The 63639-nt window shown below is 42.8% G+C and overlaps 3 protein-coding genes across 4 annotated transcripts; all 3 read right to left on the bottom strand.

Annotated features, from left to right (window-relative positions):
- Positions 1-3748: 3748 nt before the first annotated feature.
- On the bottom strand, positions 3749-9268 carry nr1d2a (nuclear receptor subfamily 1, group D, member 2a). The gene is made up of 8 exons (XM_068570569.1): positions 9002-9268; positions 6800-7018; positions 6592-6680; positions 6342-6486; positions 5564-6234; positions 5259-5444; positions 4846-5056; positions 3749-4710 (listed from the first exon to the last, which is right to left on the bottom strand). The coding sequence occupies exons 1-8, from the start codon at positions 9030-9032 to the stop codon at positions 4511-4513; spliced, it is 1752 nt and encodes a 583-aa protein (XP_068426670.1). The 5' UTR covers positions 9033-9268; the 3' UTR covers positions 3749-4510.
- Positions 9269-15789: 6521 nt separating this feature from the next.
- On the bottom strand, positions 15790-26192 carry LOC137781521 (ubiquitin-conjugating enzyme E2 E1-like). Its single transcript, XM_068570325.1, has 6 exons — positions 26019-26192; positions 24311-24494; positions 22909-22959; positions 18953-19085; positions 16811-16958; positions 15790-15937 (listed from the first exon to the last, which is right to left on the bottom strand). The coding sequence occupies exons 2-6, from the start codon at positions 24463-24465 to the stop codon at positions 15840-15842; spliced, it is 585 nt and encodes a 194-aa protein (XP_068426426.1). The 5' UTR covers positions 24466-24494; positions 26019-26192; the 3' UTR covers positions 15790-15839.
- Positions 26193-29580: 3388 nt separating this feature from the next.
- ube2e2 (ubiquitin-conjugating enzyme E2E 2) lies at positions 29581-53417 on the bottom strand. 2 transcript variants are annotated; one of them, XM_068570193.1, is made up of 6 exons: positions 53248-53417; positions 51667-51850; positions 50649-50699; positions 34980-35112; positions 31965-32112; positions 29581-31000 (listed from the first exon to the last, which is right to left on the bottom strand). In XM_068570193.1, exons 2-6 carry the CDS (start codon positions 51840-51842, stop codon positions 30903-30905), a joined length of 606 nt encoding a protein of 201 aa, XP_068426294.1. In that variant the 5' UTR covers positions 51843-51850; positions 53248-53417; the 3' UTR covers positions 29581-30902. The 2 variants fall into 2 exon arrangements, with proteins under 2 accessions (XP_068426294.1, XP_068426295.1); XM_068570194.1 differs by lacking the exon at positions 53248-53417 and adding an exon at positions 53199-53246.
- Between the last annotated feature and the right edge of the window lie 10222 nt (positions 53418-63639).

The raw sequence follows: 63639 nt of genomic DNA, 5'->3' as shown, positions 1-63639 counted from the left end.
CGTTTTTATGACAAACACATGGTCTCGCATCTGAGCAGCGGGCATTTTTCCATTTCTCTTTATCGTCCGGGTCCTCGCAGAGGGAACTGACTTCTGGCAGATTAGGTTTTCCATCAGTCCAGGTCCACGCTGACTCATTGAAGCACAGTCCTTTCCAGACTTTCTCGGTTGTCGTGTTTGTCGTGCTTGTCGTGTTTGTCGTGCTTGTCGTGCTTGTCATGTTTGTCGTGCTTGTCATGTTTGTCGTGCTTGTCGTGTTTGTCGTGTTTGTTGTGTTTGTCGTGCTTGTCGTGTTTGTTGTGGTGGTCGCGTTTTCCCATTTCTGTATTTCGGTCTCTGCAAACTCCGAGATGCAGTAGTTTTGGGCATTACTCCAAATCGTCTTCCTTTTACTGAAGTCATAGACGTTTGGAAAGGAAGAGGAGAGGACGCAGAAACCTGAGCAGGGAGGGGGATTTGTTCAAAGTATATATATATAGATACATATATCTATCTATATATATCTATCTATATATATATATGTATATATATATATAGATATATATATATAGATATATAGATATAGATATAGATATATATATATATATATATATATAGATATCTATATATACACATATATATATAGATATAGATATATAGATATATATATATCTATATATACACATATATATAGATATAGATATGTATGTATATATATCTATATACATATATATATATACATATATATATACATATATATATATATATATATATATATATATATATATATATATATATATATATATAGATAGATAGATAGATAGATAGATAGATAGATAGATATATAGATATATTAAAATTACACAAATCACGTCTCACCTGTGAACAGAAGTATCGCCAACACGGCTCTGTCCATGCTGACTTTCATTAACTCTAGACAAAGAACATTTGAACATAAAGTCTTATTTTTACACCATATTATACTTAGTCTTGCTTTTTTTTATCTGAATCTGCAAAGTAACTGTCAAATGAATAGTACAATATTTTCTTCCAAAATGTGGTGAAAGTGTAAAGTAGTGTAAAATGGAAATACAAGTACTTTAGTGATCAAAGTACAGCGCTTAAGATACTTTCCACCACTGCTTGACACCATTATTATCGACACGTGACCTGGACTGACATTTGGTGAATACACTTTTAGCTCGTATTTGTGTAAGTAAAAATATTACAAAGATCGGCCTCCCAAACGATTCCACAATTCAACCCAAACATCAGGAATCTGATTTTAGCTCAGTTGATGCGCAGAACTGGAACGAAACATTTGACCATGACGTTAAAATGAGTATCTGTTTTCAGACCTGACTTCTCCTTCTATTTATCTTTCTATTTTCTTGTTAGGCAAAACGTGTTGTACCCCGTGTAACTCTGTAAACAATTGTGTACTTTATTTCTTCATCAAAGTCTTTTCTCACAGTAATTTTCCATTTTTTCCTTCACACGCGTACCACAATTTTTTATATTTATGTTGCTCTCAGAGAGAAGTACAGATTAAGAAGTCGGTTTTGTATCCTGCGGTGATGCATTTTTATAACAAGCTGCATACAAATATTTTCTCTTTTAAACATTTTGCAATAAAGGAACAAAAACAATATTTGAAGCTACATATTCCTTAAAATGCACCTACCACACTTCCAATGTCTTCAGTTGTTGGAGCGTCTGTCTGTCCTCTCCAGCGTTTGACCACTGCTGTTGTGTTTGAGGCTGTTTTTATACTTTAATGTAAATCAGCTCAGTAGATTTTAGACGAATGATCAACTTTGTGATTTTAGAATATACAAAATAATTCAATGAAAATGAAAAAGATAGCCATGTGTGCTCAGTTAGATTTGAATGAATCATTTTTAAAGTCATGAATGCAAATAATCCAAAGTTTGCAGCATGTCCGAGAAATTTACCTGAAACAACCACACAGATCGGACACAGCTGGAGCCGTGCGCCGCTGGAGCGTTGCACCGTCAGACCAAACCCACGGGTTCACTCCTTCTGGGCCACGGTAAGGTTTCTACATCAGGCCTCTTGACACAAAATAAGAGCTGGTTGAATGAAAGTGGGTTTAATTATACCTGCCTTCACTCTATTCAACAACACAATACTTTTCTCTTTAACCTCCACATGCCCGTCATCGTCAGCTGGGAGTGGATGTTGATAATGTGCGTCCTCTTGGATTTGAATGATACATGTAAAGAGATTTGAATACAGAGACGAACGCCGAGTTAAAACATCTATAGAGAAGAACTCTAGAAAACATTGAGGACTTTTATTTAAAAAGATGTCATGCGTACCTCATAGTTTGTCTGGGGCGACGTGGAGGACGGACCTCCTGACGTGTGATTCACCTGTGCAGGTGAAATGCAGCTCCATGAAATGCAGCAGAGTTCAAAAAGGCCGCTCTTGGATCACTGGACTCTGAACGCATTAGTGTTCCTAGACTATTTACATTCGGAGGGTTTTGAATACAGCGACAATCTCTTGTTAAAACATTGAGCTTTTTTTTTTTTTTGGAAAATAAATTCAGAAACAGATATAACATTGTGCTTTCTGTTTAAAATCTGAGCTGAAAGTCTCTGTCAGCTGTTTAAAGATTTGTGTTGTACGTCTCGGTTCACTGAATTTTATATTTGGCTCTTTTTCTTGACATTAAATATATACGATATGGTGCCAGTGTGCATGTGTTCTGCTTTAACTGTGTATTCTGCACCCATTTGTTTTGGCGCGTTTCTAAGTTCAGAGTCTTTCATTTTGGCTGGAAGCTGATTGTATTTCAGCCTCTTTTGATTTGGTGCTATACACATAAAATATGAATGTTTTATATATCCACATCTAATTCTGCTGCTTGTAAAAAACATTGGGCTCAACTCAACCTCTCCTAAAGAGTAGTTTCTGATCCCAAATGTCTGGTGTCTTGAAATGAGGTCCCTTCCTTGTATGTTTCTTTACATTGTAATGTTTTTATGACACGTTTATTTTTTTCATTTTGGGGGAAGGTGGGAAATCTGCATTGATAAATGTTTATCTATTGAAACTTTTTTTTAAAGTTTGTCTCTTGTGGGGGTTAACACCCTGAGGAAATTAATAAATTAATGTGGTAGAACAATGGTTATGAGACAATATGGGACTTTCTGATGATGGGAAATGTGAGTGAATCCAACTTTCAAGTCTTGTTACAAATTGATTTGCTTGGCGCTCAGCAGATTTGAAATGTATGAAAGTAAATTAGGATGTTGCTCCATTTGTGGATCGTTAGAGCGTCGGCTCAGTCATATTATGCAACAGTTTTGAAAAGACAAACTGGGAGAAAGTGAGTTGAACTCAAGATGCTGCTGGTGAACAGCTCCACCTAGTGGAGAACACCACCACCACTGAAAATACTTTTCAATGAACACACAAAGTACAAAGAGTATTCTTCATTTGTATTTATTCATACTATATCATTATATTCTATGTTCATCCAATATTTATATATATATTTATAGAGTTATTTACATAGGGCAGTGTTGCCAGTTGAACAGATATTTGAACAAAATGGATGACAAACATTAAAATTCAGTGCTATGCTGAAAGCACACAAAGCTCAATAAAATAAAAAAGTGTATATATATATATATATATATATATATATATATATATATATATATATATATATATATATATATATATATATATATATATATATATATATATATATATATATATATATATAAACAATTGTGAAATCAGCAGAAACACGAGTGTGACAATGTTTACATGTAGACATGTTACTTGTTTTTTTTCTGCTCCAGAACATTTACAAATGTAGTGTTGCTGAAAATAAAAAGAAAATAGACATCGTCCCCGACTCCCCCAGAAAGAAAAATCACCAGACAGTGTGCAGGCGGATGACATGAACATGTAAAAAATAAAATGCATTTAAATAAAAAATAAAACATTCAACACTATTTACAGTGAAACGGTGACCTGGTTCTTTCTGAGACGAGAGGGAGGAGTAAAAAACGTCTTGCATTAAGTACAGCCATGCATTAGCAGCGGTCGTCACACATTCGTCGACGTGTCTTTCTGATAGCTCGCCGACATCAGTCAAAAACAAAAACATTGGACCAAACCAACATGCGGCGTGTCCGGTGCAAACTGTCTCTCCCATTCGCTCGTCAGAGGACACGATTTGGAATCAAACGGCTTCTTTTCTCCCTCCGACCGGCTGATGGGTTTCCAGAAAGCCGGTTGCGGCGTCTTTCGTTTCCGAGAGCCTCCGACGCACGTGCACTTCTGTTAGCGTCCAATAAATACAGTACTTTTTGTATTCTATTCTCTCTTCGAGTCTACTCAACAAAAATAGAATAAAAAATAACTCTGGATACATTCTGGAGACGAACATGCGGCTGGGCTGGTCGGGTTCGGAGGAGGGCGAGGGCCGCGGTAAGAGGCAGGTCCTGGTGGTGGTGTGTGGTGTAGTGAAGGTGGAGTGGAAGCATTTTCAAGGGTGCACTTTGAAGGAGAGCAGCTCCTCCGAGTGCATGTTGTTGAGGGAGCGCAGCTCGGGGAGCTTGAGCAGCAGCTTGGTGAAGGTGGTGGCCGAGTCCTCGCCGTGGTTCTGCAGCAACAGGTTTCTCAGACCCCGGATCAGTTTGTCCTGCAGGGCCTCGACGGACTGTAGGTCCTGGATGCCCGAGCGATCTGTGCCACAGGAGGGAGAGAAAGGGTTAATGCTGGAGGCCGGAGAGGGCTTTGGGGACGTTTTGGATCACAACAGCAGGTGCGATACTTCAAGTTCTGGTTTCATAAAACTAACAGTGGAGCTGGTTTTCTTACCGGCTGAGACGAGCACCACGGCCGTGAAGAGGGTCATTTCGTCGGAGTCCAGGCGCAGCGCCGCCAGCTTCTCGCTGAACTCGCACATGGAGTTGAGCAGCTCGCCGGCGCCCAGCGACCGCAGTGTGTCTAAGCTGTAGCGCTTGCCGCTCAGGAAGGTCACCGTGCGCTCGACCACGTTGAACAGAGAGGCAAATCTGACCATGAGAACCTGGAGAGAGCGAGGAGGGAGGTGGGGTTAGATATTTAGCCAGTGGCTTGATTTGTGCAGGTAAAAGACATCTCGTGATAACCAAGTCTCGTCGCATGCAACTAGAAAAGTATTTAATACTGTCTGTGTTGTAAATCTGACTGGGTTTTGAAATCTTATCATCTGTATAAATATTATTTGTCTACATTTCGCTTGTTCTCACCTCAAAAGTCCCGGCCTTCAGCAGGCCGACCTGGTCGTGCTCGAGGAGGTCGCGGAAGCCCGGGATCCTCTTGGCGAAGTCGACCACCTCCCGCACGGCGGGGGTGAAGCTCATGGAGAACTCCTCCCACACCTCCTGGCTCGGCTTGCGGGGGTCCACGTAGGGCGACGAGTTCATGGGACAGACCTGGATTAAGAAAAATAAAAATCGAGAGACGGTCAAAATCGGGGAAGGAGGCACCTAACTTTACTTTTAGACTCAATATCATCAATTTTAAGAACCAAATGACTAAATAAATGACTCACCAAGTGTGATCTGTTGTTCACGCAGCTAGTTGGTCCACTTGAGGCAGGTGGTGTGTTGCAGCCATGTTGTCTCTGGCCGTCTTCTGATGGTTTACAGCTAGGGGTGCTGTTGAGCTGCTGCTGGTAAACTCCCCTCTCCTCCCTGTAAGCGGTGTTGGTGACGTGCTGGTGACCGTTGTTGCTCCAGCAGCTCCAGCTACTCCTCTGCTCCTCCACCCGGCCGTCACACGTCGTCTCAAGGACACCGGTCCCCGACAAGGGCGACCTCTGTTGGGTGTATGCGAAGGCATCGCGGCACTGCAGCTGCTGACGATGCTGATGCTGCTGCTGCTGCTGCTGCCTGCTCGCCGTCACGGCCTCGTCCTCGCCACTGTCCGATGCGCAGGAGGAGGCCGAGCTGCAGTTGGTGTCCATGGAAACCACGGACTCAGAGTCCTGGGGGCACTGCGGGGACGACGGGTTGGAGCATGACGGGGAGTCGGAAGCGATGGAAGAGGAGGAAGAGGAAGGCGAGGAACCGGCGTCGCTGGTCATGACCTCCATGGTGCTCTGGTGGCCGTGCAGCATGCTGTGCAGCTGGCTGTTGTTGCTCATCATGTTGTTCATGGCGTTCTGCATCTCCAGCAGCATCCTCTGCTTCTCCCGCTTTGGGATGCGGCCAAATCGGACAGCTGGGAGGAAAACAGTAACACCATTAGTGTCGAAATATTTTTATTTTTTTTAAAAAAAAGGACATTTAATGAGCTGTGGAGTAAATCAAACTGAAAGTACTGCTCACCATCTCTGGACATGCCGACTCCCAGACACTTCTTGAACCGACACTGCTGGCAGCGGTTCCTGTTGATCCTCATGATGGTGCAGTTCTCCATCTTGAGACACTTCTTGTACTGGATGTTCTGCTGGATGCTTCTCCTGAAGAAGCCCTGAGTAACAATTAAAAAAAAAGAGGACACAACTGGTGAGCACGAGTCATGTAAAAGCGACGGGGATGTGAATCAAGCTTCGTTTCTCGAGGGAACTCGTCTTACCTTGCAGCCCTCGCAGGCGTGGACGCCATAGTGGAAGCCCGAGGCCACGTCTCCACACACTTTGCACAACAGCACCATGCCGTTAATTTCTGCGAGAGAGGGGGAAATTGTTTTTATTTAATGTGTCACCGGATCAGATGCGCAACATCTTTCTCAGTAATAATAATAATAATAAAAATAACAATAATAATATTGATGTTGTTCTTACTGGTAATACTGCTCTTGGTCGACGTGGAGCGCCCGGCCTTCTCGGTGCCGTGGCCTCGCTTGGACGGCGGGGAGATGTCCACCACCATGCCCACGGCCCTGCTGGGCAGCGCCGGGCGGGAGGCCGACGTTGCGAGGAAGCCTCTGCTGGGGCTGGTGCTCAACATGAAGGACTCTGGGCTGGATGCAGAGCCGGAGGAAATGTAGGCAATGACTCCTCCTGTGGAGAGATGGCAACGCTGTTATAGCAGGTTAACTACTTAGGCGTTTAAAAAAAGACGCCTCAGAGAAACAAAAGCACGCCCATATCGTCATCCAGAGACAGTTATCCAAAGTAAATCCACCCTACTAAACAACCAAACATGTCAATTACTGTGTCCTAAGAGATTATAACAGGAAATTAAACCACGGCAATTAAAAAAAATTGTTGTATGTGCCAAACCACACTTGGCAGGACATCCTGTACACTAAGTAAAAGCACACTTGGCAGAACATCAAGTACACGAAGCAAATATGTCAACTGACACGCCTCGACAAGCAAAAGCGGCCCAAAATATGTCTGTGTGTGTTTTTCCTGGTTAGTTTGCTCAGATTGACCTGCTCTTATCACCCAGGGTGCTTTGCGGTTGGATAACAGCATTGTGTAAAAAACATGGGGTCTCCGCGGGGTGGGAGTGGGCTCCACACCGGGTCACAGAAAGCAACAAAAGCAGCCGTGGGAAGAGAACAAAAAAGGAACAACCACCACCAGTCGTTATGTAATGACAGGTTTGGCCAGATAGCGGTTTCGTAGGCGGTTTGGTTACAAGCATCTGGAATGTGGAGTTTGTCGCCTGCGACCAAGATACAAAACCGAGTGATTGTTAAACGTCTAACATATAATGAGACACACCAAACTTGTGGAGTGCCCTTGTACACAAATGTCACATCAATATGACGTACCTGTCCTGCCAATTTATGTCATTTTGACAAAATATTTTTTTCCCCCTCATGTATTCTTATTAAGTTATTAGTGAAGCAAATTCAGATGGCTTCTCCAAAACCTGTAGGGGTTACATTATATATATATTTTTTATGTCCATGACTTTTCCTCTTTTTTAAAGACAGTTAAAACTCTGAAGAATATAACAGTTAACTGCTCTAAGTTACCGGAGGGAACTTATGTAGGGTGTTAATAACAATTAAAAAAAACAGGTAAAATATACTCGTAAAGTTTCCATAAAAATGTTTTTATATTCATTGTTTTTATATTATTTGTATTTAAACCTGATTTTCTTCTTTAAATAAACGCCATTTAGAGGCACACAGCAGCTGATTACCTAACGGCAACCATGACTGTTTTTTTTTTTTTTTAACATCCCACCCACACGTGGACCTGTCATGAATTTCTGTGAAACTGAAGCGCGAGGGGCAGGAAAAAAAAATCTAGGTCAGTAGCTGCTGCTGTCTCCCCTCTCCCTCCCTCCCTCCCTCCCCCGCCGGCCTCACGTGTACCTCGCAGCGCAGACTCGCGTTGAGCTGTCCTGTGTACCGCGTGGTTTTATGCAACGTTGTGCGTCACGGGCTTCCCCTCCAGCCAATCAGAGCAGAGTTCCAACCCGAGAAGCGTGCGCGCGGAGGACACGCCCCTCGGCCAATCAGAGCAGTGTTCCATGAGAGCGTGTACACACGGAACACATGGCTTCTGCTACGCTGCGCATGTGAGCGGGGACAGCGGAGATAAACACTGTTGTTGTGTCAGATGTAAATGTAGCGCCGACGCGCTGGAGGACCCGAGGCACTCCTAACCTCGTTGTTTATTTATTCGCGTTGTTATTACAGTTCAAACACTGCGGGAATGTGATTAAATGACTTCTGAAACATGGTGTCATTTTCGGACAACGGGGAAAAAAATAGCAGTGTCAATGGTAGCAGGACTCCATTCATTTGTGTTCTGCCCTTCTAGAAACACTTTATTTCCCGGATCCATTTCAAATATGCATGTATACACACATGTCTATAGCACGCGACAAACTAAGTCCTTCCACGAGCACCATAAATAACAAATCCTCCAACTTGATGGTCCATATTGAGGATTTTCAGAATGGGTTTTGGACTTCTGTATATTTCCTTAAACGTCATCTTTGCGCGTGCAATGCATGACAACATTACATTATTTGAATGCCCCTGCACGAATCGTGAAATCACCAAAGTGTCCTCTTACCAGGCTTGGTTGTCCCCATGTCCTCAGGCATCTCAGATCGAGGAAATCGGAGATAAAATGTAAAAGAATATCCCAAACAGATGATTCAACTTGTCTTGTCACGACGTCTGCAAAATATCACAGAGGTGGGAAGAAAAAAAAATAAGTATCCGACTAAACTTGAGGCTTGTGCGGGAGACGACACTCTGTGTAGAATAATGATGTGAGTCCGAGAGAGAGCGAGTGAGACGCGTCCGCATCAATGAGCTCCTTCGTGTTGTGTGAGGAGGAGCAGCTCGTCGGGAGAACTAAATGTTCTCAATTGTGGGCTCGCCCATGTGACCTATTTGTCGGCCACGCCCTCTCCACCGCCGCCCTTGCGTCTCGAGCCACTTTAACCCAGTGACACACTTTCAGGACATCGTGAGGGGGGCGGAGCCGCGCGCCTCGTGGATTGTGCAGAGAGGAACAGTAACACGGGCAGGTCACGTTGCAGAGCACAACGTGAAGGCTGAACCGGAGTTGTGGAGCGGAGAGAGGAGCGGTCACGCTGTCCGTGGACAGGCCAGGGCACTTCTCTCAGTAACGAGCTGCAGCGGCACACGTGCGAGCAGCACGCAACATGGGAGGAGGGATACGTGTTGTAAACGTTGAATGTTGCAGGTGATAAGCGTACATTTCCTTACAGTATGGTACAGTACAGTACAGTGGTGGAAGAAGGGGGTAACAAAAATACATATATATATATATATATATATATATATATATATATATATATATATATATATATATATATATATATATATATATATATATACCAATTTTTCTGAAAGAAACAATATATATATATATATATATATATATATATATATATATATATATATATATATATATATGGGCCAATTTACTTCCATACATTGTTATTGCTTCCATTTATTTCTGTTTTTACCATGCAAAGTGCCTTGAGTACCCTTTTAAAGTGATATATAAATACAATGTATTATTATAATTATATTTACAGAACAGAAATCTTAATTTTGGATGAAGCCAGAGTTTGTTGACATTTCAAATTCAAGTGGTTTTAAGGAGGGAATTTGTTATCGCTCCTTAAATCTGAAAGATACTGTCAACAGGTATTAGAATGAAATCTCCCCACATGGAGCCCCATATTACAAGAATAAATTATTATAGACAGAAAATTGGAGATGCATCTTTTTTCATTTACAGCCAACCCCAAAACACTGGAGGCGACCTCTCAAGCATGATTTAAAAACATGTATTTCTTGCGAGTCCCACGTCTGTCTTTCAAATAATCTTTTATGTATTTAAACACTTTAAAAGTCTGGACATTTTTCTTCATTTGTCATTTTAAATTGAAATGTTTTAATTGTATTGCATATGTACAAAACACAGGTGCGACAGGAGAGACTTGATAGTTGGAAAAAGTATCGGGTCAGAGAAGTTATTTCTATTGGCGCTCCAAAAAGAGAAATGTGGACATCTTAAGCAGCGCCATTAACCAAAAATAGACACACTCATATATGTTTATTATTTCCACAACCAGCTCAAAACAGAATCCTGAGGTCATAGTGGTTTAAGAAGTGGTTTAATAACCAGATAATGTCCCTAACCCCACATCACTTGACGCCCAAATAAAGCAAATTTAAAGCTGCAGGACAATTCAGTTAAATTATTTTTTCTAAAATGAAGTACTTTTTTTTAAGATTCACATTTTTCAAAAGCTTTGTGTTTTAAATCCAGCCTTCATTTTACTTGAAGTAAGATAATAAACTGTATTTATTATTAGAGTATGTATTATTTAGAATTAATCCAGTTCAAATTGGAAGTCTGGAAAGGGGGACACCCCACAACCAGAACCAGGACCAGGACTACACAATGAAGACTATCCTGTGCAGTAAAATTAAGTTTTCTAAAGAGACTCCAGTGTTCGGAAACACTACCAACTTTGTCCACAGGGACGCCATAAGTTCCTCGTAGTAGCTTTAAGTTTAAGTTCAGCATGTTTTGTGTCATATTGGTGGATTTGGATGTGGCTTTTTATCTTGAGCTGCTGACATTGGCTTTCCACATGTGTGTCTTTCCTTTACAACAACTCAAGTTTAATTACTATCTTAGTTGTGTTGACTACTTGGAAATATACGTCGCAGACTGACATCTGTGTCTCTTCTCACTGTAGTGAGTCCATTATGGATCGACAAGGCACGACGAGACGAAGCCTCAACAGAATTACAAGACTGACGTTAAAGACAATGTTGTAAAAAAGGTGAACACAGGCTGCCTTCAGAGAAGTGAAAATGAAATTATAATACATCACATTGCTGCTTCACGTGGAAGTCCCCAAACTCCCCCAGAATTAGTGGGTGCAGGTCAAAGGACGTGAAGTTGAAAGATTGAGGTTTCGCTGTGACTTGGAAGTGTGGAAACATTTTGAGAGTCATTACACAGTAGTTCAGAGAAGGATAAGATTTTATCAAAGACAGACCACTGGCCTCCACCTACGCTGCATTGTGCTGTCGAAGTTAGACCTCAACCACGTTATTCTGAGACCGAGTTTTTGCCGACTGACTATCACATTTGCTGAGGTCTGCACTAACGGTTTGAAGTGAAATGGTTCAACAACTATCCGTTGTGTTGCCATAAAATTTGGCCCAGACGTTCATCTTCTCCCCCGAGATGAGTTGTGCTCACTGATCCCGTCACGTTTCATCTAGCGCCTTCACCTGGTCCAGTATTCTGATCAATGACCAATGACCTGCACAACTAATGACGTCACCACCAGCCTCAGATGTGCTTTGTGTTTAGTGCTAAATAAAATGGTTAACTTGTTGCACTTCACACAACCTGGTTAGATAGTTGACCCAAATCACACTTGATTGGATACAGTTATGTATACACCTTTGAAGTCCCCAAAAATATTTCATTGTTTTTCTGAAAGAAACAATTTTAAACTTTGACATGTTCAAAGAATGAATGGACCAATAATAATAAAACCCCAAAAAACTAAACATGGACGCAGGATTATAACCTTTGCTCTGATCTACAGGTGTTGAAACTTCAAACTGGATTTTTAAAGGTGACATTCCAATGTACTCGGTTACTGAGGAAACCACGGAGTACAGTGTGTACTATCGATGTACTATCAAAACAAAACTAATGACAGGAATTGTCCTCTGGCACATCTATTTTTAAATTCTTGCAGTACGAAATGTTCCCGACGTTTAGCCACCTTTGTTATAATGACTTGTAATAACGTCACGTTAAAAGCTTATTATCGCATGAGTCACAACATTAAACCTCACACTCTCAACCGTTTACATACAAGATGAAATGGAGCAGGTGAAGGCGCTATGTTCAGCATTTGTACAAAATGGAAAGCGGCTTAAGTTCTGACATCATTTACCAAATAAAGTAGAACAGACGGACAGAAAGTGAAGTAAATGGAAAACAGAAAATGGGGAATAAACCTGTCGCAGCACCCGTTCACCCAGCCGCCGGCACTCTGTGTGATTTTAGTCTGTGTTCAATGTGTGTCTTGTTCCTGGAGAAACAAAATTTAATTAAAGACACATTTGTATCTCGTTGTCATGTGTCAGTTTGTTCTGTGATCCACGGCTGAGGGGCCTTTCCCCAGAATTTCAGTAGTTTTATTGCCGTAATTAGCCAAGTGTTGGTGAGAAGCGGTGAATTTTCGGGATGCCTTGAAATTCCCCAGATTTATCGGTTTTGAATCATTGAATGACCGCTGCAAATGATTCACATTGACTCCTGCTGACCAGAGGCCTTTTCTCCTTTAGGATTTGTTGTGTAGAAAACCAGCTGTGTTTCCAAACATTAATGAACTGTTAACTTTGAGGAAATTGTTTTCCTAGAAAATATATTTTTATTAGAAGATTATTAAAAGAAGTTAGGGATCCTCAAATTAGTCAGTTTAGCGATCACATGCACCTCCAACACAGAGCCGGCTGTATTTATTTACCCGACTCAGCGTCTGGCCCGAGTTCAGACTTCTGGGAAATATGTTTTACTTGGCATCAACCCTGATGCCAAGTAATCCTGATGCCATCAATCCTGATGCCAAGTAATCCTGATGCCATCAATCCTGAGAAGTAGTTTAAGAACCAAACATTGAAAACGTTAAAGATGTAATATTCAAGATGTAATATTATATTCATATTCTACTGACTCAATACTCAATACTTTCTTCTGTGGCTCTCAGCCTTTCTTATTCCTTGTGAAGGTGTGAAACGGTTCTGCAGACCACAGTATTGTATTTTCTTTCCGTCAGCTGGTGTTGAATCATGTGAGAATTGACTCAAAACTAATTACACGTGTTCTTCATATTGAAGGAACACACCACTACAATGCAAAAGTGAGTCTCATTGATTGAACATAATTGGACAGAAATTAGGCTCAGTGGCGTAAACCGACTGATGTTCTTGACAAAAAGAACATTACAGAAAAGCATACACGCTGCATGACACAGTGTTCCTTCAGGGGAGATTGACAACAGTACGATGCTTCAGCTGTTTTTCTTTCTCGGTTGATACAAAACAAGCATGTTTATGTAGCTGCATTTTCTCTGCGGGGAATACTCGAACATTATCTGTCAAGTTAACATGAAAGTACTGAATTATCTTGACGTTTTCCATCTTAAAAGACACATTTGTATCACCCATTCTGTACTTAAACTGAGCTGATGCTATCGCGTTAACATCTGGGGATTAGTCAATGTCTTTCCCTCTGCATGGATTTGCATACCAGTATCTTGTAACTGCAATATTTATATAATTACCAATGTCCCAGAAAGTATTTCCTCCACTCCCATTGCGTAATGTCCCTGACTCGAGGCTGGTATGTTCTGAGAGTAAGGTGAACATTCCTCCTGCTCATCCTGTCACATGTGCGGTGCACCTGTAATGTTCTAGAGACGCTGGTTCACGTGTTCAGCCTTTCTACGAGGACAGGTGTTCAGGAGGGAGGGAGACTTTAAATTGCTGCCTGGCCCTTTAAGAAGAAGGCGCGCCCTTTAAAATGACTTTATGAGAAAAAAAATTCTCCAGTGATGTCAGTCGAATAGTTACTTCGACTTTACTAACAATATATGTTTCAATTGTGCCTCTTGAGATGGTACATTTAATTAATATCATTTGTCAAAGTACAAATGAGTACCATTGGTAACGTTTTTCAACTGTTTTATATTTTATCTGTACACTTTAAACAGATATGTGACGAGTTTTGAAAACACTGGCATGTACTTGAACTACTCACTCAAATGAGAAGATAGATACTCTCTCTGTCACACACGTACACACACCCACACACACACCCACACACACATGCACACGCACACCTCTTCTGTATATTCCAAAATGCTTTTGTCTTTGTTTAGATGCTTGATGAAGTACAACAATCATTGTCCAACAGTACACACAACATGGTAAAGGTACTCCACCATGTACTAGTATCACTGACAGGGATCACTGTGTATTTGTGAAAAGTTTCAAGTGGAGAATCAGAAAGAAGAGGGCAGATATTAGCCAACAGATGGAAAAATGATCCAGCTTTTCTTGGCCTGCTCTGACCCACATGTGGAAAATGTCCCTCTGACATTAAAAGTCACTGAGGCGTTACGTCTCTGCAGCAACACATGAACCAACACCAAGTGGAAGAGGGTCAGAGGAGTTGTTATGTCATGCCGAAAACAAGAGAACGCTCAAGTAAAGAGCTGGAGCTGGTTGTTAACTGGTTACCAGTAATGGAGCTGAATTAGTTGTCTCCTTTCACTGGACAGAAGGGCTGCGAAAGGTCACAGCTGGAAATGTCAGAAAGGAAAATGTGATCAACCGGGTTTTAGTTATTTGTTTTAGTGGATTTGCATGGTGAGAATCGTTTCGCGATGTTTAAATTCATAATCTTGAAGAGCTCCGTTTGGTTCTTTTTGGCGGCACCAAAGGCGACAGAGGCTCATCGTTCTTCTCAGCACCCAGAGGTCCACACCGTTCAGTTTACTTAAGATTATTACTTTGAATAAAATTCTGACAAATAAACTATATGTATATATATATTTTAAAGCCTGTGTGAAAGTAACTTAATGTGTGATAAGTGTAATAATACACCTTTTATGATATATACTGTAATCTTAATTATATTTAGGATTCAATCACAATGTTTTTTTTTTCTATAAACGATATAGGAGTGTTGGCAGCAACATTATTATTTTAACTGCATCTGCATCAGGAAGCTGCAGCCATGAAATAAACTGTTATCGATACTTCCTTTATCTTTTACACGCACTATAATATTTAATAAATTATTTGTAACATTTCGCAATGATTAGTAAATGTTCTCATCTCCTGACTTTTGTCAACACTTACAAAGTTTACACAGCAGCCATTACGCCCACAGGAGATAGATATAATATTTAAATGTTTTTTAATGTATACATCTTATAAATGCTAAATATGGAGGGTTCAAGTAAAGTGTTACCAAATGATTAAATAAAGTTACACATTATGACAGTCATCACGGTACAACTTGTAATATTCATTGAAGTGTTTAGTGATGATTGGTAATCTGTTCAGCAGGTTTACACATTAAATCTAACCTTTAAATAACAATAAGGGGAAAAAAGGAGGCAGACAAGATTTCCTTTTCCATTGTGTTCTTTATTACCATATTCGTTGCGATAACTTAATCAGGAAGCAAAAAATATACCAGACAATAAAGCACTAAAAATCTGAGATAGAAATACCCCCCCACCCCCAACACAAACGCCCTGGAGCCCCCACCCCTCCTACTCTTCCTCCTCTTCCTCCCGACCGCCGCGTCCTCTGTGGGTTTATGTGGCGTATCGCTTCGTCCACTGTTTGGCTGTTCGGTCATGCTCCGCTCTGTTAGTCGTGTACTGGGTGGCGATGCTTCCCACCAGGGGGTCGGCTGAACGGGGGGAAAAATAATATAGGTTTTTAAGTTCGGTTGGTCTGCGCCTAAAAGCGATCAAAGAAATGAAATATATAGAAAGAAAAAACACACAGACGAACAGAGGAACAAGTTATAGAAGAGTCTATACACATTGACATCTGGCTCTCACCGTTTGCTCGTTCTCTTTATGTAAAAAAAAGACTCTTTGTACCAATTACACAACCTCAACTTACCTGCTTCAAGATCTACTCGGTATACCTTTTAGGGGTTAGAAGGTTGTGATTCTTGTACATTATAGAGTTAAATCTGTGTAGAGAATCAGACGAGTCCTGTCCCCATCTTTAGCAGCAGTTGGCTGTCAGAACAACTGTTGTGTGCCGTTGAATCGTTTGTGGTACAAATTTAACTTTTTTTGGGCCCCAAGTGGCGGTAAAATGCCCAAACTCTCTTTCTGCTTTCACACTTACGAGTGACGTGCAGTTGAATAGGATGTCCAGATGACGCCGGGTTTCCTGCCAAGGTGGCAGCGCCGGCTAAATTTAACAGCATTTGCACACGCACGAGTTTCAGATTCCTGTTTGGTGAAACCATGGAGAAGCTGTTCAGGCCGAATTTGTTGAGCTTGAAAAGTGATTTTGAATCATTTCAACATCGAATTAATAGTCATTTATCCTCCCGTCTCTCCACGTGGACACACAGTAGCGCAGGAAATGTGAGATTTGAAAAACGCCGGCGAGACAAAAACATAAAGAAAAGCATCCTTTGAGTTCATGGCTGCCACTATGACACGTTGAGTTCAGCCGCTGGTTGCAGCATGCTAAACGTTTAAAATATAACTGAACTTGTGAAGTCCACCTCAGACACTCAAAACCTCTCATTCAGTCTCACCTGGGTTACAGTCTGTGAGCAGGGAGCAGATGGACAGCAGCACCTTGGAGATGGTGAGCGCGGGACTCCAGTTGTCCTTCAGGATGTCCAGACAGATCACCCCCTGACTGTTGATGTTGCAGTGGTAGATCCTCGTACGAAAGGTCACCTGAGGACGCACAGACAGGAAGCAGCTCAAAGTCAGGGGGAAGAAAACATGTCGTACTGTCGCTTAGCCGACGCCGACCTCAAAAGAATGAGGTTGACTTTTAATAAAGATGTGTTTGTCTGCTTAGCTTTAACTATAGGTCGTATTAATGTATGAACTTTAACCCATCTACATGCTCGGTTTTGAAGCAAAGGGGTCTCTTTACCGCCGCAATAAATGTGAATGAAAAAAGGGTTGTCAGCCTTACTTCTATTGCATGGGTTTTTCTGAGGATTTCCTCGAGGTCTTGGTGTCTTAATGTGGCATTTATTTATACAAATTCTTGAATGGTCGAAAATTATTCAATTTAGCACCAAATTAAATGGTGTCAACCCAAAACTTCTGAGTTAAATGAGAAGCTAAATGTTATCATATACTTACATTATAAAGCTCTTACAGACACCTGAATGAGATTCAGATTCATGACTAGAAACACTTGACAGAGTGGTATGAATGCTGAATGTAAACCACTTCTGTGCTGTTGTTATCATGCTGTTAATAATCGTTAGATTAAGGCTCCCTAGCCTTTCACTATTAAACCTGCAGTCAGGGCTTCACTAAGCATTTATTATTATCTGCAGGACATGAAAGCCCTCTGGTGGCTGGAAAGAGGTACTTTGAAATGCCAGGAAACGCCATCTGCTTTCACAAAAGTATTACAAAAGAGCTATAAACCTCTCGGTAAAGGCAGAAGTGAGAGCATGTTATTTATTTACTGTAAATGTTCTGATGAATCGCTGAAAAAAAAACGTATTTTAGATCAAGTGAGCTGGGGGAAAAACTAGAAATTCAATGTGTTTCCCCGTTAGTGTGGATCTGCAGTACTCGGTATAGCTTTTAGACGAGATGCATTTCAAGCAGATAACTCTTCAAATGCAGCTTTATTTCTCAGGCCGGGTCCACACTATTGTTTGCATTTTGAAATGCATATCTTTTTCTACGTTCACACTAAGAGTTTTTTGAGGGCAGTATCACTACTTGTATCTTTTGTTTTTATATCCACGTTTCATCCCACTGGAAATGAGCTTTGGTAAAAACAAACAAAACTACTTATTTGGAAGTTGGAATATTTATTGCCATCATAATGACCGAATATAACTTAATTGTTTCAAATAAACCTGTGGGGACAAACAAATGACCCACTATGCATCTACTCTGTGTACTATACTCCACTGTAGACATGCAATGCACTCACACATCAGGAGTGAGCAAAAAAAAGAGAAGAAAGCTCTTGACTTCCTGTGGCACCTTCTACAAAACTGAAGACAAAAGTGAAAAGATGCTAAATGCTCATCAAGGCTTTGATTAAACTAACTAGTTTAATCTAACTAGCGCACACGCAGACACACACTGAAACTAGTCCACAAATATTAAACACTTAACTGCTAAAGTAACGATCAACAACTTCAGCAGTTGAAGGAAATAATTTTGCCTTTTAAAACAAATAAATTAAATAAATTTGCCCTTTAAAAATAAATTCCATAATCGTCTGATATTCTTCATTGGGAACTGACGCCAGCGCCAAAGACAACGCAGTGAAGTCAGAAAGTCTTAAGATCACAAACAATGTTGGTTTTGGACTTTTGAGGGGATTTGTCAGAGATAGAAAAACACCAGACTCGTCGTGTCAGGACATTTTCAAACCTAAACCTGCTAAATATTTTAAAAATAACATCTGGGACTTCAGCAGAAACTCCCCCATGTCAAAACTTTCATATTGAGCATAATGAGTCAGAAAGTCAGTCAGCTTGGTGTAGTTTACCGTCATCAAGGTCAAAGTGTTTCTTTGTAATATAGCTCACATGTCGTTTTGAATATTAATCTCTGGGGTCAACATGTGAAGTGCAGCCGTAAAGCAGATCTTACCACGGCAGGAAACGACGGTTGCTCACACTCTAGTAAAGGTTTTGTTCAGTCTGCATGAGCGTAAAGACACGTCGTACTAATATCAGTACCTTGGGGGGTTTGAAGGGGTAGTCTGGCGTGAAGGCGATGTCCAGGAAGAAGACGCCTCCCTCGTACACGGAGCCCGGGGGTCCCAGGATGGTCGACCTCCACTCATAGATGTTGTCTCCTTTCGGGCCGGCGCTGCAGGCAGGAAAACAAAATACACTTTTACTTACAGCTGCACAATCACTTGATGATAAACATCCACACAGAAGCGTCTATGAGCTTCAACGGCATCTAAAATGTAAATTTGAAGAAAAAAAACACCACTACAAAGTAGATCTCTCAATAAATGCAGCATGATGATGAATAAACAGTCAGTGGAAAAGACACCCACACACACCGAGGAGGACTGTCAATATAGATGATATGCTTCTGTTAGTTTGAGCAGATGCAACTGGATCTGCATCAATGGAGGTGGTGTGTACTACAGTATGAAAGTCACATATTCATTCATGTACTTGTGTGTAGAGCCCAATGAATTGCTGCACAGCTAAAAGCTTCCTGGCAGCCTTCTGGAAGACGTGGGCGTTTTATTTTCTTTCTTCAGAAAAGAGCTGAACTGAAACGGACTATGAAAGGAACATTTTTTTATTCAAGATCTGCTGCATGTGGCATAAAGAAAAAGGCAAATTCCACATAAATTAAGTAAATCTATTCTGTTGGAGTCGACACCTTTTGAAATATCGTCTTCATTTCTGAAGCTCAAAGGGATCAAAGGGAAAAGCATCGTTTTATATAACACCTACATCACATTTCCAGTGGATTTAGGCAATAATTAGGGCCTAAAATGCACCGATACATTCGTGCACAGTGACTTTCACAGATTAGCAGCCACAAAGATTGTAAATTTCCTCCCCTTCAAAAGTTGAATTTCCCCTGTACAGACGCCTCGGTTCAAAGCAACTCCCTGGTGATGTGTCGACGCGTCACAATCTGTAATCTGTATTGATTTTTGCTCAAAGCATCCTCGGCTTTTATTCCTCTTACATGCAGAACATGTGGTCTCGACCCCTCTGGGACCACGAGTACGAGATACAGTGGTATCGATCCACAACGGTTTGGGGCAGATGTTGTGCTCCATTATGCATTTTTGATCAACACTAACACGGACGCGTTTCAGTGTTTTCAGCCAGCTACGACGAAAAAAGATCAATCCAGGCAGCCCAGTTTGGGCTGTGAAAGATATGTGTTAATGTGACGAATGGAAACTTTCCTCTTATGAAAGACTTCTAAATGGTTCATTTTAATGATAGGAACACGTTCCCTCCGACACACACTGCCTCAAAACAACCAGTCTTGTCTCATCAGCATTCATGATAGTCCATTAAGGGATGTAGGAGCAATTAATTTTGATATCATATAAAGATATATGTTGGTTTAACTACATCAAATACGTTAAACTTTCTCAAAGAATCCTTTTCCATGAATCAAAAGACTTTCAACCGTCAAACAGTTTGAACTTCAAGAGCTTGCCATAAGGAAAGCAGCAAAACTCATTAAAACACAACTTCAGATAAAAGCTCCTCAGGGATAGTAACCCAGAGGAAGTGGTTTTATTTAACAAGATGGATTTAATTTAATTCCATAAAGAGCTGAAATGATAAGTGGTTTGATTGATCAACAGACTATCAACCATTTATTTACTGACAGTAACTTCTCCAATGTAAGAATTTAGAAAGAAACAAAGAATTAATGACTTCCGTTTCATTTCATTTCAACACGTGCAACCATCTCCTTCAATAACAAGTTAAGCTTGGGTGTATTTTCACATTATGAACATTTGAGTTATTACAAAAATACATGATTACATAACATGAGGTACTCATTTAAACACATGTGATTGGCAGAGTGCCGGCCTGGGACAGGTTGTGCTTTAAGCTGTTGTAATTAGGTGGTCCATTGTGAATTTACTTAAAATGGCAGGAGCCTGTTGCTGAAACCTGCGACGGCTGTTGTCCTTCAGAGTAAACCTTCAGATGCAGTCATCCGGCCTTAATCCAGAGTTTAAGCCGTTAATTTAACCGAGAACACCATTGCGCTGTAGTCGCGTTACAGACAGAGACGTATTAAGGGTGGAAAGCTTTTAACAGGACCAGACTACGGTACGCGTCAAAGTTTCTATTGTTTCCCGTCTTCAAGAACCGGACGCGCAAGTTTTGTGATCGTATTCAATAAAGAGATAGACGTTATTTTCAAAAGTAATCCAACTGTTGAATGAAAAAATAAAAACATGATTAAGTAACTGGAGCATTATACAAAACAGTCCCGTTTTTCCATTACTCAAATGCACATTTAAAAAAGAAAAAAAACATCCCTGCTTTGTGGTGAAGTTAAACATTCACACATGCCATGTGCTTCCCTGCAGTGAACAGCTTGATTTCATGGACAGACTTTTAAATGAAGGCTGGCTGGCTGTAATGTTGCAGGTCAAGACAATAGAATACATCTATTGTTTTTACCCACGCAGACTGAAAAGATGTGTACCTGAGGAGAAGTCTGAAGACAAGAAGCAGTAACAACGAAACCCTGAAAACCAAACTGTTGCCAGTTAGAAACAAATATCCAGACGGGGTTCATTTTTGGGATGGTCTGTGGCCTGAGGAGGCTTGTTTGATCTACTGAGCCATGATGGAAGAGATTCCTCTGTTTTCTCCTTTTCACAGGGAGGTCAGAGGTCAGGTTCTGCTGCAGAACCGCTCCCTGGAGCACGGAGGGCTTCAGTGATTTGCCTCAGGACACCGGCTGAGGGAGGACAGCCGGCTGCGATGGCAGCTTGAACCCAGAGCGCCTGGTTGTAAAAGGATAATCTTTCAAATCACAACACTCAAGTAAACCGAGCTGCTGAAGCGTCCTCATGCTGAACACCACATCGATTTGGAGCTACAACTAGCCATTATTTTCATTTTTGATTAAGCTGCCGGCTATTTTTCCAGGCGATTGAATTTGCCTTTAAAATGCCAGAAAATAAAAGCCAAATGGTCGTCACAATCTCCAAGAACACAAATTGACAGATGAAAAGTTGTACAGATAAAAGTCCCAAACATTATTAAGTTTTTACCATATTAAACAAAGAAAAGCAGCAAAGTGCTGTAACACATGTTTGATCTTGATCTTTCTCACCAAAGTGTTTAAAGAGGCATGTAATGTAATAAGAAATATTGAGAATTGAAGTTTGGTGAAGTTAATTATTTCTGTGTCTTTTATAGACTAGTTTGTTTTTAAGAAAACAAAATATAAATCAGATTTTTTGGGGGGGATTTTATTCTTAGTTCCTAGTTTGAAGAGAAAAAAAGCTGAAAAATGGTGCAGGACTAAAAATAGATTTGGTTGATTTTATACAAACTGGCATTTGTCTCTACATCACCTCTTCTGTCAAACTAAAGCGCAGTCTGCATCAGCAGCCTGCGCCGACATCATCATGGTGCTAAATCCAGCTTACATTGCATTAGCGGCAAGCGAGGAAGGCGTGATTAACAGACTGGCTACTGAGTCGAGTGCGACGCCTAGTGGTCAGATTTGGTATAGTGGTCCGGTATATTATGCGGCTTAATATGAAACCGGTGTGAAATTGTTTCAGCGAGCGCAACCCTACCAGTCAGATCAGACTCAAGCCTGTATCAGTTGGGCTGATATGAATATGAATGAAAAGGAAATACTGCACTTGCCAGCATACAAGTTTAAGTATTCAAAACCCTTTATACTGTCGTCACTACACAGATATTGAATAAGGGTGACATGATTGTTAAAAAAAAGTACTTTTGTGTACAAACATCTCCACCCACCGCTGAGAAACGTTGTATAGTTACAGCGTTGTGATGCTGAGGAATGATTTCGGTCATTCTGAATAGAAACATGGGAGTCGCGCGAGTACTTTGTATCTGATTTTGAGGTATTACTACAATAGGTTTCAGGAGAAAACAGTAATGGGATCAGTGTGTTTGAAGCAAAGAATGAAACCCACCTGCAGTTTGGCGGAGGGTCCAGAGTAATATCAGCCAGCTCTTTCTGAATCCTGCACACAGAAGAAAGAAAATAAATGATAATCAGTCGCGAGCAAAACATCACTCTTCCTTCAACCATGAGGAACAACTCAACCCTGAAACTTATTTGAAAGGAGATTGACATTTTGCCCTAATTACTCAAACTCTAAACAGTCGACGGAGCAACGCTGATCGGAAAAGTAAACTATGATCAGACTCGGAGTGTCACAGATTCACATGGAAGCATGTTACAACATCAGGACACACATAAAAAGGTGATTGCATTCCTTCACAGTGAATTACTGAAACAGTCGCGACAAATAGGGATTACGACCAGGATTGTAATTTTAAAAAACAAAAATTTTGAATAAGGAACAATAGATTATGCACATACATTTCCCTCGATTGCAAAAGCTACACTGGCGGTTTAACTTGTGTTAGTAAAAAATAATAATACTTCCATACTGTGGAAACTTCACTATTGTTTGTATATTTAAGCAGAATAGGGAAACAACTTCAGAGTAAAGTCCAAGTTACAACAATACTTTCACACTTTCCAGTTCAACGTGGTTGCGTGAAAAGATAGTCCGTGGGAAGTGACACGTTTCTGCTGAAGCAACAGGATGAACCTGGAAATCTGCACGTAGCTTAATTTGATTTAACCCATACGGGTACAGTTGCTGCTCCAAGTTTAAATCTGCAACACTCTGGTGCCAAATGATTTGAGTCCTTGGACGATGACACTATTTTCACAGCTGGGAAGCAGAACTCGCCCTGTACTGCGACATTGTTCCCTTTTTCTGCTTCACACACAAAATAATGTGAGAGGTTTCAACAGGTTTCTATTCCATTGTTTGCATACATGGTATTGAGGGAATACAAAACGTAACAATATATAATCAGATTACATGCCTTTTTGATTGAGATACTTTTTTATTAAAAACAAGTAGTAGTAACAGATTACATTTGTAAAGTAATCTTCCCAAACCTGACTGTAACAAAAAAGTGTGAGAGACGGTTTTGTTATCTTGTGACTTTGTGGTCAGTTCAAGCTGCTGTCTGGAGGATAAATTATCATGTGTTCCTCTTCTAAAATGGATTTCTTCTTGTGTGACAGCCGAACAATGGTGCACGTTGGAGGTACTGGAAACGGACTAATTTAAAAGTTGATGCTTCTGTATTTATTTTATTTCTGCAATCTCAATGTGGGGTCACATTTGCAAAATTCCTCTAAATGTAATTAAAGTTGTCGTTATTCGTGTTTGAAGTGAAATTTTCCCACAATTACCACAAGAAAACAATTAAATCAAAGCGAAATATTCGGAGGAAACAACTAGACGACTGTAGCATACAATATAACCTGGGGGTTTATATATTTTTTACCTTTTGGCGCTGGTGGAAAGAAGTTTGGAGGTCTTGCTCATGCTGGCTTTGCTCTCCCGTTTCTTTTTGCAAAGTATGTCCCTCTGTTTGTTTTGGCTGGAGGAAGGCGGCGATGAAGATGAGCTGGTGCTGGCACGGGAATCCTCATCCGACATACCGGTTTGGATTGGAGATGAGCCGTAACCTTAGGTAGTGGAAGAAGAAGAAAACAACAAACACACAACAACATAAGTTCACACTGCTGCTGCAAGGAAGGTGGAGGGGTTTCACAATGAGTTCCAACCTAAGAAGACGCTAATATAGCCTCTAAGCGCCCACAAGGGCAAATAGTTTCATAATAATACAAGTCACCTTCACTATTCTTAAACATCCATTGGTTTCTTTAACTGATGGTGTATCTGCCACAGCAGAGAGGAGGATTACTGACACACTTGTATATAGTCTGGTATTTAAACTGGGGATAAAAGACTCAAAAATGAGATGATTTTGCCAAGAAACCCTGACTCAAGATTTGTGTATTTGCATTTAAAGTCACTATTGACAAATATTAACTTGCTTTGTTTCCATAAGCAACGGCTGAAAAACCTGCTAAAGCAGAAATACTGACAAATACGTATTCTAACTACTGTTCTTGCGCTAACAGACGATTATTAGTTACTCGGGAAACTTTTGTGACAACGTTAAATGTATATTTTAACTCACGATTTATGAACGTTAATGTGCATGTTTTCATGTCACAGCAGATTGTAGAGAAGAACTACTGACACACTTCTCTGTAATTTAACTGCCATATACAATCCTGTAAATCGTTTTAAGTGGAGATGATCATGACGGGGTAACTGTGTATTTTACGTGATGATGAATATACTAAAATCAATGGTAATGATCAGTTCAACTGGTCGCTCCGGCAGTGAGGAGGCAGACAGAAGCCGTTAAGCTCTTCCCAATGTTCGCCACCGGATCCGTGACGGTGAGCGAACTGCCGTTAGCCGCGACGAACGTTTAGCTAGCGAAGTGCACAGTTCACACCCGCACGCGCTCAAATTAACTGTTTCGCACCCGCGAACTCCAGTCTGCGAACAATGTAGTCATTAAATATCAATTAATGGAGATGTTACGCTGGGCCATCATGACTTTGACCCCCCCATCCTACAACAACCCTACAACAGCTACCTGCAAACATCCCCCCCTTAACTCCAAACAGCAGCGCTCAGGCCCGACGACTTCGGGTCGGGTCGGGTGGGGGGGAGAATGGTGCGGGAGGGGGGGGGGGGATGCGACTACTTCTTGGAACGGCGTGGGGAAAGAGCTGCTTTGCTAGGCATCCCTCACAAGTGAACCGAGAACCGGGTGACCGTAATACAAACGCACACCTCGGTTTGTCTTGGGGGTTTTTACACGTAACGTCACGGCTATTTATAGTAAAACGGAGCGTACGAACACGTATTTCAACGGCGAATGTGACAACGGGACATTAAACGCGTCAGACAGCAGACAGGAACAGCTTCCGCTCCAGCACGTAGCCGTAGCCCGTTTTCCATGCAACCAACTAAACCCACGACCGTGTTGTTTATTTCTTTAAAAGCCGACGAATTGACCTTCGACTTCACCAAGAAACAGACGCAGAGGACGGACCGAGTTGTACACTTTACCTCCTTGGTGAAACATCGGTCTTAAACCACCTATTTCGCTCGCTATTAAAACTTACCCAGTCTATTGTGTCTGGACCTCCGCCACAGTCTCGGCTGGCTGGTGGCTGTCGCCCTCTGCGGAACGGAAGTAGCCTACCGCGGCTGCAGCGAGCCGCCCGGCCCCGGTCCTCCTCTGGAAACACAACAGCCTACATCACACACACATATTAGATGTTTATAAGCCTATGGAGGTTACATTGTGTCGTGGTGGTTTTAAAGGTTATCTTTAGAATGCAACATCTCGCTACGTCGCACGTGTTTGCAACATTGTCGGTGGAACTTGTGAACTTTGTGTTTCATGAACTTCATTATTTCTGGGGGAGGATTTATTGATGCCACCTGGTTACAACGAATGCATGATAAACACATTACTACTTTTTGTGTTTTACAGACAGCAGCATTGGCAGTGTCACAAAGCAAATCATACAATTGATGTGGTGATAATTAAATCAATGGATGGATGGATATTTAAATCAAACCACAAATTCAATTTTAGTTTTATAATAAATAAGACAATCTGGAGGGTGTAATGTGTTGTTCACTACATTCAAGAGGGTAATCTAATACAACTTCTGCAATGACTACGTTGCTGGCCACAGAAACTGAAAAACCACTTAAACTGACCACATCTGACTCATGACTAACATTGTGTTATTATTATTTTACGGCCCGTGAGTTGAAATCATACATTGCATGCTGCAGCCTAAGAGCACATTCTCACAGCTTCAAGGGGGGGGCAATGTGACTTGTTCATATTTCTGTATTGAAGGGCATCAATTCTCTGTACTTTCAAAAGTCTTATTTAACCTGCATCTGGTGTAATTATATTACACAGTGAGAGATTTATTGAGGGCATCACAGCAGCTAAATGAGCCACAAAGAACATTATGCACCGTTACCTGCCGGTGGATGTGTGAGTTTACAAAGGGAACACGATGATCTCAAACTGGGAACACTACTGTGTCAATATTTTAGCATGTGAGCATGTGCTCATTACACATCTACCATTCGGTTTCTTTGAATTTGTTTTACAGCTCATCTGTCTGTTGCAACACTTCATTGAGGCTGTAGAGTGCAAAGTTAAACCAAAGATGCACACGCCTCAAGGAGCTATCATGGAAAAACAATTTGACATTTTTTAAGATTCAAGCAAGTAAACACTTATTAACATGAGCCCGTGGAGGCTTCAGTCATGACTTTCTTGCAGACTAATGTGCATCTTATTATTTACACGGACTACTGGCCAATCGGATCCGTCATAAAGATCTAAAGTAGTTTTACATTTGTTTTGGGGTAATGCTGTTTGCACCAGGATCTGAACCTCAAATCTGTATAAACATACCCAGAGCTGACTCAGTGCTTTGCTTAAAAGCTTTTGTATGATTAATTTATAAACCCGAAACATGTTGTGCGTGAGGATTTGAGTTAAAATGGCCCGTTCCTTGTGTTTTTAATACTTTTTTTCTGCTGTGACTTTCCCAAAAGATCATTGGTGGAATATAAAACGGTTGTTTGTTGGCTATTTTGATGCGTTTCATTACTTCCCCTGTAAACTGATCCAAACTGAAACAAGGGTGAGAACCAATCGAGCGCGTCTAAAAAACCAAACAGGGGCTTAAAATGTTCTCTATGTGGGGGCCACATAGCACCTCAACCTGTAGCCCTTTATCGGGCACTCATTAAAATACTTTGTGAGGAAAATTACCACAGTTACTTGATTGATAAAGGAATAAGAACTGGCCTTTTTTTCTATGTTTGAAAACATGATGAAAAATCCAACCCGGAGAGGCACGTTGACGTTCTGTATGAAAACAGTGCAGGCTGTGTGGGGGAAGAGGAGGTGGAGGAGGTGCATGTTCTGGGATGGTGGGCGGGGAAACAGCAGGGGCCCCCGAGGTGAACACAGTTAAAAACACGTTCTTCTTGTTGGCCCGGTCCCGGCTGCCCTCTGTGTCTGTTGTCTTGACCTTAAACCCCGGGGGAACAGTTGCCTCCCAGACCACGGCTCTCCGACGTGGTTGGAGCTCATGTTCCAGACGGCTTTGCTTACATTTGATTAATATCGTCACATACGTACAGGTATACACATGGATGGATTATGAGACAACAGGCCCTGAGGCACATGCCATACTGAAGGCCACATGGCTCTCCTTCACAGGAGCCAGACAGACTTTATTGGTTAGTCTCTTTATGTGTCCGCGTGTGGTCATTTTGGGCTGTTTATAGTCATTTTGTGGCAGTTTGTACTTTTTTGTGTCCTTTTCTAGTAATGTGGCTTCCTGTAGCCGATTGTGTCTCTTTGCTGTCATATGGTGTCTCCTTTTAGTCATTTTGCATCCTGCCACAGATATTTGATTCTTTTCTGTTTTTTTGTCAGCGTGTAATGAGAATTTCAATGTTTTTGAAGATGATTACCAACCCTGCCTTGAATTTACACATGCCACCTGTGATAACCGAATGGTGAGGAGAGCAACAGGAAAACACACATCTCCCTCGGGACCAAATGCAAACTGAGGCTGAGTGTTGTCATGACGATATATTTACATCTCAGTGTTACTTGAAATTGTAATCCTAAAAGATAAAAGGAGAAAGAGAGTCTCTGTGGGATTCTGGATCAGGTTGAGCTCCCGTGTCACAATTACAATCATCACAAGCTATCACCATTGATTGGCATCAATCAATCTCGTAGTTGAGATGCAAAAAGGCCCAAACCGGCTCACCACAAGCGATCACGTGACCCCTTAAATAACCACTTACACTAAAGACGTGTAATAAGAGGGAATCGTAAAAGATTAAGAAAAATATATATATATATATATATAATAAATACCTTGAAACGAGACGCTGCATGACCGTGAACATTGTTTCCAACGAGCGTATGGGGTAACTTCCGGGTTGGCCAACACAACTTTGTCCTCTCTGCAGCACTCTTGTGCCTTTTTAAGCCCAGATAGTGTGTACATTGCTGTAAATATTTAAACCACGTCTATTCCTGATCCGTAAACTCATGTTTGACTCTTTCCCGTTGCATTTTACTCAGTAATGTCACAATGATGTTGAATGTAAATAAAGATAATTGTCATTTGATTATTCATATACATGGAAAGTGTTATCCGAGGTCTCCGTCTAACGAGGAAGTCGCCCGTATGCTCAATCAATGCAATTGACCCCTCGCAGAGCCCCGCCCCCTCTGCTACGTTACCATGGAGCCCACACAGTCACTAACTGACAGTGTTCCCGAAGAGAAGAATTTCATGGAGATCCATTCATGTGTTGATGCGATAACGTGCAGACAAGAGAGGCTGAAGACGTGCAAACAAAACTACATGATAAGGCAGGAGTCCTAATAAGCCACAACCAATTAAAGCAGATATCTGATTGAAAAATTAAGACCAATGTTTCAGACTGTAAAGTTTTACAAGTGTGTGTGTGTGTGTGTGTGTGTGTGTGTGTGTGTGTGTGTCGTGAAAGCATCCCCTCGCCGTGACGAAGTGGATGAAGATCAGCGAGTGAAGAAGTGTAAATATTTGACGCCGCAGTCAAACACAAAATCCCAGACAGACCCGAGCGTGTGTTTTTTTCTTCTCACAAGCCAACCACAGTGTGTTTTATTGGGTGCTTCAGTAATACAAGTGCACAACAAACCACTCTGCAATTGCAGAGGTGGCGGGTAGCCAGTAAATATACAAGTCCTGCCTCTTTCACGGGCAGACCTATACTTTTGTGGTCTGCCTCAAAAGCCTTTGAAAAAATACATACAGTACAAACAAAATCAGAGGAAGTTTAAAAAGCATGAAGGATCCATTGACGCAAACCTTCCTGTTCCATGCAGATAACATATTGATGACAAAATACAAAAAAACAAGGAAAACAAAGTAAAAGCATAATATTCTGCATGTTTGTTCCAGGTGCCACTAAGAAAAATGAGAATACATACTGTATAGCTGGAGGACAAATGCGTATGATATTTATAATATTCTGTGTTTTTTTGTTTTGTTTTCTCCAATACAATACTTCCAACATTCAGATATTGGAAAATAAAAATCCCAATCTACTCTTTGTATAAAAAAGAAGCTTTCAAGTCAACAAGGAACAAAAGGACATTTTTTGTCTTCATTGATTTTTTTTTCCTCTAAACACAGAAAAGGTAGATACAATGTTGAGGTGGAGGAGGAAGAGGAGGAGGAAGGTGATAGGAGGGCAGGATTACTGTTGCACTTACTGAGTGTGCTTTGACAGACTAAAGGCCTGCACACACTGGGGGCGTTTTATTTTTTGTGCAATTAATTAGCATGTAAATATCCTTTTTCCAAACTGTTGAGTATTTTTTACACAGAACATGAATATTAAACGCCATTTCTTTCCCCCGGAACAAGGTGATAAAGAGTTTAGTTATTTATGAAACAGCAAAGAGGCTCCATCGTATGAATCAATAACTTTATAACTCATTGCAACCTTGATCAAAAGGCAGACCAAATCCATTCCTTCCGTTCTTACCTTTCACAATGAAAGCCCGAGGCATTAAAACTGTAATCGTTTGCCAGAGGGAACTCAAATTCACGCTAAAACGAAACTGAAAAAGACAGCTGACAGCATTTTTAGGCTACGCATCAGTTCACCGCAGACAGACAATAGATCAGTGATCAATAGGATCAAGGATCAATGGGATCCTGGTCGTTGGTCGTCTTGCCTGCGTGAATCTATGAGAGCCTTTTACTGAAAGTGTTGCAACTGAGAAGTTTTGCAGCAAAATGTTTTGCACACGAGTGTCAGATTTCTGTGCTGTTCGTTGGTCACGCCCCCTGCTGTGTGAAGGCCTCATGGGTGAGAGAGAGAGGTAGAGAGAGGTACAGTGACGGGGGAGAGGGAGGCGAGGGGTAAAGGAGGCGACGGTTGGTGGTCTATGTAGCGTATCTCTTCGTCCATTGTTTGGCTATTCTGTCATGCTCCGTTCTGTTGGTCAGGTACTGTGTGGCGATGCTTCCCACCAGAGGGTCGGCTGAGAGGGACAAAGACAGAGAGAGAGAGAATATTGAAAGTGTAATCAATCAGCTGGGCAGAAAAAAATACGGTCAACAGTTTTCCCAACAGGTTTCCCCTCTCACGCCCAGATGACGTAAAATGTTTGTGCAAGTGAAGATAAGTTATAGAACAGAAATTATAAAAATGTCAAGTGGCTCGCTCATGTTTATTGTAGTGCATATCAGATCATGGAAAAATGTGATTAAAGGCCCAAGTTTCTATAAATGTACACTTATTAGTTTATAATATCATTTAGTATTTCTTTTAAAGTAAAAACATTATGCAAACTGATTTTTCACATTTTCCCCTCCACACTAACCACAATTGATATAAATGTAATTCCATTTCATGCTGGTGGCAAACTTAAAAGACTTTTGCCGGGGGGGAAGGGCAGATGCAGCATTCCCTTTATTATGGTGTGGTGTCTAAAATTCAGCAGTATCAATAACCAATAAATCCTCTCTAAAAGGATTAACAGGCAAAGACAACCCAATCAGGAGCGGCGAGGGACAGAGAGAGAGAGAGAAAGAGAGAGAGAGAGAGAGAGAGAGAGAGAGAGAGAGAGAGAGAGAGAGAGAGAAAGAGAGAGAGAGAGAGAGAGAGAGAGAGAGAGAGAGAGGGGTGGGAGAGAAAGAGAGATGTGGATGGGCGGTGAAATAACAATAAAACCACCATCTTGGAGGATAACTTCCTGGACTCAAAACGTCTCCCCAAATGACACACAAAACGTTCGCCTTGCATCAGACACAAAGACTCGTTCTCCGCTGTGGACATGTGGTTTTATTATTTACAACTTCGGGGCAGCGACTGTGCCAACAGCCCCGTCAGCGTTTAGACGGCATTGAGCAACAACGAGGGTTTGAATCGGGTAGTTAATGCAATCGCAGAGACCTACTGACGTCACAATAACATAAAAAGTGTCTCAGAGAAGTGTCTCTCACCTGGGTTACAGTCTGTGAGCAGGGAGCAGATGGACAGCAGCACCTTGGAGATGGTGAGCGCGGGACTCCAGTTGTCCTTCAGGATGTCCAGACAGATCACCCCCTGACTGTTGATGTTGCAGTGGTAGATCCTCGTACGAAAGGTCACCTGAGGACGCACAGACAGGAAGAGTTTTAGAGACGTCACAGGAACGTTACCTTCAAGAGGAAAGAGAATCATGTGCTGCACAAAGGATAACACACAGAAAAGAATAACCAGGAACACAACTAAAATAAAAGCATACTATAATAGAATAATGAAATGGGCTTCAATTAATTCCATCAGTGCCACCAGCAACAGAAAAACCTCAGAAACCACTGCTCTACTGATGTTTCACAACATTCCTGTTGCATAACACCAGCACGACCACAGAGACCTGCAGAGATCAGGAAGAGTTGAGATCTGATCAAAGCTAAAAAAAGCGAGCGTGTTTGCAGTGAATTTACATGAAGAAAGTCGGTTTGTTGTGTCAGCTTGTTATAACTGAGTAACAACAGGTGAGACACAGAGGACAGGTAACGGCTGGACGTAACATGGCTGTATGGTACTTTTAAAAGGCTTTCAAACAGCATGAACTCCCTCCCTCTATTATCCACATGATATCTTGATAATTCAGACCAACAGAGGGCAGCATGGTGTATAATCAAAACAACACAACAACAGTTTTGTTGCCACCTTGAATATTGGATCCCAGCTCCCGAGTGTGAATTCACTGCTTCACCCGTCACAGTAAACAGCTTCCACAAACCACACAGCTTCACAACAGTGACCCAGCACATGCCGGTTAATGTTGCTACCATTGTTCCTCTATTGTATTTGTACTTCATAAAAAACAAATAATGAAAAAGAGACGATAAGAAAACGAGTGCTTAAGACACCACAAACAATAACAAAAAAGGAAAAGAAGAAAGTCTCAGCGAACATTATTTAAAAAGAAAAATATTACAAAAATAAATGACAAAGAAGATGAATAATACACACGTCAAGAAATAATTAATCAGGAAAATCAAGAACTAAGTGTAATGAGAATTTTCAATTAAAAACACCTAGCTCTTGATATCGTGTACTTCGCCGTTCCACATCGGACCAGGTTTCATTTTTAAAAAAACAAAAAAAGGCAATGATGAGCAACCTGTCAAGTATTAAATGAAGGAATTCAGCAATTCGTGCTCACGACTGAGCTGACCCCGAACACGCCAAATCAACCGAACCTCCGCTGCTCCTGTGGTCCGTCCCGGCTCGGACACAAAGCTTGACATCTGCTCGGTTCTGACACTTGACACCACTGTTTTACTCCGCTGCGCCAATCACCAACATCTGGCCCTCCTGACCCACCAGAGGAAACCTCTAATGAGCCTTGGCATTCCCAAAAATCACACAAGGGCAGGACGTTATAAATAACCCCCCTCCCCCGCCTCTGCTCCTGGCCTAAGTTCAGAAACAGAAACGCATCCACCTGGTGAACTTGTCAGCTCTTGTTTCTCTTTCAGAGCATTTTTTTTTTTAAAGGAGAGTCTGATTCTGGATCTAAAACTGCGGAGCCCGGGGTCTGAGTGCATTCAGCAACTGAGCTTCACTGGAGCGTCTCCGAAGCAGTGAGGGAGTGTATGGCAGCTACTGGCTGAAGGGTTTGGTGTGTGTGTGTGTGTGTGTGTGTGTGTGTGTGTGTGTGTATGTGTGTATGTGTGTGTGTGTGGAGGGGTTTTGGCTGCAGATCACAGTGTGTCGGAGGGGTAGGAGGTATTAGAGGGGGGGCGGAAACACTCAAGTCCCTCTGGCAACAGAGAGCTGGGCCGGAGCCTGTGGATTTGTTTGAGTCTGCTGTCAAACACAGAGCTGGTGGTTACACAGCACAAAGAGCGAGAGAGGAGGGCGAGCGAGCACGGGGAGGGGTGTCCATAACAGAGACAGAGAGAGAGCGAGGGGAGACAGAAAATGAAGGCCAAGTGAACGAGTGTTCGAGTGCAGTGCAAACTGAAGGGCGATGGGGCCCCGGCCGCCTGCGTGTCGTCCACTCAACCTCCGTAAACTACCGGGTAGACGGCGCGCGACAAACCGCCCAGGAGATGATTTGAGAAGAAAATTGTGACGAATCCTCATTAAAAAAAAGTGCAAACCGAGGCGCATAAGGGTGAGTAAAAAAGCAGCAGAGTGGATCCTGAACAAGTACCGCGACACCGGTTGTGATTTAACGAGCGCCGCCATCCTACTTACCCAGAGTAATAATTACATTACTTTATTGGCCATTACAGGCTATTTTACAGAAAAAACAATATAGTGATTTTGAACTAAAGTAGGCGAGGTATCAGGTCAGTCACATGAACTCTCAAGTGTAGCTGAGACGTTTAGCTGTGACTTCGACTGTTAAACGTAGCACAAAGGAAAGTTCCTTTTTATTTTTTCAGTTGTTTCATAACTTGTATCGAGGCTTCTTTGTGTGATAATTGGAGAGATGTCTGGTCATGCCTGGACCAAGAAGCTCACACAAACAGACGTGAGAACCTGTAAATAAATGAAGAGAGAGGAGAGCCCTGCGTCATAACGTCATCTTCGGGAAAAACAGTTTGTGGCTGGAGGCGGAACCAGTAAACACGAGGAAGTGTGAGCGCTGGACAGCTGCCAGTCAAACCAAGCGCTGTATAATGTAGGAAGATGAGTCTGTTCTGATAACCGTGATACTCACACAGCCTTGTGTACCCGCAAATTATTCTGCACAAAAAAATCAAATAAAAAAAAAGTGAGTTTCTATTGTGGAAGAAAACGTGTGCTCCTGCAGTGTGCGTGTGTGTGTGTGTGTGTGTGTGTGTGTGTGTGTGGGTGTGTGCGTGTGTGCGTATCACAATCTCTTTCCAGATCATTAAATGACCCAGATACTTCCTCCACACTTCCCCCATTAGCCGTGCAGGAAGTTGACACTTGGTCAGCTTCCTCAAAACATCCAAATTATTTAACAGTCGCGCCTACTGGCTGCTGACCTTGGGGGGTTTGAAGGGGTAGTCTGGCGTGAAGGCGATGTCCAGGAAGAAGACGCCTCCCTCGTACACGGAGCCCGGGGGTCCCAGGATGGTCGACCTCCACTCGTAGATGTTGTCTCCTTTCGGGCCGGCGCTGGGAGAATTGAAACAAAAGACGTGTTAATATGTTAATCGGCGCGTCGGCCTCGACAGCCTGGTGTTCAAACTGCCAGCGGGCTGACAGAGATTGTGGGGGCGGGGGTGGGGGCTTCTGACAAGTTAATGACGGAGATTTGGGGAAACGCCGTCGCAGTGGGGGTTTGAGGGGTTTTCAGTTTGTGGCTATTTTAGTGGGATTTAGATTATTTTACATTTTGATTACAAGATTAGATTACCTGTTACTGGGAGCTAAGTGGAAACACAGACGCACACACACACACAGCGATTTCATATTCGAGCCAGTCTTCATGCATGAGATGAGTATTTTTTGCTGAAGTGGAAGCTGAGGGTCACATCTGTTGTTTAGGCCCAGTAATTAATGCTATTTCCATATTAAGCCCCACACACACACACACACACACACACACACACACACACACACACACACACACACACACACACACACACACACACACACACACACACACACACACACACACACACACACACACACACACACACTGTTGTTTGTGGTAAGACCCTGAGCTGGCAGCGAGCCAGCAGGAGTCCGGGACAATGTCCAGATCACAAAGTCTGGGACGACGAACAATCCCTCCGATTTCATGCAATTACCTAGGATGGTGTTTAATGCCAACTCGTAGTTTTCTGGCACATGTGCTTACAAATGTGTGCACGCGGACAGTCCGACACACAGACACACACACACGCACACAGGGTTTTGCTTTCCCTGAAGGCTGTTGCATCACTGTTCACTTTCATTCAGACATAAACCAATAATCTCAGACAGAGATTTCCGGTGTAATAACCACAAACTGTTAAAAGCAGAGCCTGGCTTCAAGCATGCCCTTGAAAGAAAAGAAGAAAAAAAAGATTGATCTCCATAAATAAAAAATAAGACATTTCCTTTCTCCTGCAGTATCAACACATGACAATTCTACTTTGCCACTCTTTCACACGCTCTGTTAAGCCTTCTTTAATGAGCCGATTATGATTATTTCTTCTCCAAGGAGTTTTCTTCCAAATGTCAACAGCAGCGTCGTCAATCTGGACCCGTGTGGTGTTCAGGCACAAGGAAAATCTTTTATTTTTGTGAGAGTCACAATAAAAAAGCAAGCCGGGCGTCGTTGAAGGAGACATGTACGGACCTACTACTAAAACTGGGACATAAACATGGAGGGTGCTGGCTGTCAGGTGCTGAAGAACACGTTCTCGACAGACAACATTTCTCTCCCAAAAACAAACTGTGTTGCATTTTTGTCACGATCCGAACCAAGTACAGGAAATGACCTCTAAATACAGCGAGTCATAGGCTCTCAGAGACAGATGTTGACGTCCGATAGCCAACAGTTAGTTGAGCTTGGAAAGTCATAACAATATAAAGTGAGGGCGAACGGGTGGTCATGTTCAGCTGCTCCAACATTCTTCTGGTGCATTTAAGTGAACTTAAATTGGAGCGGAGGGATTCAATATTTCCATCATGCCTTAAATGGGATTGGATGAGTTTTGACACGAGGTTGTCAGATTGCCAAAATAAACGTTTTTAGTAAATGACCTCATCGAATCGCTGTCCTTGACTGAAGAAATTAAAATAAGTCAAAGGAGTTATTTGACTCATTGATTAATCTATCAGATTGCTTATTCAACATTCATTGTCCCGCTGCCGATGAATGCAAACGGACCTCTTTAGACGTGCTGGAGATGAGACTACTTTTCATGTGGTTAGGAATACCCAAATCTGAATAAGGAGAACATAAAAAAAATCTAAAAATAACCCACCGGTCAGTGATAACGGTGTAAAGCCTCATTCAGACCATTTCAGTGTGGTGTAAATCTTAGACCATATTCAAGAGAAGGACGTAGTCGCGCATTGGTTTGTGCCCGGCGGTTTAAAAGCTCAGAGTCTGTTGTCTTGGCCGCCGTACTCTTTTCTTTCTTTTTTTTGCAACCCAAAGTGACACGAGAGGGCGGAGCTAAGAACACCCGAATGCTGACCTTTTTAGGTGACCACAATGTTAAAGTTAACTTTCATGAACTAAAAACACACCGTGAAAGAGTTTAATAAGTAATAACGTGTACAGAGCCGTGGTAGCAACCTGTCAATCACAGTAAGCCCTCCTAAAGCACTTTATGGTCTGTTTGACTTTAAAAGACCATCATTTACTAAATGAACATCATACTGTATTGAGGAAGACTTGAAACTAGAGATTGAGACAAACTCATGTTCACAATGTTTACTGAGGGAATAAATCAAGAGAGAAGTAGAGTCCTAGACTTCTATACAACCACAGGAGTCGCCCCCTGATGGCCATTGGAAAGAAGGCGCTTCCTCATTGGCTCCACTTTTCAGAACCGGAGGTTGCCGCCTGGTGTAAAAGTAAAAAAACCACAGGGCTCTGCCGCTATAAAGTTAATCCTGGCTTTAACTTTAACCACAACAATCTAGCAAGATGCTGCGGCGGCCAATCAAATGAGTGCAAAGACTCTGAGAACTGTAAAACTGCGGTGCGTCCCGATTCCCCTTCAGATTCACGGATCCCTTATTTAAACATGGTCTTCCTGGATGATCTTTCACGTCTCACAGTGATCAACCAGGTGTGCACAGGGGAAAAAGTAGACAAAGATTAAACTTCTGTCGAGCTCTCTTTTTTCCATTCTTTTAACAAAATGACTTTCATCAATTTTAAAAACAGTGCCACACTCTGAATGCCTCGGGGGGAAAGCCTTTCGAAAAGCTTTTGACGCCCTTTTGAGCGATACTATAAACACTTCTGATGCAGTCGGCCGATATGTTGTGCAAACTAGTTAATTTCAAGAGAGTCCTGCTTGGCTCGTGATCAGGCAGCGGGATCCTGACTGATAGAAATATCAAGTGAACTAGTTGTGATCCCGCTCCAGCTCTTCAAACATTACTTCATACGTTTCCCGTGCTATAGGCAGAACCCCATAGAAGGCTTATTCACCTCGCTCAAGGCAATCTCCCATTCTGTGCCACACACGCCCTCAAGGTAACACTTCCATTACCGCCGCGCGACTTCAAAAGCCTCCTTGACGCCCGCACTGAAAGAGACGGGCGACTATTCCATTTCCAAACTTATTCAATCAGCCGTGATAATGGCTCGACGGCGTGATGGGGAGATAGAGATTAGCGGGCGCGGCAGAACCCCCCCACCCCTCCCTCCTATCTCCACCCAGCTTGGAGGCGAGATTGCTGGAGGAGATCTGACAACCGCACAAGGGCTGTGGATAAAGGCGAAGTCAATAGCAGAATGTGCATGCCACCGCTGGCGGTTGCTTGGAGACCTCACCCCCCTCCCTGCCTCCCTCCCTCCTCCCACCGGCTCGGGCGTTCCTGTGGCGCTTTGTTGCAGCTGGTTGAGGGCCAGCTCGTTCAGCATCTGACAGGCCTCTCGCTTGGCCGTTGAGTTTTGGAGAGAGGTGAGCGGCGCGGACTGAAATCCGCGGCACCATGTGAGTGTTTGCACCACATGCCACTCGCCAGGCTTTAATTAATGCACGCTTAATGACGGGAGTTAAATAGCCAGTGACTCCTTGACCCGGGTTAATAGCTATGCTGAATATTCTGCTCTGCAGCCCTGACGCATCCAATTCGGTGGAAATCATTAGGTAATCAAGGCGCCGGATGAAGTTGTATTCCGCAAGGGCAAACCTCGTCTTGTCGTGCACGGCATGCAGAGAAATCAGTACCATCGGATTAATGTGAAGTCAACGGAGGAGTTAAGGAGAGCAAACACACGACAATCTCAACAGACAGTGGGGTAAATATTCCATGCGTCTTTTTCCTCCTTGCTCCCTCTCAACAATCTCCTTTTCAAACAAACAGATCCGGTCGGCACAAACACGCGATGTGAGCCGGTGTAAGAGCGCTGCTTATGGGCTTTTGGTTGGAGGCAGCAATAGTACGAGCCTCTGCTTCAGCAACGCTACATCTGCAGCGCACCGTCAGCCAAACCCCTTGATTCAATGGGTATTTGGGTCATTTGTTTCAGGGGTCTGGGGTGCGTTAGGGTGCGGGTGTCCGTGGGAGTCTCACCGCTGCCCGTCCTCATAGTAGGAACAAGCTTTGACAGCTGGGCTGCTTCCTCCACAACGGAGCACCAAAATAGAGTTGTTTTACTTTGAGTTTTTTCCCTTACAGTTAATCATCTTGCGATTATCATATTTCTAAGCGAAACAACAGTCCAGATCCTTCCCGAGGGCTGCACACTTCATCAAATATGAATGGAAATCATTATTTGGGCTTCCCACATTTAGACGTATGGGATCGACTGCGATATTGATAATGACGTTTGAAGTGATATACAGTGCAAATACAAGTGAAACCTTTTGGTAACAATTGCTTTTTTTTTTGTTTTCTTCTCGTGTGGTCATGGGTAAAGTCAGCTGACTGGCAGGAAGTTGGTCTAAAGCAGTCCAGAGTAGAAGAGGAAAATACTGCAGAGCAGACGGGCAATTCATGATACATTCAGGTGTAGAGGAACCCGTATTTTAGGTCTTATTTTGAGGCAATGATGTGTTAATGAGCAGGAATGTAGCGCAACTTAAAAGTGAAAGCAGTGCTTTCTTGATTTAATTTTGGGTAAAGAGTTTTTCTTACAATTTAATTTTGCGCCGAGAAGTCTCCACACTACTTCAGCAGGAATGCAGCACATCCTGGTTTCTGTATTCTGTCGATTGAAATGTGAACGCTCAACAAAATCAATAAATAATCCAGATAAATCATCCTGATAATAAACTGTGATTATAACATTTGTGCAGACCTATCTTTCACTAAATGCAGCAGCAGCAGCAGCTCATGTCGTAGGGTGGTGATGGTGGAAGATGCGAGGGAGCAAGGAATTGCATCCCACACTGACATTGCTCAGCGGTTCATCTCAACACAGACTCATCGGTGCACACGAGGAAAGATTGGACCGCCAAGACAGCTTTCAGAGGAGGATTAAGAAAACGGTTTCTTCTTCAAACAGAAAAAGGAACACTTTACCACTTTTTTTACATTCCGATGTTTCTGAAAACTATCCAAGCTGTGACCCCCTTGTTAGAGACGGCAGTAATAATTTCCATATATATTGAATGACCTTTCCTCCCCACGATGCAGTGCGGTATGTGAGACCAGGGTGCCCATTTAATCATCCTCATCGCCTTATTTCATAGACAGGGCAATCTGCAGATTGGTGCCAATGCAAAAAAAAGAGAAAGGATCACCTTTATCTTGCGGCATGAGAGCTGGGCTAATCTACGGAGAAAATCGCCAACCCTATCTTGTCACCCAGAGCCAATTCTCACAGACATCGGAGCTTGGGTTAAGTTGATGAAAGAGATGTAGTCATGAGACGGGCCTGTACCACTCACGGGGGAGTTCAAGGTAAATTAATATACTCTGATCATATTTACAGGGAAGGTACATTTTTTTGAAAACCCAAACTGGTTTCATCTTGGGAATTTAGCCAATGCTGCCAACGACAAACCAGAATAATCTCATGCAAAGAAAAAGACACTGGAAGCAACCACCGTTCAAGAACGACAAACCGAGCAGGAACAAGCAGTCATGTGAAGCTCGAATGAGTGTGTGGTAGTAAAAGAGCCGAACAGAAACGTTCATTTAGACATTCAGAGACGACCCCCGAGGCTTTACTGTGTTATCACGACGTGTCCTTTTACGTCCCAGTTAGTTACATGTTCCAGTTGTGTGTGAGGTTTATTTTAATGAAACTGTCCGCTCCGCAGTTAAGACCTCGGAGACGAGTCTCGTTAGTGTGAGACCGTGAGCACAAGCAACAGTTTAATTCCCAGCAGGCTTCACTGCCACAAATACGCAGAGGATGTTGTCCGGTTCGATCAAACTAAAATCGTGTTAACCTGCGAGGCATGTGAGGAGTTCTGGTGTCGTTTGAGAGATTTATTACAAAATAAAACCTCTTTTCTTTGAAAGCTGTTAAAGCTGATGCTGATATCGGTTGTATTAAGCTTCTATGGAAAATATCCGCCCCTGTAACCAATTCACCTTGTTGAAGGCGTTTTAGTCCTATCTTTGTGAGAATATGACCATGTTTAAACAAACGGAGCATGTGGAACGACGTTGTTGCAGGACACTATGAAAAGAAAAAAGGTCCCCTGCTACATTGTAGCCGACACGAATCCTCGTCGACCACATGTGTTCTGTAAAACGCTTTTTTGAACGGCCGCCTTTCAAGTCGACAGAGGGTTTGTGTTGGAGACGGCAAGATTAGGTTACGCTCAAAACATCAGATTGGAATATCACTTCAACGCAACAACAAGAAAAGGTCAGAACAACAAATGCTGCGAGAAAGAAAAGAAATGTTACTGGTGAAAACAGCGAGCGCCACGCCGGCGTGCTCCCGAAGCGGCCTGTCGCGCGGCGCACTTGTTTACAGGAGCAGGTAAATAGCCGTCTGAGCCAGGAATCGCTCCGAGGGGCTGATAAATAAAACGGGAGAGAGAAAAAAAAAACAGTAAATTGAATGTGAATCAGTGTGTTTTGGAGCTCGCGAATGCCGGCGCGCACCAATAAAAGCCATTATCTGCATTATTCGCCATTCCGGCTCGTTCCCCTCGGGCGGCATTTTCTCCTAATGGCACCGTCGTTCAGTTAAGATCTTCTTTTCTATCAGCGCGGCTGCTGCCGTTATCAGAAGGGGAACTTTAATGAAGCAATCTCCACCTCCTCCACCACCCCGACCGCGGAAGAGCCCCAAGACCAATTACTGTGCAGCTCAACGGTCCGAGGTGACACCTCCTTCCTCTGCGCTCTTGTCTTTATTGCCTCAAATGACATGGTTTGTTTTTTAATCAAACCTTTTATTGTTCATGTGTCCAATGAAATCAGCAATTACTGGCCGGACGGTCTATCCAGCAGCGGGGGGAAATGGTTGAGTAGGTGGTTGCGTGCTTTGGAAGTAGAAAGGGAACAGTCCAATTTCTATTCTCGCAGGAGGCCAACCTCGCACGCTGGGCTGAATCAATCTAAACCGCAGTTGGTATTGAGCTCAGGAAGTGTACTTCTAAAAAGGAGAGGGTTTGAAGGAGCAGCCTTTCGCTCAGGAAGTTTGTCCCCACTGAGGTTTAAAGTCACATTAACAGAGCGGTAAGTAAAACAGGGGGGGGATCTGTATATTTTCCTGAGACTTCCGTTTGAATTCAGCACGAGGCTTCTGAGGTACGGCAGAGATTTTGGCGCGGCAAGCAATTTTTTTTTCCTTCTTCTTTTTCTTCTCTTCCCTGCATCTGAGGCGCTGCACGCAGCCGGCGTCTGATGCAGTGCAAATGTTTGCCTCTGGCGGGAGATGAATAATGCAGAGGCATATAGCTGCGCAATAACACACAGGCTTTGCATAAAAAGGGAACAGCACAACAATCATGAGTCATAAAGAAATATTACTTAGCCAACTAAGCGTTGCTGTAGCGTGTACCCGGGGTGAAGGGATGACACGGCAAGCGGTGGCCCCATTAATGAGGACCTCATGACCACTCCAAGCAAAGTTGTGCAATTTGGCAGAAAATATGTAACAAAATAAATATTTGAAGAGATATTAATCACAACTGCAGCAGATAGCCTATTTCTAAACAATTTCTGAACATTGAAGTAAAAGAGTGTGCGTGTGCGTGTGTGTGTGTGTGTGTGTGTGTGTGTGTGTCCTGTTTCAAGAGGTAATTATAAACATTTGCTTTGCATGAAGAAAAAGGAGGTAGAATTTGTGCTGACATGCAAATTGGCGTGCAGTCCAGGGATTCGCGGGAACGCCGCTTCAGGGGAGGAAACTGCCTAAAAAACAGATTTGCCTCAGAGACAAAACTGCAGCCTCTCGCAATTTAGAAAACTAATTTAGTCAAGAGTATGATGCTAATATTTTCTAATTTCGCAGCCCTGCACCGAAGTCTATTCAGCCATAATTAGAGACCCTCTTTAGCCTTCCTCCGCAAAAGCACTCTGGGCAGTCATTTGGCCCCCGCGGGCCGAGGGAACGGACTTATTACCGAAAGGTCAGTGATCAGAACAAGCTGAGCTGCCAGATCTGCTGCCGAGCCCGATCCCGCGCTGGTGCGCTCCCCCGACAGCCCGCATTAGCGCTCAGGTTTGCAGGTAGAGTAAATGTGACACGGTTCTCCTTAAGCAGCGGTTAAACACATCGGCGTAGAGAAAAATGGGCATTCCTATGAGATGCTATCCCAGTGGTAATTATTAATTTCATAATTTGCGACCAGAGCGAGTGTTAACATGTCGTCCCCTTTGGCCGTGAATATCATTAAGACACTTTAAACCGTCTGGGTTTGAGCTCTGATTTGTGGCTTCAGGGGTTTCCGTCAGCGTTGGAGATGTCAAAGGAGGGTAGTCGGCTCTGTTGACTTAGAAGTTTCTGTGGCTCCTCACTCATCAAAAGATTCTTTCGTTTGCTTTCGTGTCAAATTACCAGTCAACCACCCCCTTACTCTGCTTTCTGTGAAACAAAATGCCCCCTCCACCTCCCGCCCGAACTCCTACGTACAAACCCATCCATCCAAACATTCTGGACAAACCTTTGCCCTCCATCCAAAAAAAGAAGAAACACCTCACAAACGAGGACATTGAGAATTTAAATGACACACATGAATCAGGGCCTGGCCGCGCTTCGCTGACAAACCCGGGCCCGGTGTCAGAGTATTTCTTTCCCCACTCGGAACTTAGTGCGAGGAGAAAATGAATGAGGATGGAGCGGTTTGCTCGGGAAGGAAAAGGATTTGGGAGCAGATGTTTCATAGGTGCACGGAGAGAGAATGGCGGCCACAACAAACCAGCAGCACCCAGTCTGCTGCAGTCCATCTGTGTGCCGTAATGTCCTTCTGCTCCGGTACCGGCGAGAAACACATCTTTATTTATTTCTAGGTGTGATGTTTTCTTTCCAGATTGCATGTTTCTTCCCGTCTTATGTTCCTTTTCGAGGGCACTCTTCGTCATCTACGCTGTAATACGTTTACTGTGTACGTGATAAAATCGCACTACTTCAAACTGTATTTGCCGTCTCTTTAGCCCCACTCTGTTTTCAACCACCTTTCACTTCCAGCGTTCAGCGTCATGGAAGCAAATACATGCTCTTTGATTGTTATTAGCAGCATACTTGAGAGTGACTCTACTTGATGCTTGTTACGGTCAGAATGATGCTCAGGGCCGTAACAATTATTAAGACTGAAAAAAATATATATGATACACTCTCACACAATCCAATTCCACTGTTGAACTCACTGCTACCAGCACATGCTCATACACAAAAGGTTTGAACAAAATGTTTTCATTTAACTGCAGCCATTCCTTAACACCTTGCTGCGTTTCTGTTTTATACGACCGCCTACTAAATATGTTTGTGCTTTGGAGTGCCGGTTGGACATTTGTCATTGTTTTTCTGACATTTTAAACAAAGCGAATATCTGATTATTCGATAAGGAAAAGCATTACCTGTAGTTTTAGGTTAAAATATTTCAGTAGATTCTATAAAACCATGTTTTCATTTTGCATTCGCTCGCTATTTTCAAAAGCATTTAATCAATTTCAAAGGTCGATTTCGATCAAACGTCCTCATTATTCTCAGACTCCGGCTTGTTGGCGATGTCAATGTCTGATCCGCTTCAACACAAAACGTCTCCAACAAGAAGACCCTGTTTTTATTTATTCTGCTCGGTGAACAAAGCGATTCGGATTCTGAAGCAGTGCCTTCATGAAGGTCTTTAGCTTTTTGCAGTCGATGAACAAGACCTTCACTGAAAAGGTCAGGAACATGCCAGCGTCAGACACAGATGGGTGCCTGGAGCTCATCAATATTTATAAAAGGTGGTGATTATGGAACAAGACATCGATTAGGGGCCGACTCCTCCAAGGTCAAATGAAGACGTCATCGGAAAAAAGCATTCGCTTGTTTATTCGCTTCTCCTTGCAAAAAGATCCGACGCGACAAAACACAGGGATAGACTCGAACGACCGAGAGGTGTTCCTGCCGCTCACCCCCTCCTCCCTGGGCCTCCGGGTATACAGCCCTCCACCCCCTCATGAATATTGATGACCCTCCCTGCTGTGTTTAATGGTAAAGCTGTGAAAAATGATGCTGGGTGTGTCACTGGCACAGAAGCCCCCAGAGTCCTGGCACAAACCAATATGCAGCCATCACAGGCATGGAGACGATCCCATCAGCGGGGAGAGAATTAGAGGTCAGAACCCACAATGAGGAGAACCGCGTGTCTTGGTGGAACTTGATGATGATGATGATGATGATGGTGACGCATAATCATCTCGTGGCATTAGCGAGCGTGTGGTGGTGACCAGCTGTGTTTGTGTCTCTGTGTGTGCGCGTGTTATTTTGAGAAAAGGCCGTTTCCTGCAGCCTGCATGATGTCATCGGGGAGTGAAAGCTCTGTTTTGGGGCATCATGGGGACATTACATCACACCCAGGAAAATTCACGGATCAGAAAAGGCTATTTTTTTTTTCGAAGGTCCCGCCACACGCTACCGCTGTGCTAAAGCTGAAGCCGTAATCGAGAGGGAGATGTTACAGGGAAATTGACAGTTTGTTAAACCCCTCCCCTAAACAGCGAACGTCCATTCGTAGCTTGGCAACCGTAATGAGGCCCGTCACACTTTGGATTTTGCCACGAAACAGTGCAAACAGTGCGAGATATCTTAATACAGGAACTAACTAGCTCTACCTTGCAGGACAGGACAGGACAATGCACAAAACCCATCAAAAAAAGACCTACTGAAAACATTAAGCAAATCAGTCGCGCCGTTTTCAACCAACTCACGGAGGTAACGCCGGCTTACTTACTAGCTAGCTTTCTCCAGCTGGTGATATCTGCCTGCAGAGGTTGACGCTCATCAGCTAGAACCAAGATGTTATTTGTATCTCTTGCAACAGCCAAGGCCTTTGCACAACAAGTCCATATTTTTATTTTGAATCTATCGTCCACGAAAACTCGTTACGCACAGAAATCTAGCACACCGAGTCCAATGCGCTTTATTGTCCCTTTCACACAATATTAAAGGGATCAATACATAAATTGCCTTAGCAAGGTGCTATCATTCCGATGCCCAGAGCACAATCCAACAGCTCATCCTTTGTTTCGAGACAATCCCCAAAATATTCAAAGCTGTTCTGCAATCATCTGCCACCACCCATCTTTAAACCCTTCATCGGTGTGTCCTTTACTTTGTCGTGCGGTGACTCAGCTCATCAGGTGGCATTTTGGATGAGGACGTTTGCGTGTACGATGTCTTCAAGTGGTCAAACCGCTCGCTAAAGGCTTTTGACGAAATGCGACAAAAACGCAGCAATAAGCTGTTCCAAAAACTTGAATGACGCAACAAATGTTCAGAGTAGACGCCAGAACGTGATTGAACCAACACATGGTTGTATTTATTCATCTTGAATGCGCAAAAATTTCGGACGTAATATACGGTCTTGGTCTTCAGGTGGGAGAGGGGCTTAGCTTATGTCTTAAATAAAGATCCAATTCTGTAAATCGATGTATATTCTGTGAAAGTGTGCTCTGTTTGTAATGTCAGGAGCTATTCTGTAATTAAGTTTGGTAAATTACTTTCTTGCCGTTTCGACTCACCGGCTACCTTTATCTACTTCTACTTCAGTTAGTGGGTTCTTACATTTCCCAGAACGACTTGTGACAGTTTGACGGGGGGTGTGGGGGTGGGTTGGGGTGAACTTGTTACCCAAAATGCACCTTGGGCCACGCCTGAGATGCACTTAATCTATTTGAGCCGCCTCAGGATAAGAAATTGGTGTCTCTGCCTCTTCTGCAACGGATTATTCTGCTGCGATTGCTGAATGTTGGTGAACAATAGCAGCTTAAAAAAAAATCTTTGACTCTGGATGGGTTGACACCAAAACCTGACATGTAGCATTATGTTTCAGGCAGCTGGACATTGTTCTCCATTGTGGCTGTAATGAAAGTATCTGGGTTGGCCATCTGTGAGGAGACGATGAACACATCCAACATGCACCGTGGTCCAGAACCACAAGGAACACCAGCAGCTTTTTTTTATTAAAAAAACTGTCAAAAGTGTCTTTGTTTTGGATTCCTGCTTGAAAAACGTCAGCGGATCAACAGTACGAGGAAGGAATAGTAACAAGTCACAACAGTTGCAGCGCCGCAATAACAAATGCAGCCACAACTATTGCTGTCACACAACAGCAACGGTGCAAAAGCACAAGATGAAAGAGATAAGTGTGGAAATATGAACTGAAAAGCAGAGAGTATTTTGTTATGACAGGAGCGCATCAGACATGGGAATGTGATTCAGGTGGAGACAAGGCCGTTTTAAGAATCTCCATCATTGTTCCTGTGGTCAACCACCGACAGAAGATTTCAACCAATTCAGCGAAAGCTGCAACTCAACGATTTTCATAATTGTTTTAGCCATTTAATTGAGAAAAAAATGCCAAACATTCATTGGTTTCAGCTTCTCAAATTGTGGGGATTATCTGCTTTTTTGTGTTGTTTATTGTTGTGTTTAATTTCGGTCGGTCACACTTAAACAACATTTACGGGACGTCACATTTGGGTTTTATGGACTAGTGCAGATTAATTGATTGTGAAAATAGTTGTCAGTTGCATCTCTAATGTCAGGATGTCATACCTTTAGTGAAAAACTTTACCACAGAGGATGTACAGAAAAAGAAAGAGTCATGTTTCCCTTTCAGCTCATCAGATTGAATGATAGTACTCAGTAATGTCACTGCAGTATAACATGCAGCCAAGAAAGGGAACCGAAAAACAACATTGTTTCTGTTAGATGCCGCCTGTATCAATAAAAATAATAAAAGCACAATTTGGCTGTACAATATACTTGGAAGTGTAAATACTTGACAGTGAGAATAATTGCTCCTGTTCGTTTTATGCACGACTACTGCCAGGGTGACAAGCGAGCTGTCACAATGCCAAGAGCGAGATAAAGCTCAGAGACACATTTTAAATACTTGCATGTGTTTTTCACACAAGTTGTGCGAAAAAACTAAAAGTATTTTTTTTTTAAAGACGGATTTCAGTTATAACTGCGAGGAAATGAACCGGACAACATAAGCATTAATATTAGACTCGTCACAGTCACGAGAACGCAGGGAAACACGCGATTTATCAACCCAGGAGTGGTATCGTAACGACAGTTAGTCATATTAAACGCAGCTCAGGCTTAACAAACTTTGATGGATGCAGAAGGATGATTTTTTTTAAAAATTAGACTTATTAAATGGGCATCTCCAGCCACAGATGTTTCACAAAAATGGATCCTCGAAACTGTCAAGGCGCTAAATGGTCAAGTCTGGCGACTCGTACACATCTACACCCGAAAGACACAAAGCAGAGCTCTCCACGCACTTGAAGGTGAGACTGAAGAGGCTGCTGTTGGGGAGCAGACTGCAGATTTTAACTAACATGGTGACGACCAATTCTCTCTGAACCGGGACAAAGTGCCCCCTTCCTTGCCTTCCTTCCCATCTCAGCGCAGTGTTTGTTGAGAATGTGCCGAAAAATGAATCTCTTTAACACAACTCTCCGTCTGCCTCCTGAAGGGGGCCGGCAGTCTCCAGGACTCCATTTGTCGCAAGGAGAGAAATGAATAACCGTTCAGGATAACCTGGCCGGGAGCGAGCAGCATACAAATGACGACGCTCGCTCCTTCATGCGAGAACGTAAATGGGGCTGTGATCGTTTGCATTGGGAAATTGAATGTTTGATGCAAGCATACCCTCCTCCTCCCTGTCATTGTTAACAGAGGGCTAATCTATTTGGGTGCATCACAGAAAACACATTATTAGATTGTAGTATCATTTTGGAGGGTACAAAAAGGGAACACACAACACACATGCACGCACAAACACCGAAAAGGATTATCTTGAAGAAGCTTAATTGTTTCCCGGGCAACTAGTTCCCCACTAAGACGGTGACTGTGAAATTTCCGCGAGCGATTATTTTACTTTCAAATGACTTACTCGTGTCCTCCAGCTAAATCCTCTATGTGAGCCAACCTAGTTTTTTTTGTTTTTGGGGTTGGTGGGGTGGGAAGAAGGTAGGGAGGGAAAGAGGGGAGCGGGTTATTGAAATAGATTAGAGTCCTCGAGGAAAACAACATCTCTTTTAGCCCCTGGTACAATAACAAAAAACGGGCTGTGAGCTGGAATGAAAAGGTTAGCTCAATGTTTATCGTTAATGATGGCGGTGTTCTGATGAGACCCAGCAGGGGTGATTAATTCATGCAATAAACACGGCCGTCCAGGGTGAAGTAATTCCAAATCTCCAGATGAGTCATACAAAGTGTTCCTTTATAATTTTAAGCAGGTGCCTTGCAAACAAATGCGTCCGCAATCTAAAATGGGTCAGAAAATCTGCAAAGACTGGCCTCCATTTAATTATATATATATATATATATATATATATATATATATATATATATATATATATATATATATATATATATATATATATATTAAACTTGAAGTTCAAAAAGCATGTGAGTCGTCTCATTAGATCAAGACAGTGATCAGTAAATCAAATAGACGGCCGACAGGTCTCTTCCCGTCTGAACGCATCCTGTCAGTTCACTCGTTGAGTTGGAGAACAGCTACGAGTTCCGGCAATAGCCTTGTTGTTTATTTACGTTCATAATGATGATGATTTTAGGGGAGTGGCTTTGGAGGCGGTCAGTGATGCAGACTTTCTTGCTAGATTCAGTGACATTTGGAGCTGGCGCTGTGGACCCCTGTCCTTAAACAAAAAATTCGGCAACACTGGGTTGGGTTGTTTCTGTTGGATCATTTTGTAAATCGTGCGTACTCTCGATGGTTTCTCAACATGACCGACCCTACAGGAGTACTTATTGAGCTGTATGAAAAAAAACTAATAATCAATGACAGAGTCACCTTGTGTGCATGAAAGCTGGCTTCATCCCAAAAGGTTTGCCTTTTGTCATGTCAAGAGAGACTGATGCACATGTGGTGTGCCACTCGCTCACGACCATATCTCTTCCTCAAAGGGCTGCAAGCCGCAGCAGCAGCGCACAATAACCATTGTCTGTGGTAAATCCCCAGCAGAGCGGAGGGGTGTGGGGGTGCGGGGGGACCACACGAGAATCGAAACGGCTTTTTAAAGTCACACTGCTGCTCATTTTCCACCATTTCAGAGCAACCATAATACTGTGATATCGCAGGCTGCGTTTTCAACAGTGTGCATTATGCAGCAGCAACAACAACAACAATGCCAGAATAGGCGACAGTCTCCCTAATTCACCTGAGATTACCATCTCAAACAAAACACAAACAACAGCATTACGCGCACGGAGACAAAAGCGGGTGCACTGCAGCGTGGCCTTTCCTTTTTCAGACACACAGGAAGCCGAGAAAAGGAGCCAGTTTCTACCACATCCAGTGCAGCTCCAACATCTGTATGTGCAGGCTTACGAGTCATTAGAGAAATGCTGTGATAAGATAACATCTTCTTACCTGCAGTTTGGAGGTGGGTCTAGTGTTATTTCTGCAAGCTCTTTCTGAATCCTGGAGAAGAGAAGGATTTGTATTGTTAAAATCAATGTGTTTTTTTGGGGTGCGGGGAGGGAGGGGTGGGGAGTTCTAGAGGATAACAAAAGCCAGAGGAACGAACAGTTCAGCATGTGCACAAAGTCAGTGTTTGGAGTCCTTTATGAGGGAAGTGTTGCTTTTGAGCCCACCGTCAACACCTAAAAGGCCACCATGCAAGTTAATTCACTGTGCAGATGAAACATATTGTTCCAGCATAAACATCCAAGTTGTCATTGACTGTCAACAAGCAACATTTAAAAAGGAGCACCAAGCATGAGGGTGAACGGGGCCGCTGTGGTAAATGTCAGATAACTGTGCGAAGTGATGAATCAGACGGTGAAGGGCAACGCAGTGAGAGCGCCGCCGCCGAGCTGGCGTCGGCATAAACACGGCACTTCGGAGGACAGTGACGCCGTGCCGTGCAGCAGCCCCACGTTGTGCCGTAGGGCCTCGCAAAGATTTGATTTTACCTGAAGCACGGACGTAAAAATAACAAAAAAAGGGAGACGTTGGAAACTTGGGTTGCTATTATAAGAAGGACTCGGCTGGCCTCAGCCAACCCCTTTGCTCAGCTGGTTGCATAATAACCCTGTCATTGCCTGTTTTTGTATGTGTGTGTGTGTGTGGGGGGGGGGGGGGATAAGTGCTAAGACTAGAGGAGGGAAGCGTTGGAGGTGTCAGGAAGACAAGAGTGCCGGAATGGGAATATGTCTTTCATACGAACGACACCAACGAGCTGTGTGAGCTACCTCCTTTCTGTGGCTTTAGTGTCACACTGAATAGAGTGGATGTTTGAAATGACAATGCCTGTGGGACTGTAGTCTTTTTTTATAACTTCACACCCTCGGGGCAGGGGAGAGGCCTTTGCTTCATCAAACAACCCCTGTGTAAGTGCCGTTCTCTAGAGCCAGCTTCCTTTTTCTCTTTTCTCTTTTCTTCTTACCTCTTGGCACTAGTTGAAAGTTTAGCCGCGGTTTTACTCGAGATCTTGGTCTCCTTCTTTTTGGGCTGCGCTTGCTCTCGCTCATGTTCAGGGGGTACCGATTCCCTTTGTTCGATATCTGAGCTCCCCCCGCTGGTGCTGGGGCTGTCGTCCGGTCTCTGCACTTCGGTGGACATCGTGGGCCCTGGAAAGCAAAATGTCAACCTGTAAGCATGGTGAAGCGAGCGCTCACCTGCACAGGTGGCAATAAAGATGTTATAATGTCAAACTGAGTGGCTTTGAGAGGGAGCCGTGGTTAGGACTCGTTTGATTAAGTCAATGTACAGACGGACGTGGATGGGAGCCGGTATAAAGACATTGGTCGAAGCCAACAGTGCTGTGAATTGCAGACGTATGGGTCCTTTGTGTAAACAGGAATATAATAAACCTGTCCCCTAATGATCTATTGTTGATCATACATTACTCGCTAATTGTTTTTGAGGACTTTATGAGAGGAGATTTACTGGCTTGGATTTATAAAACAGAGCTCATTGCCTTCCCCGTGTCTCCTTTCTTTAGAGAAATGCTGCATATTATTGTGGGTTGAGGTCAATGGTATGAGCAGATAAAATGGCTCTTTTTGCGAGGTAATTGAATCGGAAAGTAACACACATCTCATCGGTGACGGATCAGAGAGGACACTTGAAGAAGAGGAGACCATCCGTGAAGAAGACCCCCTCCCGCCCCCTTTAACACGACAAAGACACGGCTAACACGGACATGTTGTTAGTGGAAATGCCGTTAAACACCGGGCCGCGGGCAACGGGAGATGTGTGAAGTTAATCCAAACGGGGTTTCGTGGCACAACAAGAGGGACACAGACGACTGAAATGTGGCGGAGACGTTGTACCCCCTCACCACCGGGGACGAGTCAAGATGTCGGACATCACTCACGGACGTCTGGGCGAACCGGGTCGGTCCACGTTTGTGGGGATGGAAAGCACAATAGGGGTCAACCGGTGTGAGGGGGAGGGGGGAGCCGGGGGCAACGGCTAGCTAACGTTACAAGGCCGGTGAGGAAGAGGAGGGTGCGTTTGTTACATTGACGTTACTACCGAGGAGGTACATTTATTTTTTTAAATGAAGAGGAGCGGAGGAGAAACTGAACAGGCCTCGGTGTTTTAAAAGTCATTGAAAATACGCAGAGAAGGCGTTTCTGTCGGACTCGTCCGAAACGGCCGACGGCGCTGACGGGAGGAGGAGGAGTGTATGCGGGTGTATGCGGGGTGCATGTGGGGGGTATGCGGGGTGTGTGTGGGGGGTATGCGGGGTGCGTGTGGGGGGTATGCGGGGATCCTCGCCGTTTCTGGAGTGTCCACATTGTGCGTTGAAGTGCAGTGACCCTGCCTCGGCACAAAGGGAGGCTCGTCCCACACATCCACCACCACCACCACCACCTCCTCCTCCTCCTCCCTTCTTTCCTCCTCCTCCTCCTCCTCCTCCTTCTTCGCAGGGAGAAAAAAAACGACACTTTTCCCGGGGCATTTACTTACTTTATCTGCGCATCTACGAGCGGCGGTTAAAGGCGGGTGTCGTGTTTACCTGGCGGCTGGCCGTCGATGCTGCAGTTCCGCGTCGTAATCCCAAAAAGGTAACCGGGAGAAAAAGGAAAAGTATATCCTCTCACACGGCCGCCTGCTCGCTCCCGTGTCCTCGCTATTTAACTGGAGGTAGCAGCAGCAGCAGCAGCAGCAGCAGCAGAGAAGCGATTACAGAGAAAACTGAGGCAGCCCGGACCGCCTCCCCGCGCGCTCCCGGACCGCCTGCGCGCGCACGCCGCTCGTGCTCGTGCACGTGCGCTGCATTCGAAAAAACGAGGTAGGCTGCGCGTGACCGCGATGTACGGAATTGAAAAGCCAAAAAACAAACAGAAGATGATGGTTCTGTTACGTGTACATTGACACCGTTTGGTCCTGTGCGTGTACGTGTTGCGTGCGCGTGTGTTTGCGTGTGCGTGCGCGTGTGTCGGTGTGTGTTCAGAGAGTGTATACTGAAACTGTGGGCCCCATGTGCATGAAATGTGGCCCCTTTTTATACAGTCTATTGTTGCCCTCTGCATTTTTTTCCCACCTGCCCCATAGTGGTAGTGTGGGCCACTTCCATGGCCGCTCATATCTGCATGTGCAGACGCATGGTACTCTGAATGCAGGACTTGCAGCAATATGTCTGCAGCTTATTGATGCGACCCAGGACGCCTGGAAGAGCCAGAGTGCAAAAAAGGAGGAAAGCTTTGCCCTGGAGTTGCAAAAAATTACATCACAATATTAAATCATAACTCATCTTTTCATTGCATACAAAAAGAAGAATATATATATATATATATATATATATATATATATATATATATATATATATATATATATATATATATATATATGCACACACACACACACACACACACACACACACACACACACACACACACACACATAGCTGTTTTCTTAAGTTTATCGTGTTAAAACAGTTCTACCAACCTCTTTGTTTTACAGCCAAATGTTTTAACCTATCACATCATCAACCTCAAGTGCAAACATGTTCACATTTGCCCTTTGAGCTGGTACTAAAAATGTAAGACAGCCAATTAGAATAAGGTATTGAGCGGGAGTCACCACCTAAAGCCTGCACTCAAGGGCTCGGTTTAAATGTCCCCTGTTACTTTGACGCAAGTCTCTAAGGGCCCAGGGCTGAAAAGTAAGCACATGCTCCTGTTGACTTTCCAAACTTCAGACTCAAATGTGCACGACACTACAGGCTGGTGTTGGGGAGGTTCATTGGATAACTGTAATTGGATGTTAAATCACACAGTTGGGGCTTGAGATGGTAAACTGTGCGTCGACAATTACATTATCAATGACGGTGCAGGTGAAATCAATTCAAGTCTTCAGTCTTCAATGCTAATCGGGGGATCATTGGAACTGCACGGCTCAAAAATAGGGATTCCCCCCTGGGGCAAATAAAATGCTGCGTCGGGTTGGGCTGAACCAAGAATAATTAAAATCAATCACTTTGAGCTGATGATGGAAGTCTCGCTTTACTTCTCTCTTCTGTTGAGAGTTTCACATGCGCAGTGCGGATCGTGGAAAGAGGCATCGGTTCAAAGCAAAGGTAATCACAAGCGAGCGTCTCAATTACCCTGGAAACAGGAGTCTAGATGAGAGAGCATGTGGGCGAAACACTGTGACACACTGTGACTTTGTTGTGCTCTATTTGATGAAATTAATATGAAACATGACAATTAACTTCCACCTTTGATATTTTTGTTATAAACAATTTGTATTTGCGAAAGTAAAAATTGACATTGGGCAACAAACTTGACATTGAACACTGAACTGAGCTATGATATGTGCACAGAGCCCCTGATGTGCTTTCAGACTGAACGTGAAGTGAACATCAGAATCGTTGAAGAGTTGCAAACATCCACAACTGAAGTCCAACAAAGATCAAAGCTCAACAGTCCGTTTGTTGGCTTTCAATCGCGCAGACAGTGAAGAAGACCATGATGCAGAAAGCTATGAAAAAGCTAGGAAGTGTTCCTTGAGCGTATTTGGTTCCACTTACTGTTCCTCAAAGGTGAAGCATGAACTTCTGATCTATAAACTAGAGTTTGGGTTCTGAAGGCAAATGCCGGCACTTGGATGTAACCCAGAGACATTATTAGACGCTCAGAGCAACTAACGTCGAATATAGAGCGAGATAGTTTCCCATCAGGGTCGGCGGGACCGGCGGTGGATGTATGGGTTTCCTTTGGTGGCAGTGAAAGGCTGCGAGGAACACAAAAAGCAACATGAAGGTGCAGTAATGTAACTTTCCAATTTGAACCAGCAAATTCAATGGATACACTTTGAAGTTTTGACAGAGGCTGACATTTCTATGCATTTTCTATGACAGGGTGATTTGTCATATTCAGACGCGTTAATCCAAATGAACCAGGAACACCTGCAGCCCTGAATAACTGTGTCTGTTTTGGTGGAACAAATGTGCCAGAGGCTCTTTAGCAGGCCGACACTAGAGGCTACTGAGCTGAACGTCCCCAAACTAAGAAATAGCTCCTACTGTAGTAGAAAAGTCAACGCATTATTTAAATACTTTGTTCAACGCTTCTCTTGTAGTTCAAACACGCTGTGCTGTCGCAGCATTTTTGTGGAATGTTTTAAGTCAACGTGGTCTCTCTCACTTTGCAGACTCTTAGCCAAACACCCACAACGCTTTAACACACTTATAACATCACAAGGTCACGTCCACACTTTGTCATAGAACCACAAGGTAAGGTGTCCCATTAGGTGACTCCTGAATACGTGCAGTGATGTGTATATAATTACACTCTTGTGTCATATCATTTCAGTTCAAACGTCCCTCCACACACCACTTTACTGGTGAATTATAAGACGTGTGTGTGTGTGTGTGTATATATATATATATATATATATATATATATATATATATATATATATATATATATATATATATATATATACTATTAAATACAATCACTGCTTTTGTGTAAAAGCCATATGTCGCATAGTCCCTGTTTATTTTACGCGCGGTAAAAAAAAAACTCCAGATTCCAATTAACAAAAAAATGTTGTAATGAATTCATTTGCCTTTTCACAGTTTTTGTCAGGTACCACAGTAGTTTTGATGTTTTTGATGAAAGCTGTGTGCAGGTTTTCTTGATTTCTAGGGATCCAATTTCCAAAGATAAGTCATTTAAAATCCAGTTACAGTTATAAATATTTAGAAGACTGTCAAGCACATGGCCCTAAATATTCTGGACAAACCAGACGCAGAACGACAGCACAGCATAATAGAACCGGTAGTAGCCTAATAACAATGTTTTTTATTTATTTATTATCATTTGATGATTATGATCTATTTGCTAATGTTTCTTTTTGGACAGATTGGTTGCCTGTCGTAGCAAATTATGTTTTATTCATTTGTATTTTTTGTTTGCGAACTGTTAAGTCTCAAATGGTTCACACAGAACACAGGTTTTAAATGTCTAACAGTATGATTGCCACTCTTGCTAACTAAAGCATTATTACACTTTTAATGTCGTTAAGTTAAAGGATAACAGTGTTTTTTCTTGGAAAAAGTCGCTTGAAGAACAATCCTTGGTTAGAGAGCACATGTAAATATACTTCATCTACCCTCTATATTTATTTATCCGATGTTCCCTGAACTTGTTGTCTTCTAATCATTTTTGATGCTCAGCTCGAGCTCCTGAAGTGACCCAAATTCCCCAAAGGGATCCTTCAAGCTTCATCTGATTTAATCCAGGACATTTTTTCAAACAATTCACGTTGCTGCAGACCTGATTCACTTCTAACTGTCATATTGTTTCACATGTGAGAAGTCCTCCATCTCACCTTTCACCGCCACTTGACGGCTCTCAATACGTTTCATAGCAAACAGAGAAGCAATATGATTACGTTTCCATTACCAAGGCCTGTTCTGTGCAGAAATGATGTCGTTTGTATTTTGTACCATTAATCTCATTCAAAACTATTTGAATTCATTACTTACCATGTTCTTGTATTTCTGTGGATCTTTGATGTTGAGTGTTTCAGGCACTTTTCCTCTTTCCGTCTCATGTTACTTGAGACTTCAACTTCACTCCAATTCAGAAAGAATTCCACTCATTTGTTTTTACTGCTCTAGTTACTAGTTTTCAGTAAAGACGTTTTGTTTTTTTCATACAAAACATATCATGACCATATTAGAGGAAATAGGCCAACTACAATAGCAAATGCTACTTGTATATAATATGATATAGGACAATAAGATAAACTATACGAGACACATACAGTAGGAATATTTCTGAATTATACTCCTTTCGGTATGTTTTGCTAATAATACCTATGTGACATTTTGACAAGTATTTTTATTGCAAAAGTCCTTGTTCTGCATCAATCATAGCCTAATCCCTGCCATTAACCTGTTAATATTCCTACGATCCTCGCTGTAAACCTGATTTTGCATGGCACATATTGTAAACATATGGGACTTTTGCATTTGAACTCCTCTGCACAGCAAAATCCCTCCATAATAAATAAAGTCTTAGTACGTTCACTTAATAAAAGGAGCTGAATTCTTCCCCCAGCACTGGTTAGCGGGATAAATAGTCTCCATGTTACCCCTCATTGTTACTCAATTTGTATTCAAGTAAAACACCAAAGCTGCACAGTCGTCTTCTAACTCTCTCTAAAAGCCCACACTGTAAATGTAAAACACGAGAGCCTGAGCCTTTATTGTCTGGATTAATAACCCTATAGTCAGAGGTAATGGCTTACTGGAGCCACTGTTCTTTTCTTCTTCCTCCTCAACAGTGAATCCTCTGAGATCTGTCGAAGCGCCTCGGGGGAATCTCAAGCGTAGACTATGAGGAATACATTGTTCAGTAACTGGCTCCAAACCAGCACTCGATGTGAAACCTACTCCTCCTGTGTAACTTGTCAGTTAATTACACTTATGCTTATTTTGGACAATACATTTCCTCAAAAAAAGGGAAACGAATGAGTAACGATTATCCAATACCCCCCTCCTCTCCGCTCCGGGTTGATTGTTTGAGGATCAATAAGACACATACAGGCTCGGTGTTTGATTGAAGCATGCTTTTCTGGCTTTGTTTACACAGAGATTTAGTGGGTTGAGGATGTTTATTTTCACTGTGAAATGTATAGCCTTTTCTTCCCTCCTTTGCTACAGAGTCTGACAGTGAGGCGGCGGCATGTTTTTACTTTGAGGCAGTAAAAGATGTAATTTGTCATGTCAAAGTATAATTTATGATTTTTACAAAAGGTTATGTATTCCGTGACGGGTCAAATTCAACATAATAATCATCATAATTGACTTTTTTTTTTTGACAAACAAGATCCACACTGTGCGGAGAATAGTGCATTAGTCGTTACATCCCACGTCTCTTTACGCAGTGAATGACACCATTTCAAGTGAAATACAATGAGTGTAACACGAGAATAAAACAGCAAGAAGTAGCCAGGAATAATTACCTCCCCCGAATAATGGAAGTGTGATACTAAATAAAAGCCAGGCAGAGTTTTAGACAAGAAACAGAGCAGGTACTGGATGGTGAAATGACCCAGTCTGAGAGATAGACAAAGGAACATTAGTGGTTTCTGAGTTTTCAAGCCTAGAATTTCCTTTTAAAACTTTGAAGGAGTTGGTAGTCGATGCTCACCAGGTCAAAGTCTCACTGTTTGACCCCACAGTGAATAAAGGCATTTATTGAGCTGGATCAATGCATTTATTGAGCTGGATCAATGCATTTATTGAGCTGGATCAATTCATTTATTGAGCTGGATCAATGCATGTGACTGAGAGAGGTGACAACTGATCACGCAAATAACTTTCATGCTTTTCTATAAAGTATGGGAAAAGCTACCAGTTCTATGAGACCTTTGTTTGAAATTGTCATAATTTCAAATTTGAAGAAATTGGCTTGAGGTCACCGTGACCTTGACCTTTGACCTCCAAAATCGAATTAGATCATTCTTGTTTCCAGGTGGACGTTCGTGCCGCATTCGAGCACATTAGCTGGAGGTGTTCCTGAGATATCACCTTCACAGGACAGACAAAGCTAAAACAATACACCCAGCGCAGAGGCATACAAAGTCTACGTTTAATTTGACTAAACTGTGACTCTCTTGATCACGAACTGGACTCATTTTGCTTGACCCATAAAAAAAGCTCACAAGGGGCCCCGCGTGGGGCAGACATTTGCCGTGGGCCCCAAATGACCCTTTTGTTCATGGTAAGTAGGTTAAACATAGGAAAACTGCAACATGGACGTAGCAACACAGGTAAACAGGACGTGTATTAATGCACGATCCACTTTGAGACCCTTAATTATTTGAGTGGGTATCATGATGTAGTGGTGCACATTCCAAAACAAATTGGCAATTCATCAAAACCAACTGACACACAACGAGTATGAGGCCTTTGAGGTCTGGCGCCGGGGGCCGTTACTCACTTTGCTAATAATACAGCTCGGTCCTTAAAGCTTTTTATATATATATATATATATATATATATATATATATATATATATATATATATATATATATATATATATATATCTTTGAATATTACAAAGACATTTTTCAGAGGCTGAAAAAAAGATGACTTAATATTCAAATAAACTTTATATAAATATCAATTTATGAAAACTCATAACATTTTCTCCTCACTCCTCACAAAAAAAACCCATATAATATATGCAAAGTCTGTATTTAGATTCTTATCCTTCAATGATGCTGCATTACTCTCATTGTTAATTGTATGCCTGCGGCATTGCGTCGCATGAAATCTGTTAGATATCTCCTGCATCATTATAAGCACATTTCCTTGTAATTCAGAATTACATATTTGGTATTCTGGGAAACCTTGGGCTCCAGACTAGAGTGAACGCTTATGCTTATGGGTTTGAGCAATCCTTGTCTGCACAGCAGGAGCTTGTAATAATGGGCCCACCAAATGGCTGATGCGGTTTAGCTGCAGCACTATAAGAGAACATTAAGTTTAAGTTAGGAAGTGATCTTACTAACATGCTTGAATTAGCCCTAAATACAACTGAGGCTGATGGGAATGTAGCTTTGAGCAAATTTAAATTTTGACTTGATGAGGGCTTTTAATTAAAGGTCGGGATGAACGCTGGTATGGTTCATACATGTCTCTCCCAAATGTCACAGCAATCCATCCTATAGTTGTTGAGGTATTTCAACTAAAAAACCCAAATATCTTCCTGGTGGCACTCGAGGAAAAATCCAGAGGGATTGCCAAAGTAATGAGGATACATCCTCTGGGCAACATGAACGTCTGTTGAAAATGTTGTCCCCATCCATCAAGTAGATGTTGAGTTGCCTTGAAAACTTTGACCTGTTGTCTGCGTGAGAGGAAAAGTCAAAGCATCAACCAAAGACTTTTGAGTTCATCCTCGGGGGAGCATGCATGTCTGTGTAAAATGTAATGGTCATCCATCTAATAGTTATTTGTTGTTTGCTCATATTTCAGTCTGAAGGTAAAAGTCTGTATGTCTTTTCCAAATGTCCACACTTAAAGGCGACGCAATCAGCACCCCACTGTGTCCCAATTGCCCCAACTTCAGCAACCCCGGGATTTTTGCGTGTCTTTGTCGTCCTGTTGCAATTGATTGCACAAACAGGGATAACAGTTCCAGACAGTCTCCCCTCGGTGTTGCAGTTGTTTGAACAAACATTGCGTAATGGGATCAGTGCGTTTCAAACTAAAGTGCTTGTTGGATCACTGAAGAGCGTCTGGAAACTCCCTCGCCCCTCTACACCTTGAGGCAAGTTTTGTAACTTGCAGAGATCAACAATCCAGTTATGACGGCCCCTCGGTCAGGCGTGTGGAGGTGTGAAACAAGTTCTGGATTTGAACTTTGACTTCGTGGAATTGCAACACAAGGAAAGATAGAGTGTTTTACAATCGTCGCGTCACTCCCATTTATTATGACAGCGTCACCTTCAGATGCGGCTCAATGAGAAATCACACAAACTCGCGTGCCACGCAAATTCCGGTCTTAAAGGGCCAGCGCGTTGGACTCTAACGGGACGGTCGCAGATTGCAAGCGCCTGAAACTTCTCCTGTGCCAAACGTGTGCGTCATGTAGACACTAATGTCTCATTCCTAGGTAAGAAAAACACAAAGCCTCCTATTTTCATGTGTACACTTAAGAAAACATATACTTATTAACATTATCTGTTAGATCGCCCTGGCACTGGTCCTTTAAAATGCGATAGCACGCTGAGCCTCCAAGAACATAAATACAATGTTGTTGACTGACGTTCAATTTATAATCAAATATTTGTGCAACCCTCACACATGTTCCCAGTGAGATATGTATCTCCTCTGTGTTATTACCCAGCCTATCTACGCATACTTATCAGAAAAGACATCTTCTGCCAAGTGGCCTTCCGGCAACACGTTATCTCTGTGTGGCGCTGCTGCTGCTGCTGCTTTCTGTCTGCGTGGGCGTGGTATTGATCGCTCTTTGCATCTCCGGAGGTGTTTCAGCGATAAAAGGTATTTGGCAACTGTGAGATCGAAGTAAATGAATCGATGAATTGTATAAAGAAGGAAAGCCTCTGCTGCTTCTGCTGCTTTGAAGCTCACCCAAGTTGGCAGGTATGGCGCCCAGTGTCAGTTCAGATCTGGCTGAGTGTGTAACGCGCCACCCTCATTCTAATGAAGGTCTTTTGGATTACCCTCCACAGTCATTAGATCAGCATAATAAAGGGACTCCGGCCAGTGTAAGAGGAGGAGGAGGTGGGTCGGGGGTCGGGCACTCGGCGTGATAGACAGCGACCTCTAAGGCCTACACGTGAATGGGGGGACGCTTCAGTGAATTCACTTCCTCTGTTTGTCCCTGGCAGGCCCCAAGGTCACGTCTGCTCACTGCTGAGGAGGCCTTTGTGATGGAAATCCTGTATATAAAGTTTAACCCCTAGAACAATCTAAAACCTGGTCCTGCGTGTTCACTGGGCCCCCCCGTCCTCCTCCTCCCCCGGTCGCCCCTGCTCCAATCCAGAAGCAATAGGCTGTGAGTCCTGTGGCAGATCCTTGTTCTGGGACCTGCCTGCAGATTGGATGGATAAGTGTTAAGCATGCTTGAGTGGGGTGACATTGTATTATTTAAATTTGACACAGATGTTGCGGGGAAAGAGACGGCGGGGGAGGAAAATGAAATCCATCGGTAATAATGTGCATGAGTGATCGATTCATGTGCTGTTGACTTTTGTGCCTTTTAAGCCAACAATAATAAGAAACATGCATGTAATCCAAGATATGATGGTGCCAGGATTACTCACTTAGGAGTACAAATTGGAAACAGGCTAAAGTAAGGCTCTCAGTCCCACAGTGGCACACGCAGAGAACATTTAAAAAATCTTGGGCCCACCGGCCTTCAGTTCCTTTGGGGGGGAAAGTTAAATAGCTCGTTTTGAGCTGGCTGTAAAGGGTAAAATCAGCGTAGACGTCAAACATACCTCTGCACACACTCAAGAACATACTCACATATAAAAATGAATGTGTTCCACGTCAGTTCGCTGACTGTAATGTTTTACATGCCAAGAGCACGATTCACGTGCTCTACTGTACGGCTGATGCCTTATGATCTCATCCTCTGCTCTGCACAGCAGCGTGCAATCAAATTTCCGAGCTGCGTCGTGCAAAGCTGACTGTTTGCTGTTTAATGGCACATTAAAATCAAAGTGATGATATGATCAGCTTTATGAGCAGGCGGAAGAAAACAAGACAAAGAGCCGACAGCTGTGTTAGCGACTCTGCGGAGATGCACTGTGAGCAGAATATGCTGACGCGTTCACGCTGACGATCTTAAAGGGGATTTTACACATCAGTCTGTTTACAGGTCTTGGGGGAAACATTACTGCGTCGTGTAAAGCCTTTTGTGGCCCCAGAGGGAGCTGTGTGAGGTCTGATAAATCGTCTCAAGTTAAGTCAGTGTCAGGTGATGCAGAAAACAAAACGTTTTTAAAAGGAAATGAATCTGGGTGGTGAAGGGAGCTTACCAGACCTCCACAGGCTCCTCCCCTTCTCTGCTTGAGGCCAGCAGAGCAAGGCACCGGCAGAAAACACCTGCATTTCTAACGGAGTTGCTGTTGGTCCAGTGTTATTCTGGGAGATTTTGACAAGGAAGGAGAATGTAATAAAAATGTAATAAAAAGTTTGATAACTGGTTCATCGATTTCCATCAATGTGATCTGACAATGTTACATCAGTGAAATGCTATGGAAGCATTTAGCAGGAAATATTTACCATGTTCACCATTTTGATTGAGTGTGTTGACATGCCAATGTTTTTTTTAAAAATGTATTTGGTTTTAAATATTAATTAAGGGAATTGACCAAAGTACATGTTCTACTTACCCTCCTTGTTGCT

This window comes from Clinocottus analis, unplaced genomic scaffold (assembly GCF_023055335.1).
Source record: "Clinocottus analis isolate CAN_PGR_092001 unplaced genomic scaffold, fCliAna1.0.p SCAF_9, whole genome shotgun sequence".
In the NCBI taxonomy this organism is placed as follows: domain Eukaryota; kingdom Metazoa; phylum Chordata; class Actinopteri; order Perciformes; family Cottidae; genus Clinocottus; species Clinocottus analis.
Note: the sequence above shows the minus strand (reverse complement) of the source record. Positions and strands in the feature narration are given on the sequence as shown.

Bases quoted from the DNA above. Each gene is read 5' to 3' on its own strand.
- ube2e2 (XM_068570193.1), bottom strand. From the start codon at position 51,842: ATGTCCACCGAAGTGCAGAGACCGGACGACAGCCCCAGCACCAGCGGG. The intron at 50,700-51,666 runs GTAAGAAGAAAA...TCTCTTCTCCAG, and splicing joins CTTTCAACTAGTGCCAAGAG to GATTCAGAAAGAGCTTGCAG. The intron at 35,113-50,648 runs GTAAGAAGATGT...CAATTCTCCCAG, and splicing joins GACCCACCTCCAAACTGCAG to CGCCGGCCCGAAAGGAGACA.
- LOC137781521 (XM_068570325.1), bottom strand. From the start codon at position 24,465: ATGTCGGATGAGGATTCCCGTGCCAGCACCAGCTCATCTTCATCGCCG. The intron at 16,959-18,952 runs GTACTGATATTA...GTGCGTCCTCAG, and splicing joins ACCCCTTCAAACCCCCCAAG to GTGACCTTTCGTACGAGGAT. The intron at 15,938-16,810 runs GTGAGACTGAAT...CCCCCCGTTCAG, and splicing joins GCTCACAGACTGTAACCCAG to CCGACCCCCTGGTGGGAAGC.
- nr1d2a (XM_068570569.1), bottom strand. From the start codon at position 9,032: ATGCCTGAGGACATGGGGACAACCAAGCCTG. The intron at 6,681-6,799 runs GTAAGAACAACA...CCTCTCTCGCAG, and splicing joins GACCAAGAGCAGTATTACCA to AAATTAACGGCATGGTGCTG. The intron at 6,235-6,341 runs GTGAGCAGTACT...TTTTCCTCCCAG, and splicing joins AGTCGGCATGTCCAGAGATG to CTGTCCGATTTGGCCGCATC.